General features: G+C 32.1%; 12 protein-coding genes across 13 annotated transcripts in view; 2 read left to right on the forward strand and 10 right to left on the reverse strand.

Moving 5' to 3' along the window:
- Positions 1-1,891: 1,891 nt before the first annotated feature.
- Positions 1,892-3,001, reverse strand: LOC125600778 (MADS-box transcription factor PHERES 1-like). The gene has a single exon (XM_048773356.1). The coding sequence runs from the start codon at positions 2,999-3,001 to the stop codon at positions 1,892-1,894; it is 1,110 nt and encodes a 369-aa protein (XP_048629313.1).
- A 13,149-nt stretch (positions 3,002-16,150) lies between these two features.
- LOC106382659 (myrosinase-like) lies at positions 16,151-19,471 on the reverse strand. The gene is given in 12 exon segments (NM_001315839.1): positions 16,151-16,403; positions 16,494-16,596; positions 16,709-16,823; positions 16,945-16,979; positions 17,102-17,322; positions 17,405-17,520; positions 17,608-17,869; positions 17,976-18,141; positions 18,235-18,310; positions 19,003-19,064; positions 19,146-19,206; positions 19,295-19,471. Coding segments are annotated over 12 exon segments (1,647 nt in total).
- A 4,478-nt stretch (positions 19,472-23,949) lies between these two features.
- LOC125600814 (MADS-box transcription factor PHERES 1-like) lies at positions 23,950-27,811 on the reverse strand. Its single transcript, XM_048773407.1, has one exon. It carries the CDS (start codon positions 27,018-27,020, stop codon positions 25,764-25,766), a length of 1,257 nt encoding a protein of 418 aa, XP_048629364.1. The 5' UTR covers positions 27,021-27,811; the 3' UTR covers positions 23,950-25,763.
- A 1,291-nt stretch (positions 27,812-29,102) lies between these two features.
- LOC106382674 (myrosinase) lies at positions 29,103-31,978 on the reverse strand. The gene is made up of 12 exons (NM_001315867.1): positions 31,795-31,978; positions 31,644-31,704; positions 31,483-31,544; positions 31,309-31,384; positions 31,051-31,216; positions 30,684-30,945; positions 30,482-30,597; positions 30,178-30,398; positions 30,042-30,076; positions 29,805-29,919; positions 29,579-29,681; positions 29,103-29,492 (listed from the first exon to the last, which is right to left on the reverse strand). Exons 1-12 carry the CDS (start codon positions 31,969-31,971, stop codon positions 29,240-29,242), a joined length of 1,647 nt encoding a protein of 548 aa, NP_001302796.1. The 5' UTR covers positions 31,972-31,978; the 3' UTR covers positions 29,103-29,239.
- Positions 31,979-34,176: 2,198 nt separating this feature from the next.
- On the reverse strand, positions 34,177-34,855 carry LOC125600817 (S-protein homolog 13-like). Its single transcript, XM_048773410.1, has one exon. It carries the CDS (start codon positions 34,710-34,712, stop codon positions 34,239-34,241), a length of 474 nt encoding a protein of 157 aa, XP_048629367.1. The 5' UTR covers positions 34,713-34,855; the 3' UTR covers positions 34,177-34,238.
- Positions 34,856-37,425: 2,570 nt separating this feature from the next.
- On the reverse strand, positions 37,426-38,405 carry LOC125600815. Its single transcript, XM_048773408.1, has one exon. It carries the CDS (start codon positions 37,997-37,999, stop codon positions 37,454-37,456), a length of 546 nt encoding a protein of 181 aa, XP_048629365.1. The 5' UTR covers positions 38,000-38,405; the 3' UTR covers positions 37,426-37,453.
- An 805-nt stretch (positions 38,406-39,210) lies between these two features.
- On the reverse strand, positions 39,211-42,855 carry LOC125600816. Its single transcript, XM_048773409.1, has one exon. It carries the CDS (start codon positions 40,304-40,306, stop codon positions 39,776-39,778), a length of 531 nt encoding a protein of 176 aa, XP_048629366.1. The 5' UTR covers positions 40,307-42,855; the 3' UTR covers positions 39,211-39,775.
- Positions 42,856-43,249: 394 nt separating this feature from the next.
- On the reverse strand, positions 43,250-47,855 carry LOC106378973 (U-box domain-containing protein 51-like). 2 transcript variants are annotated; one of them, XM_048773391.1, is made up of 8 exons: positions 47,494-47,796; positions 46,326-47,399; positions 46,064-46,137; positions 45,651-45,991; positions 45,234-45,510; positions 45,047-45,148; positions 44,257-44,685; positions 43,250-44,051 (listed from the first exon to the last, which is right to left on the reverse strand). In XM_048773391.1, exons 2-8 carry the CDS (start codon positions 46,498-46,500, stop codon positions 43,335-43,337), a joined length of 2,115 nt encoding a protein of 704 aa, XP_048629348.1. In that variant the 5' UTR covers positions 46,501-47,399; positions 47,494-47,796; the 3' UTR covers positions 43,250-43,334. The 2 variants fall into 2 exon arrangements, with proteins under 2 accessions (XP_048629348.1, XP_013674468.1); XM_013819014.3 differs by having other exon boundaries at positions 46,326-47,855.
- A 1,223-nt stretch (positions 47,856-49,078) lies between these two features.
- LOC125600780 (probable WRKY transcription factor 50) lies at positions 49,079-50,459 on the reverse strand. The gene is made up of 3 exons (XM_048773359.1): positions 50,048-50,459; positions 49,639-49,777; positions 49,079-49,404 (listed from the first exon to the last, which is right to left on the reverse strand). Exons 1-3 carry the CDS (start codon positions 50,292-50,294, stop codon positions 49,284-49,286), a joined length of 507 nt encoding a protein of 168 aa, XP_048629316.1. The 5' UTR covers positions 50,295-50,459; the 3' UTR covers positions 49,079-49,283.
- Positions 50,460-56,835: 6,376 nt separating this feature from the next.
- LOC106382671 (25S rRNA (cytosine-C(5))-methyltransferase NSUN5-like) lies at positions 56,836-60,371 on the forward strand. Its single transcript, XM_013822710.3, has 13 exons — positions 56,836-57,109; positions 57,205-57,263; positions 57,578-57,628; positions 57,706-57,841; positions 57,929-58,014; positions 58,174-58,272; positions 58,494-58,547; positions 58,641-58,785; positions 58,966-59,027; positions 59,418-59,505; positions 59,587-59,664; positions 59,732-59,893; positions 59,974-60,371. The coding sequence occupies exons 1-13, from the start codon at positions 56,869-56,871 to the stop codon at positions 60,180-60,182; spliced, it is 1,470 nt and encodes a 489-aa protein (XP_013678164.2). The 5' UTR covers positions 56,836-56,868; the 3' UTR covers positions 60,183-60,371.
- Positions 60,372-61,410: 1,039 nt separating this feature from the next.
- On the reverse strand, positions 61,411-63,330 carry LOC106382669 (PHD finger protein ALFIN-LIKE 4). Its single transcript, XM_013822709.3, has 5 exons — positions 63,103-63,330; positions 62,970-63,002; positions 62,223-62,451; positions 62,008-62,143; positions 61,411-61,935 (listed from the first exon to the last, which is right to left on the reverse strand). Exons 1-5 carry the CDS (start codon positions 63,197-63,199, stop codon positions 61,666-61,668), a joined length of 765 nt encoding a protein of 254 aa, XP_013678163.1. The 5' UTR covers positions 63,200-63,330; the 3' UTR covers positions 61,411-61,665.
- Positions 63,331-68,354: 5,024 nt separating this feature from the next.
- LOC106382668 (elongation factor 2-like) overlaps positions 68,355-70,447 on the forward strand; it is a 3,536-nt gene continuing 1,443 nt past the window's right edge. Inside the window, exons 1-4 of the mRNA XM_048773394.1 lie at positions 68,355-68,527; positions 68,881-68,921; positions 69,005-69,092; positions 69,204-70,447. The exon at positions 69,204-70,447 is cut by the window's right edge and continues 1,443 nt beyond it. Coding sequence (XP_048629351.1) covers positions 68,919-68,921; positions 69,005-69,092; positions 69,204-70,447 — 1,335 coding nt within the window. The 5' untranslated portion in view covers positions 68,355-68,527; positions 68,881-68,918. The remainder of the gene's footprint in view (positions 68,528-68,880; positions 68,922-69,004; positions 69,093-69,203) is intronic.

Raw genomic sequence — 70,447 nt, forward strand, 5'->3', positions numbered from 1 at the left:
CCACCTGAGATAGTTACTTGTATATTAATCTATAGTTTAAATCTATACTTTAAATAAAAATAAATACATTTTAATTATATTTTTCATAATTAGATATTCTTTTCGACAAAGGTTCTATTGAAGTGCGTGAAACAGACAAAGCTATGAATTCAAACATGAGGTAAAATAATCTGTTCATATTTTTGTAAGAACAAAATATTTAAATGTATGCTCTTTAGGCTTTCGATATATTAGGATGGGCCATAAATAATAGTTTCAGTTTAAGTAACATTCACGTTACCAATTTGTACTGGGGTTTTCTTAGGTTAGTATGCTCTTTCTGCAAACTGCCATGAAAAGATTGCACTGTGAATGTTAAGCTACGAGTTACGGACAAAAATCAACTTGACCGAACAACAAGGAGTCGTCATCTTTAAAGCATGCGCAAACTTCTATGGATAATCCCAATAGACAAATACATACTTATCAAAAAAAAAAAATCTACATATTGCAATAGCAATGATACACTTTTATACTTGTAGTGCGTATGGTGAGTTTAAAATGGTCTATTACATTAGATAAGCTTTTCAAAGTTTGTATAAATGCTATAAGGACCATTTCAATAGTTTTTTGGCCCACAGATTCACAGACCTTCCCCACCAACTCAATGAATACGACCATTTCTCACCTAGTCCCACAGATTCATAGAAATGGTCTATCGATTCTATCTTTGATAAGGTTTTGGTTCAGGAACAGCGGCGAACCTACGCTATACAGAAAGCGGAAAACTGCCACTACTGTAAAGTAAAACAAATTTAATTACACCAAGATTGTTAAGATTCTGCAGTTTGGTTGGTCACTCAGCAAAGGCTCGAATCTCCTCTTGACCCCCTCCCTTCATTTTTTCTTCTCATTTCTTTATTTTACTTTTTTTTTACTTTTTTGTGTACGTGTTATATTCATTACTTTTCTTGTTCTTTTTCTTTGTTGTTTCATTATTTTTCTTGTTAATTTTTTTTGTTCCTCATTCTTTTCATAGTTACTACTATTTTCTAAAACAAATAGTTATAATACTTTTCATTTCACTTGGGTAATGGGTTCATTTTGTTTTCTTCATTTAGTTATAAAAATATTTTTTAGTATATTATCTCTCTATGTTCTCTTCTAAATTTTATCTTTCTTAAAAAATAAAACATAACTATGTAATATTTTCTAGATCCGCCGGAAACATGGTTGTTCATGAGTTCTTTTGTAATGTGAATATATTTCTGCTTAGTGAGACTGTGAGACAAACACTAAGGAATTACTGAAGACTTTTTCAATGGATATGATCATATGCTTTTTTTTTCTTAGTGAGAGAAACATTAACGAATTATTCAAGACATGTATCTTTTTTTTTGTAATATATGCTTCTGCTTAGCGAGAGAAACATTACTTAATTATTGGACAATTGTTTTTTTCAATGGATATCATCAGACATAGTTATCTTGATAATCTGAGTGATTATTTATTGCATGACATGTGGCTTTGGGTAGATAATGGTGTATCTTTAAATAAGAATTCTACATCCATACGCAATTACATGTCACCTAACTCTATATTTCTGTCTTTATTTTTTTCTTTTGAACTTAACTCTATATTTTTGTCTTATGGCCACATTTCTTGATTAATGGTTTGTCTGATAATAATTTTTTTGCGAAATGCTTGTTGCATTCTTCCTCCACGGCCTTAAAGAAAAAAAATACTCTTTATGATTTAATATAAAAAAACAATAGTCTTTATTCGAAACAATAAAATATTCAAGGACAATATGGTACACGACACAACATTGCCTGATAATCATAACTGATTTAAAGGCGAAAACCTTTAATCATTACAATATGAAAATTCAGAATTGCAAACGCAAAAAACTTCAATCCAAACCAAACCTTGTTAGCCAACCATTGTTGATCCTATGACCAGAAAGATCGGCAGCGGCGGCGGTGGTGGTGGTGAGAAGCATCTGACTGGTGATTGGTAGTTGGTAATAGCCATTATTTTTGTCATCCATCGAAGCAACGGTTGCAGGATCTTGACCATCACTCATCTGCTGAGGTTGTCCCATCAAAAGACCCACGAACGATTGGTTTGAATTTGGATACTGATTCGAACTCTGTCCCTGATCATGATTCAAACCTGTATACATATCCTGGTTCGAACCATAGAACATAGGCTGAGTCTGATCATCAAAGTTAGCAGGAGTTTGGTATTGAAATGGTTCTTCACGATTCATATTCATACCCTGGCTCGAACCATAAAACATGGGCTGAGTCTGATCATAAAAGTTAGTAGGAGTTTGGTATTGAAATGGTTCTTGATGATTCATATTCTGATGATGAACATGATCATTAAAACCTCCAGGAGCCTCCTCCTTCACACTCATATCCATACCATCAAATTGACGCATATGATCATAAGCTTCAGTAGGGTTACTTACCAAACCCTCAGTTCCGACAACAAAAGGGTTCGCATCACCAACGACAGGACCAGACGCATCTGTAGCAGCGACATTAGGAGGAACTGGCTCACCATTCGCCTCGAGGAACTCGATCCTGTGACTTAGATTTTTGACATAATCACCAATAAAATGATTTAGTTCTCCAATAAAACATGGATCATCATAGTGATGCGGCTTTAGCGTCTCCCCCTTCAAAAGATCGAACATAACCTCTCTAAGCTCAATCTCTCGATTCTCCGCTTGTAGCCTCATCGCTTTCGCTTGTCCCTTCTGGATCCTCTCCTCCAGATGCCTCTCTTGGTCGTACATCTTCTTGCACCGTTCCTCCGGCAGAACACCCATAAACGCCGAGTGCACTGCTTCAGCGCCTTCCCTTGACGGCCAAAACTCCGTCTCCGTGTTGTCGCAGCTGTTGATAACCACACAAACTTTGACACCGCAGAGAGTTGACAGCTCGTTGGCTTTTTTAAGTAAACCTGTCTTCCTCTTCCTGAAAGTTTGGTTCCTTGCAGTGCTATTAGTCATAGGCTCTATTTTTATCCTTCCCTTTGGCATTGTTTTGTGTTGGTGAATGATAGAGATATGTTGGCACTTGATAATGCTCTTGTTTATATAGTGTAATGAGGCTGGTATTACGTATGCAGGTCTTATCACTTTCTTTGGGATCATTAATGCTAAATTGCAGTAATGTATAATTATAATAGTTACAAAAAGAATATATATATACTCATTAACAGTTGTCAGGAAATCATTGGATAGAGCAGATAATAATCATGTAACTTTAGATATTATTTGTATAACTCAAGATATGTTTCCCTTAGTTGAAGCAATTAAACCAACCAATAAGGAAACAGTAAATTTCAATGCAAATTTAGATGAAAATGTTGCCAGCTAATGCTGCGTAGGTAGTAAGACTAAAATTACACAGATATATCTAAAGGAAAATTTATACAATTCTAATCTATACTAATAAAAATGATCTTTTGAGGCTCCATAGAGCGTCCACATCAGCAAAAATAACTTATCCCGAAAGATGACACGTGACATAAAATATAGTTTTTACATTTTAATATTACTAATTTTTAAAAATTATAAATAATATGTAAACATACAGCATAAAAATAGAAAACTACATTAAACATATGTAAGATTACCATTTTTCACTTAAAAAAAAAGATGGTTTATCTCCATAATGTAACATTACCGTTTTATAAAAAAAAACAAAAAACATTGTATATAATTTCGAAAATAATAAATATATGTAAACATACAACATAAAAAATGAAAATACTACATTAAACATATGTAAGATTAACATTTTACATTTTTATTTTTTAAAAAATGATATGTAAACATACAACATAAAAAATAAAAATAAACTACATTAAACATATGTAAGATTACTATTTAATTTTCACTAAAAAAAAGACGGCTTATCTCCATAATGTAACATTACTATTTTGTAAAAAAAAACATTATATATAATTTCTAAAATAATAAATAATATGTAAACATACAACATAAAAAATGAAAATACTACATTAAACATATGTAAGATTACCATTTTACATTTAAAATAACAATAATATGTAAACATACAACATAAGAAAAAATAGAAAAACTACATTAAACATATGTAAGATTATCATTTTCACTAAAAAAACGGCTTATCTCCATAATGTAACATTACCATTTTATAAAATAAGAAAAAAAACATAAATATAACTATTTGACTATTTGTCCAAGTTCTTCTATTAAACATTGCCGTTTTACATTAAAAATAGAAAAATACATTAAGATTTAAACATCTTTCTTAAAATATAAAATATAGATATTAACTAAATATAAAGTATAAGAAAGAGATATACTCAATATATAGAAAAATAAATAATAAGTAAATATTATAAATATATAAATATATGAATTATATATACAATAATAAGTAAATGCACAATTTTTAAAAAATGGAAAGAGTACATTAAATATTAAACATCTATCTTAAAATGTAAAATATAGATATTAAGTAAATAAAAAGTATAAGAAAAAGAAATACACAACTTAAAAACAATGGAAAAAGTATATTAAAATTTAAACATCTATCTTAAAATGTAAAATATAGATACTACGCAAATAGAAAGTATAGGAAAAGGAAATACACAATTTAAAAAATGGAAAAAGTACATTAGTATTTAAACATCTATCTTAAATTGTAAATCTATCTTAAAATATAAAATTATTAGTAAATATAAAGTATAAGAAATAGAAATACACAATATAAATAAAAATAAGCAATAAGTAAATATATAATATAAGTAAATACCCAGTTTAAAAAATGAAAAATTACATTAAGATTTAAAAATATATCTTAAAATTTAAAATATAGATATTACGTAAATAGAAAGTATAGCAAATGGAAATATACAATTTAAAAATATGGAAAACGTACATTAAGATTTAAACATTTATCTTAAAATGTAAAATAGAGATATTAATTAAATAAAAAGTACAAGAAATGAAAATACATATACAGGAAAATAAACAATAAGTAAATAATGTAAATATATAATATATTAATTATATATATAATAATAAGTAAATACACAATTTTTTTTAAAAAATGAAAAAAGTTCATTAAGCATTAAACATCTATCTTAAAATGTAAAATATATAATATAAGTAAATACACAATTTAAAAAAATGGAAAAAGTACATTAAGATTTAAATATCTATTTTAAAATATAAAATATAGATATTACGTAAATAAAAAATATAAGAAATGGAAATAAACATTTTAAAAAATGGAAAAAGTACATTAAGATTTAAACATCTATCTTAAAATGTACATCTATCTTAAAATGGTAGTAAATTATATAAAAATGGAAATACCACATCAAACAAAAAAAATAAAAATGTATAGTTTTACATCAAGAAAGTCCCTATAAAACTCATTATTCCATCAACATCAACCTCACACTATCAATGAAAACTTCAAAGCATTCGAGCAAAAAAAATGGTTCCGCCATCGACTCTTGCCGTCCCAAAAACCTTTAATGACCTTGAAAGAGATTTTATATAACAACGAACTTTTTGTTAGGTGGATTCATTGTTGGAAAACCCGCAACTTCTAAAAACCAAACTTATTCATGGGAATTGAATTGCTTTTCATAGACTCAAAGGTATTCTTACAAATTTAAATTAATCTAATCTATAATTTTATTGTTAATATTCATACTAACTCTTTCATGATCAAACCATTACAGTTAATAACCATTCAAGCGTTTATCCCGAAACACTTCCTTCCTCGCCGAATCATGTATTGGTTCATGTTGGTTTAGTATTGTTTTTGGTTTATTAACCGGTTTAGGATGGTCCTATTGTAAATATAATTTAAGTTGGCTTAGCATATATTATGCTTTAAATAACTTAAATTAAATAATAGTAATATTAGGCTTAAAATATAATTTTAGAGAGTTTTCAAATATATTTTACAGAACATTATAGGTGATGAATTTAATTTATTAAATTCGTTTATTACTTAAAACTAAGTTTTTTTTTAAAAAACATACTGAGTTATAAATATCAATGATGGATTGGTGAGTATAACATGAAGACAAAAATGTAAATATTTGATTTTCAAGATAAGAAATTCAGCTTTTATTCAGTTACTCAATATATAATATCTTAAATTTTTTTTTTTAATATACATAATTTATATATATAGATTAATCTTCCAAACTTAAACTATTATATTATATATGAATAATTTTTTTAAATAAAAATAATTTCTGATTTAAAAAATAAAAATAAAAACAACAAATGGTTATTTTCAAACAATTGATGTAATTTACATTATACTATCATTTAACAGGTATTAGATACATTTTGATATATCATTATTTTCGAGAAAACAATAAATTGTTAAACATCAATATCATCTAGGTTAAGTATACGAACAACACAAATTCAAACATCACAAAAAATATTTACATAAACATTATAATACAATAATTTAATCAAAAAATACAATTCAAAAAAATATTATTCAAAATAATAGTTATATACTTAATATTTGAAAATCAAGATATTTTTGCTAAAATTGTACTTACCTGGCCAAGGAAATCGACCATCTTTTTACGGATCGATCGATTGTTGAGCATGTGGTCGATCCGAAAATACTCTGCAGTTTAATTAAATATCTAAAACTTTTATTCTAATACTCAACAGATAGTTTTACTAAATATGATAACTAGATAGCCAACAAAATTACAAAAAAATATTTAAATAGTAAAAAAATATGTTAATTTAACGTGTTAAAATTTAAAAATAAATTTTAATTATGACATGCATCTTAATATTTATATAAATATATATCATAACCTAAATATAAATAATTTAACAACTTAAATTAGAAAAAAATAAAAATCCCGGGCGTAGCCCGGCTTAATCCCTAGTAATACTACTAAACATGCTTATTTTCTGAATTAAAGAAAAAAACTTATTATATTAGTTAAACCAAAATTATAAATTTGAGACTCATTAAATTACTATAGCTTGTGTAACACAAGATAAATCGAATCTTTATAAGAAACCGGAAATGGCTAATCACGTCTTTATTTTAGGTTTGGGAAATCCGCAAAAAATCTTACAGAATATAGGAAACCGGAAATGATATGTTCTTTCAGAAACTTCTGATACTTCAATTCTTGATATTATTTTTCCATCATTAAAGAGTAGAATACAATGTTGAAATACAAACAAATAAAAACAAAGGATTGCGGTTTAGCTTCTTTTGGGTTTATTGATTATATAAGTAACAATATTCCTTCGCTACTCTAACCTCTCCTCCCAGGATGGAGTGTATTTCCCTTTTATTGGATTATAGAACTTTGGTTAGAAACTTTTGAGTTTGTATTAGGTTTGGTTGTTATTTATTATGTTGAAGATACCTTTTATTATATAAGTTGCACTCATTAAACTAATTAGTGAATTTAGGCTAATCCGTCCCGTCAATATATATTTTTTTACACTAGAGTAGTTTGAGATTTCTGAGTGTTTTCTGTTTTAAATTGTGTTATTTTCCCTCTTTCCTCGTCCTCTTGACTTGTCATAATGTAGCTGTAGATAAATTATTTTTATTTATTAATAATTGATCATCTTTTTATTGAAATTGTTTACTTAGTACATTATAGATGGAAAAAGCTCCTTATCTATGGAGCAAGTAGAAAGAGTGAGAGACATGCATAGAGATGATCTTGAGGGGAAAAAGTGTTTCATGCATCAGAAAGCCTCTTCTTCTGACTCTGGGAAGATAGGCTTGAGCGGAGGAAATCTTGTTTCGCAGAATTCTTGACAGTCCCGTTAATGAATCTCTGGTACCATTTGCCAGATTCTTTGAGGTTTCTGTCGTCGAGATCTTAATATGAGAATGGGGAAGCATTCATAAAACATAAAGTACTGAGGTTTACCTTCTTTTGGTTTTCTTGATTATATAAGAACCAAAATAAAATAAAATCATTTGAATGATAGGAAAATCATATGTAAAATACTATTAAGTTTCAGTTGAGGATGATAGAACTTTGGTGCAGCTAGATTTGAGTTTGTATAAGGTTTGGTCATTGTTTATTATGTTGAAAGTCTATTCTAGTATATAAAGTTGAACTTATTAAGTTAACTAGGCAAAGAGCCCGTGCGATATCGCACGGGAACTCATTTTATAAAGAATATATTATAATCTATAATTTATAATTTTATATGCCTGATAAAAAAATTAAATCATATAAATAATTAACTTTAATTTTGATGATTAAAATATGATTTACAAAGTATTCAAATATATATATATATATATATATATTTTTTATAAACCTTAATGTTCCCTTTAATTTTTTATCAAAACACATATTGTAACAATTGTGTCTTCATCCTTTTTAAGTTTTTTCATACATTTTTCACATGATAGTTATCTTCAACCACTTTTTGAACAAAATGCAATTTTTTTTTGCATGATATATAATTTTTTTTCCTATTTAAGACATAATATTAAAATTATTAGTTTATAATTTTAAACAATTATAATTTATATGTTGGTAATTGTTATTTTGTATATTTATCTACCTGCTTTATTTATTGAAAATGAATATTCAGAAAATTGAATATTGTAATAAATATATGTTGATTTACGTTAATATGACCCGTCTCATTTATAATATTTTTTTTTTAATTTTTGGGAGAGTTCTTATAAAATACCAACACTTATTATATAAACTAACACATTACTTAAATAAAACCAATATTTTTTAAAGCAATCCCACTTTGAGATGAAAAGACACCTTGTTTAGATGAAAAGTTGCAACTTTGACATTATTTTTTTCACCATTTTATTATTAGTAGATTAGTGAAAACTTGATTTGAAAAATGCATGGGAGATACGATTTATAGATTTTTTAAAGCCTATTTGAATAGTCACAACCTTTCAATATGAATAGTCGTATTCTTCTAATACTCACAACTTCTTACTTTTTAAAAGATACTAGTGAATAGTCACAACTTTTAGACTATTTTTAGAAGGACACAACCTTACAACATATAACTTTTAGAAAAGACACAACCCTCTACACATATTTTTCAAAAGACACAACCTTTCAACATAATTGAAGTTCACAACCTTAGGAATTAATTGGAAAAGACACAACCTTACAACATAGAACTTTTAGAAAAGACACAACCATTTACACTACTTTTTCAAAAGACACAACCTTTCAACATAAGTGGATTTACAACCTTAAAAATTAATTGGAAAAGACACAACCTTCCGACATAGAACTTTTAGAAAAGACACAACCCTTTACACTTCTTTTTCAAAAGATACAACCTTTCAACATAAGTGGACTCATAACCTTTGGAATTAATTAGGATTGCTATTATTAGTACTAGGATTCGGACCCCCGCGAAATCGCGGGGGAGGATGTCTTAATTTCGACACTGCTTAAGTAAACTGCCGCAATGTCTCTATGACACCTCCTCGTCTCATCGTCAGATCTACTGTGCAAGAGTGTGGACTCGCCAGATTTACTCGGTACTACATCACTGATGTGTTTCTATCATACTAAACCGTCTCAAGCATTGATGGTTCTTCACAAAATCGGCTCTACGGCTCTCCTTCTCCTTTCCTCGTGGCCGTTACTTTTCTGCAGAGTCGAGAATTTTAAAATCCATAAATTCCCAGAAAACGTTGATCGAAACGGGCTGATATCGAGATAACTCTATGTTAACACTATTATATGCTATTGAAATTAAGTTTTAACGCAATTAGGGTACATAATTGTAATAATTATACAAATGGCTTTACTTCAATTTCAACACTACTTTAATCAACTACCGCAACATCTCTATGACACCTCCTCTTCTCATTGCCAGATCTACTATACAAGAGTGTGGACTCGCCAGATTTACTCGGTACTACATCACCACTGTGTTTTTATCACACTAAACTGTCTCAAGCATCAACGGTTCTTCACAGAGTCGGCTCTACGGTCCTCCTACCCCATTCCTCGTTGCCGTTACTATTGTACAAGAGTGTGGATACACTTGATTTTTTGCTACTACATCACCATTGCATCTCCATCACGCTATAGCGTCTCAAGCATTGACGATTCTTCACAAAGTCGGTTTTACAATCGTCTCATCCTTTTCCTCATCGCATGAACTATTGTGCAAGAGTGTGGATTCCCCAAATTTGTTTGATACTACGTCCTCGTTGCGGTTCCATCAGATTACACCGTCTCAAGCATTGACAGTTCTTGACATAGTTAGCTATGTGACCCGTTCACGGGAACTGCTATCTTCTACAAAGATTCATAGACTTTTCACCTTCAAAACCCATTTGTTTGGTTTTTCAACGTCGCTTTCGACTTCTTTGTGTTCCTTCGAATACATGCTTTAGGACTACAAATGAAAATTCTCTTTAAATCTTTTCTCTCTTTAGTCACATCTATCTTTCGTTATGTTTCAGCTATTTTAGTTTATCAGTTTACTGTCGAGAATCTCTTCTCCGATGTTAACCAACTTAGCCCATATAAGTATTTGGTGTTAAAAAAAGTTGTATATTTGATTTCAAAAAGAAAATTTAAATTAATATATAAAACGGTAAGTCAAATTATAATATATAAAATTAATATTGAAAAGAACGTATAAATGATATATTTAAAATGAAAAGAAAAACATATTTCAAAATATTTTAAACTATTGCATATTCATCACAAATAAAATGTACTATGCAAATTTTATGCTCAATATTGTTAAATATAAATCAAATGTACATATTAATTATGAATACGAGAGTTCAAATAATTTACAGTGTCAAAAATGGTATAATATATCTTTGGTGGAAAATGAAATTAGGTTGTAGGTCAAACTATGCGATCATTACGAGAATACAAATGAAAGAAGATAATTATTTTATACTATATTTGGATACTTTTTTAGAAATTAAAACAAAAGAAAGGTTTAAAATGAATGTTTGGCTGTATAGAAGAACATAAAACACCATAATCTTTGAAACTAAAAAATAAAGTATATCTTGAACTACTAAACAAAGAAACCACAAAATGTTTAAATATCTTTTAGAAAAGGAAAATTTTAAAATTGAACATATACGAATTGCGATGTCGAACTTTAGTGTTCAAATGTATACACTGAGAAATAACCATTCAAATGTGAAACAAGAAAATAGTGGAACAAATAAATGTGCATACTGTCATGCAACAAAATTTTAATATTGGAATATAATATAGGAAATGAAAAAATAAGTGTTAAAGGTATTAATTATTTGATTAAATAAGTGGTTACTAAATAAATTAAATATATATTTAAATTTATAATTGGAATATAACCTTATCATGAGTTTTTACTTTTTAAAATGTAGAGCTCTTCCGAAAATTGAACATACTCAAAATTTGGGTCTTTTGGATCATTTTATACATTTCTAGTTATAGAATTTGAAATATTTTAATATTCTCTCAGTGAATTGGAATTCAGTTCTACTATAATTTAGATAATTATAATTAACATAAACATGTTTAAAAAATCCTAAACTGGAAGCATTGTCAAACTTAAACCTACAATTGAGTTGTTGTGATATGAAATGAAATAAACAAATTTTAAAGACAGCTGTTAATATTTTTTTACTATAACAAGCAGTTATAGCCAGAAAGAATTCGGAAGAAAATAAGGTTTAACAATCGTTGTCAATTTTTCTTTTATTTTTTGTTTCATTTCAAATGTCTACAGTAGTTGCCATCCTTCTTAAGAAACAGTAAAAACTTTATAAATTAATATTTGAAAAATTTATAAGTTAACGCAATCTTTACAAATGGGTCGTATCATACCAATGATATAATTTTATATATGTTTTTTTTTTTGAAAAAGGGTTTTCAAATAATTTTTTTTTTATATATGTAGAAAAATAGAAATTAAAATTAACAGAGATTGAGTTTCCTTCATAATAATGTGACTGATATTATAATCAAGGTTTTTTGTTTGAATTATCTTCATCATAATGTGACTGATATTAAGATTAAGGTTTATGGTTTGAATTACCTTCATCATAATGTGACTGATATTTAAATTCACTGAATAGTGCACACATATTTCGGGCCTTTCGAGTCAGGATCCATTCACACCCATTCGATTAGACCTGTTTGCATCTGTTCATAACTCGTTTGCACTCACGACCAGTTAAAACGATTTTGACTGTTTGGAAAATTGGTGGCACATGTTTTGTTACTTTTTGTTTGCACATTCTTCTATTTCTTAATAATCTCATATGCTCATAACAATAGTATTAAGATAATAAGAGTAATGGACAAAAAAATTTCAAGGTGGTTGCTATCTTGTCTTTAGTAAGATTCTTGTCTTTAGTAAGATTATTCCAGCATGAACACCATTTAGTGGATTTTATAACTTTGTAATAAATGAATATCACTGAGAGAAAAAGTTTACATATCACCATGTGCATAAAGGAATGTGTTGTTTAAATAAATAATTGTTCAAGGAAGAGTTGCCAAGTATAAATTTATTGATGACACCAACAAAAGTATTTTATGTTCTTTAGTTCATAAAAAAAAAAATTATTCCCATTAGATTGAAATTTTATTTTTCTGTAAAAAAAGATGCATGTGAAAAAGGTGTGTGTTTTTAGAAATTAAAAATCATTTTGAAGAGTGTATCTTTCATAAATTAATTGAGACGTGTAAACGGTGCGTCGGAAGGACATGATTAAACAGTTTTTTCTCTTTCAACCTATGAACCAATCTAAGCATAGACCTGGTCCATCCAACATCACGTCCATTCCTTTAATAGAGTTTTATGGTTGGAAAGAAAGAAAACTCGATCTCTAAAAAAATAGTTTAATTAGTCTTTTATATCCCACATGCAAACGAAGATGTTCCCTTTTGCGGCTAAGAGCATCTCCAAAAGAAACTCTATAACTCCAAATATAGAGTTTTTTGCTCTCCAAAAAGGAAATTCAAAACTTCAAATTTGAAGTTTTGAAGAGTGAAACTCCAAATATAGAGTTTCACTTTTCAAAACTTCAAATTTGAAGTTTCATCTTTTTATTTGCATTTTGGTCCTTACAATTATACATCATATTTATAATTCTTAAATATTTTTTTTGTTTATTGTTTTAATCCTTAAAACTTTTATATCTCATAAATATTTCAAATTTGTTATATAAACTTAAGTTTTACACATGAAATTAAATAAAAAAAATTAAAACAAGATTTATAATATTTTAAAACTAGAATTAAACAACAAGAATATTACAAAAAACCATAATAAAAACTTATTAAAAAGACACATGAAGACATAATTATTACTCAAATTTAAATATTATAACAACACTAATAGTCTGGTAAATTTGCTCCGGAAACTCCAAAATCTCCAAAATATTGTTCAACAAATTTTGTGTAACCGAAGATGATTGTTGTTGTTGCTCTTGACGCATTTTTCGTATGATTCTTTCTTGTTCAGATCGAATGTATTCACGAATATTAACGTCATCGATAGAAGCTAAGTTTTTTAGCAATATTTTATTTTCCTCTTTTATTTCTTTAAAAGCTAACTTTTTTGCTTCATTTTGCAGTCGTAATTCAATCATCTCATGACCTTTTTCCCTGCTTGTTGTACTTTCGTTTAAAAGATCAAGGATTTTTTTCGTTTGATGATATCAAACTATCAGCAGACATATTATGAGGATATCCGGTTTCAACAATTTTTGGCTCGTAATCTACAAATAAAAAATAAAGAGAATCATTTCTTACTTCGAAATAGTTGATCATATATGGGAGCATTATGGAAATAATTTTATGCAATAATGTAATATTTGCTTGCAGTTTAATATTTAATTATGTACTTTTATTTATAATTTTATATTTTAGTGTAAGATTTTTTTTTAATTAATATTTCTGTAATATTTATATATATGTATTAATTATTTATAGAAGTTTTATGAATTTACATCAACTATGACAAACATAAGGATCATAGTGTAAAATATAAATAATTTTGAAGTTAGGTTTGAAGTTTTATTTTTGGAAAAGAACACATTGAAACTTCAAATATAAAGTTTTGGAAACTTCAAAATAGAGTTCCTTTTTGGAGATGCTCTAATAAACACTCAAATCATCCAGTCATTCCCATCTAATTATTCAGTCGACTGATTAAAATAACGATGGAAAAACGTAACTCCAGCCTTCCGTACTTTTTCTTTATAACATAATACTACTTGCCGTTGAATTTTTTTTAAATTTGCTTATCATGTATCTACAAAGTAATAGCCAAAAGAAAATGTTTTGAAAATCAATTTCTTCCTTACTTTTTTTTGAAGAGGCAAAGCGTTTAATTTGCCGCAACCAAACCGGTCAGAATCCAAAGCAAACAGCGTTTGAAGAAGATTGTACGGAGACCAAAGCGCGTCTAACTGACAAGGCCGACTAGTGTTGAGTCTAGCCCATGGTTTGCCTTCCCCACTCCAGTCCACGAAAATTTTCTCCTCCCAAACCGTTTGTAAAACCAAAAGAAGTGTTTCAAAATTCATAATGAAACGGACACAAACATACACGATGAAAACAACATCAACACTAAAGTATAACCAAACAAATAAAATTTTCAACATAAATTAAGAACATGTATGAAATAAAAGACGATAAGTTAAATCAAAGAGTGAATAATTAATTTGAACCAGTTAATCGGCTTCTTCTCTGCATACTTCTACAATCTATTCACTGCATTTGAAACAATGCATCTCTATGTTTGGAAATTTGTTAAATACAAAATATCATTACTTCTATTCAGTGTCGTACCTCTCTGAGATGAACTGAATCGTGAGTCTAACAGAGAGTAATCAAATAATGATGGGAAGTGTTAGGAGAAATGTCTTCTCCTAACACTTTTTTTTTTTTTTTTTGCAAAAAAAAAGTGTTAGGAGAAGAAATCTAAGCCAAAAATTGTACTTACTATAATTGCAGAAACTCCTAGGAGACATTAAATTTGATAATTAGTGAATTGAAGAGAAAGAGCAACACCATCAGGTTTGAAATTATAAGAAAAGAAGAAAGGGCGAAAGGAACAATGATCTGCAACAGAAAAAACAAACTACAGATTTCGATGTCGAGGAAATGGTGGGAGGTTAAAAGCAGAAGGGAGAAGTTAAGAAAACGTGAAACATATCTGAAAACCGATACAGTCTCTCTTCAATATATAATTTTTGAAAAGTTGCAATTCTTAAACGAAGTTGATGACGGTTCCACTGAAACACTAAGTGTGAAAAGATATACAAAAGTAAAGATAATTTCTACAATTTGTCATAAACTCTGGAAGGGATTTCCCTCTGCAACATCATGTGCGAAAAGAATTGTAGGTAACAGTTGTAAGCTTTGGTGGTTTTTACAACTTTCTATTATCAAATACATACAACTTACTCTATTTTATGAAAAGGTTCAATCAAAGGGTCGTTAAATGGTAAAATCTCTGAAAAGATACAACTTTTCACTGAATGAACATGTTTTTTGCTTAAGTGAACGGTTTTATCACAGGTTTCTACTATGAAAGAGTTCAAGTACGGGTTTGATGGTTAAAAAATCTGAAAAAATACAACTTTTCATTGAATAAACATGTTTGTTGTTCAAGTGAAACTATGACATCATACTCAGGATCCTAAATAAAATCATAGCCGTTAGATTAGAAGTTAGAAACAAACTTCACCGTTGGATGTTAACTTTTTTTTCCTATAAAAAGTTGATGACATCATCAGGTAAAAAAACAGGTTTGCTATTATATATAGATTAGTAGATTAGTGAATTTAAGCTGATCGGTTTGATGTTTATATATTTATTACACAAAACTAGTTTGCGGTTTGGAGTAATTATTTATTTATTTTCTCTGTGTGTCTGAGTGATGTGTTTTGGTTTAAATTGTGTTATTTCACTCTCTCTCTCTCGATCATCTTGACAAAATGTAGTTGTAGACAAATTTTTTATTCATTAGTAACTGATCATCTTTTTATTGAGAATATTTATTTAGTACATTATTATAGGTAGAAGAAGCTCCTTATCTTTGGAGCAACTAGAAAGAGTGAGAGACATGGAGATGATCTTGACCGGGGGGAAAAGTGTTTCATGCATCAGCGAACCTCTTCTTCTGACTCTGGGAAGAGAGGCTTGAGCGGAGGAAATCTTGTTTCACAGCGTTCTTGACGGTCCCGTTGATGAATCTCTGGTACCATTTGCCAGATTCTTTGAGGTTTCTATCGTCAAGATCTTCCCAATTAACGTAACTGAGTCCAAATCTGACGGTAAAGCCTTTACAGAATTCATAATTGTCTCCAAGAGCCCATGCGAAGTATCCTCTCACGTTGACACCCTTCTCCCTGAAAACAAGAACAATCATATATAAATGTTAGCAAAAAAGAAGAAGAAATAACATATGAAGAAAATCATTTATAGTAGTATCCACTCACTTGATGACCTTGCGGAGAAAACATAAATGACTGCAGAGATAATCAATTCGCTTGTAATCGGCAATAGCCTGCTCACGGTTTTCTTCACTGGGGGTACTAAATCCTAAATAAACCGCCACATTAGAAATATTCCACAATAAAGTCAGTTTCTTCGACTAATATCAAAATACAATAATTATTATGTGGTATAAATAAAAAGAGTTCGTAAAACTCACCGTTCTCGGTGACATAGATTAAAGGGTCTCCGTATTTGGTTTTGAAGTAGTCCATTACGTAGTAAATGCCTTTTGGGTAGTAATAGCTGTTGCCGTTTACCTTGTCTTCAACGAACTGTGAAAATGGAAGTAAATAAATATACACATCAATTAAAAAACATAATTAGGGTTGTTATACTGAAAACTGAAAAAATGAAAGAAAAACAAATCTTAGGGGGTGGATCATTGATATATACCAGTGGACCAAGAAATTCACCACGTGAGTTATCATCTGTAAACACAAGGATGAAATAACAGATGGTCACTCATAAAGTATGTTGCAACAAAAAGGAGATAAAAGAATATTTATATGTATAGAAAGGCTGTATCTAATTAGTGGTAATAGACTAGTACATGTGAGCTTTACGCCAGCGTCCATCATGGCAGTGTGTGTCTCTGAAGGATATGGGTTAGGTTTTGGCTGGGCGTACTGAGTGACGTAATAGTTGAGACCAAGAAAATCATATGAACCGGCAACGAGTGCGGCTTCTTCCTCGGTAAAGTTGGGAAGCCTACTACCCACAATCTGCCTCATGATGTCTGGGTATCTACCCTTTGTTAGCGGCTCCATGTACCTGATCCATGTATATCTTTTAATTATACATACATACACTATATACTGTTACATTGTTCTGTAATATATATATATATATATACCATCCATGGAAGAATTGGTTCATCCTCTCAGCTGCTTCTATGGAGGCAGGATCAGACTCATCAAATGGAAGAAACCATCTTGTAATCATTACAGGTCCAATCTTCCCTTTTTGGAACTGTTGGTTACGTGATATATGACTAAGTTAGAATCAGATATCTTAGATTACACTACACCATCTTTATCACGTATTGAGACAACTCACCTTGTATTTGGTCCTGTAAAGATCGACGACCGTGGCATGAGCAAGAAGCTGGTTATGTGCAACGATGTAGGGTTCTGTTGAAGAATTTCCACCGTAACACCTGTGCTTGGTATCAACCATAGGAGAACATCGACCGGGTGCATCTGTTCCAACTGCATAGCCTCTAGTAGGGACTGTGTATAGCTGGTTGATCGTGATCCAGTGCTTTACCTTTCCACCAAATTCTTTGAAACATAGATCCGCGTAGTCTTTGAAATCTTGTCTGTGCATATTAATATAGAATCATTTCAGTAATGCATGTAACTAAAACCAAGTCTTTTTCTTCTTTTATTAATAATATAAGAAGCATGGCACAAATATAAACATACATGATCTGGCGGTCTAAGAAACCTTCATACTCATCTTGGAGTGTTTGAGGAAGGTCCCAGTGAAAGAGGGTAACGAAAGGCGTTATATTCTTTTCGAGTAGTGCATCTATGAGTTTGTGGTAGTAATCAAGACCTCCTTGGTTCACTCCCCTACTCACCTTTCCTTCTGCTCATGTATATATATGTCGTACATTAATTAGTACTTTTTCAACTAAATGATCCCAATTAAAATACAAACGAATCGATAACATGTACATACTTGGAATGATTCTTGACCACGCAAAGGAGAACCTGTAGCCAGTAGCATTGAGTTCGCCCATCACGTCTACATCTTTCTGCAGTTTACATATTTTAATCACATGTCAATCCACACGTATAGTTTTATAGTTTTTATAGGGTGAACGATCTATTTCCCCACGAGAACTATCGTATAGCATCAGATCTCCATCAAACTATGACCTCGTGTTAAAACTCCATGAATTTAAAGTTGTCAACTTATTTCTCTCCAAATTATAAGTTGTAAATTGATTTCTCCCCAAATCTATAGTTCAAAACTTAATTGTCCATAGACCATGGTTTTAATCGGTTTACTATTAACCTACCAATTTTAAACTAATTAAAACCTTTTTTAAAAAAAACTGATTCATTAAAAAATTGAATTAAAATTGCCAAAAAAATTTGTTTGTCTAATAAAAAATTCTGGGAATCACTTTTTTTTTTGTGAATCGCTTTTTTTTTAATAAAAAATTAGTTTGAGATTTGTATTGGTTTAATTGGTCGGTTAACCGATTAAAACCATGGTCTATGGACAATTACGTTTTGAAATATCAGTTTGGGGAGAAATCAATTTACAACTTATAATTTGGAGAGAAATAAGTTTACAACTTTAAATTCATGGAGTTTTAGCACGAGGTCATAGTTTGGTGGGGATCTGATGCTATACGATAGTTCTCGTGGGGAAATAGATCGTTCACCCGTTTTTATACATATATAGTTCAGTCGTATATATGAGTATCATTGTATTAACCTGCCATCTCGTGTATGACTCACAAGTAGTGTCTCCATTCTTCAAATCTGACCCTGATTTCTCTGATAGTAGTTACAAATACATTAATACATGTACATATAAACCGACGTTCATCTCATGTGTATATATACACTGTGACGTACCTGGATATCGGTGACTGAAGCCATCCCAAATGTTAACACCACGACCTCTTCCTCCTTCGATCTGAAATGAAAAGAAACAACCATGCGAAGTTGCATTTTAGTATTTTTGAATTGTATTTATTTATACGTCAAAAACATTTGTTACATGCCTGGTAAGCAGAAGATGCAACACCGAAGATGAAGTCTTTTCCGAAGTTTTTACTGCTTAAAATATCAGTGTTACTACATGTGAATGGATTGTTCTCTTCGCAAGTAATTTCTTCATCAGCTTTGCAACTCGCAGCAGCTAATAGAAAAACTAAAGCGAGTCCATGAAGAAGCTTCATGGTTAATATGTTGATGTTTGTGTTGTGTTGTGTGGAACCTTGTGCCCATCTAGGGTTTATATAGCCCTTCCAAAAGAAGAGTGTCGTATGTATTTTTCGTCTTAGTATCTTGATATTTTGGGAGAGGTTTAGATGAGATGAATCCCGTGGATTCACTTACTTTAGCTCAGTGCTCACCGATTTTGCTTATATTTCTTGTTTGTTTCCACTTTTTAGTCTTCCATTATCTATTGCAGATAATTCTTTTAGTTACATAGCACATATTTTATGTAATTTTTTTATTTACATAGCACATATTTGTGTTCCTTTACCTGAACACGTACTACTTGGAACACGAATTGTGTCACATCTTCAAATTGATCCGTCGATCGACAGTGGTGCAATGCAGCATGTGTATATCGAAGGTTTGCGCGAAACTTGAACGACAAGAATTATATATCAAGATTGGTTGTAGTAAATAATGTTCAAAGCTTCGTCATAACGCCATAAAGTTATTGAAGATTTTTATCGTAACATTATCAAGTGTTGAATTAATCTAGAGTAACACTGATTCAAGGCCACCCTTTCACGAGCTTCACCGCTATCACAATATATCAAAAAAGGAAAAGAAAAAAACAATCACAACATATCTTATTGGTTTTGATTCTTTTGACCTCTCTATGTATGCCTTTAACACATGAGACCGGAGTCTCCGAAAGAACATTTTTTGCTTTTTTTCTGTATCGTTTATAGATGATTGGAAGGGTTGCAATGCAAGAACCTTGTGTTAACCTACAAGTTTATTCAATAGTTTAGCTCTATACTTATTTTTTTATGTTTTTCAAAATTGGATATTCTTTTTGACAAAAGATTCTTCTATTGAAATACCTGAAACAGTACTAGCTATGACTTCAACCATGAAGATGACTTCAACCATGAAGTAAAATAAACTGTTCATATTATTTCAAGAATAAAACATTTAATTAAATTTATGTGCTTTAGGCCTGCCTTCTATAATAGTTTCAGTTTAAATAACATTTTTTTAGAACTACTAGATTTAAATAACATTTACGTTACGAGTTTACACTGGATTTTTCTTAGGTTACACGCTCTTTCTGCAAACTGCCATGTAAAAAACTGCACTACATTTAAGCAAAAAAAAAATGCACTACATTAAGCTACGAGTTACGGACAGTGGCGAAGGCAGGTTATAGGGTGTAGGGGCATGTGCACCCTCAATTATATTAAAAAAATACATACCCCAACTCTTATTGCATGCCAAAACATACCTTAACTAATCAAAAATTTGAAATTTATGCCTAGTCTTTAGAAGTCAACGCCAATTTCAATATATACTATTATTTGCGAAGTAAATTTTCGCAACGGAGCTCTCCCGTTAAAAATTAGAGTAGCTAAAATCTATGTTACCCCTAATAAATTTTTATATATATTCTATTATATAATAAAATGAATTTTATTTGCGAAGTAATTTTTCGCAACAGAGCTCTCACGTTAAAAATTAGATTGGCTAAATTCTATGTTACCCTTAATGAATTTTTAAATAAAATGAATTTTATTTTAAAAATCTTATATATTTTTTAAAAATAATTATGATGATTCTTATATATTATGTTGTTATCTTAAAATAATATTTTACTATTATAAAAGTAAAAAAATTAAAAGAAGTTATTTTTTTACAATATTATATTTAAAAAAAAGATAATTCTTATATATACAAATATATCTTAAAATCACTTCTTAGAAAATATCCTTATACAAATATATTGCTCCATTAATATTTACTTAGATATTATTTTTATCTTAAATTTTAACTTTCAAAATAGTAAAATATTATTTCAAGATAACAACACAATATATAAGAATTATCATATATTTTTAAGAAAATATAATATTGCAAAAATCATGTCTCTTAATTTTTTTTACTTTTACAATAGTAAACTATTATTTTAAGATAACAACACAATATATAAGAATCATCATAATTTTTTAAAAATATATAAGATTTTTAATATAATTTTTTTATTATTATATAATAGAATATATATAAAAATTCATTAAGGATAACATAAACTTTAGCCACTCTGTTTTTTAACGTGAGAGCTCCGTTGCTATAAAATTATTTCAAAATAATAGTATAGATTGAAATTAGCGTTGACTTCTAAAGACTAGGCATAAATTTCAAATTTTTGATTAGTTAAGGTATGTTTTGGCATGCAATAAGAGTTGGGGTATGTATTTTTTTATCAACTCATAGTTCAGGCATGAATTTTAAATTTTTGATTAGTGTAGGTATGTTTCGACTTGCAGTAAAAGTTGAGGTATGTATTCTCTCAGCAACCCCTAGTTCGGGCATGAATAGGCCGTTTTCCCCTACATTAAGCTACGAGTTACGGACAGTGGCGAAGGCAGGTTATAGGGTGTAGGGGCATGTGCACCCTCAATTATATTAAAATTTAAAATTTTGTATGTAAAGCATAAGAAACAGTCGTCATATTTAAAACGTGAGCAGCCTTCTAGGTATAATCCAAATAGACAAACACTGTAAAAAACTTTTTTACCACAGTGTTATTTGTTTCTCGCTTGTTAGAAAAAAAACTGTCTCCAGATATCCCCTCAGTCGGTTGCTCTCCTAGATTTCTCCTTCAAGATTCGCGGATCTATGGAGAAAAGATGATTTGAGGCTCTCGTTCGGGTCTTCTCCTCGGTATGATTCTCTCAACACCAAAGCATGGCTGCTCTTCTAGTCATCTGATTTCAGAGCTTTCGGCTCTCTTGTTCTTCAACGGTCCAAAAGAGGTCGAATGATGCTGCGCCCTGCCTTTTCCTTGCTTTGAAGCCGAATTTGTTTGAGTGGTCGGCTTGTGTTAAGGAACCAAAGTTGAGTGCCATAAACCTCTGGCTTGCTTCTGCCACCGTCACTCCACGCTTTAACTGTTGGTTTCTTTTCATCTGATAGGGTTTTGAGGGAACCGTCACGTTACTTTTGGAGTTGTTCCGCGTCTGGAGTAGACCTCACCTTATGTTATCCGGACCAGGACTTAGTCAAACCTGCTTTGCCTTGATTCCTTTCGAAGTCGCCTTCTGGATAAGCTTTGGTTCCTATCCGGCTGATTTACTCTAATGTGTGATGATCTTGCTGCAGATACCCGCAAGAAACCATTTTGTGGAAACCATTTTTCATCCAATCAAAATTTTGGTTTTTGATTTTGTTTTTGTAAAAACTATTTGAGTTGCCAATCAAGATTTTCAATACATAGATTCCCTAAAATTTAGGGAAACTAGTTTTTGAAAAGTTTAACCAATTTATGAAGAAAAACCAAAAACCAACTTTTGGGAGCTTTTATGAAGAAAAACGAATTTTGATTTTATTTTGTAGAAACTACTATATTTTAATTAATAAATAATATTTTCATAAAAATAAAATTATCATAAAATATTTTATATATTAGATATTATTTAAACAATAATGTGAAATATTTTAATTTGTGTTTCATATCTGTAAATCAATTTATATATTTTATAAATAATATTATTTAATTTTAAAACTTAGCTATTAGTTTCTATAAACAAACAATTGAATTATTTTAATAATTATTAGTCACATTAAAAATAACAAATATTATAAAAACATAATATGTTTTATTAATACAATATATTGTATAATCCTGAAATATAAAAATTGCCATTCAACTTTAAGAAAATATAAATAATTTATATAAGAAAATTTATTTTTGTATAATTTATAATATTTATATAAGAGAAACTATTTATTCAAGTTTTTAAAATTAAAATATTTTATATAAGAAAATTTTCTAAGTAGTTTCAAAATTTAATTTTTTTAATTTTGTGTAATTTATATATATTTTATGATTTATATTTTATATAATATATAATATATTTTCATAAAAATATAATAATTAAAATATCTTATTGTATTTTATTTTAAAATAATAATCACAATATTTTGATAAGTTTTAATTGTAAAATCTAAATACTTATGGCTATTTTGTTGTATTATTTTAAAGTAATCTATTAACTAATTTTTGAAAATAAAAAAAATACTGCAAAACCAAGAACCAAAATCAAAATCTAAAAACCAAAAACTAAAAACCAAAAGCTGAAAACCAAAAACCAAAATCTAAAAACCAAAAACTAAAATCTAAAAACCAAAAACTAAAACTAAAAACTACTGAAACAATCATCACCTAAGTTTCAAAATCCTGGATGGTTTTTAGATTTTAGATTTTAGTTTTTGGTTTTTGGCTTTTGGTTCTTAGTTTTTTGGATTTTGATTTTTTTAGTTTTTGGATTTTGGTTTTTTGAAGAAACACGAATGGCAGATTTTAGTTTTTGATTATTTTTTAATTTAAGAAAATATTTTATTTTAATTTTGATTTTACTGTTGTTTTAGTTTTCACATTAGTTTGGATGATGATTTTCAGTTTTAATTTTAATATATTTTATTTATTACTTTTTTGAAGTTGAAATAAAAAATAATAACAAAAATCAAAATTTAATTAAAACAAAAAGTAGCTTCTGAATTTTATTTTTTTCTTTAGAGTTTTTGTTTTCCTAAAATTTGATTACTGATTTATTTTTGTTTTCTATTATTTTTAAATTTTTTAACTTATAACTAAAATATTTTCCCTTACGAAACATACAATTACTAAGAGAATATATCACATCTTTAAACAAAATAATACTAATAGATTATTAACAAAACATGCAAATTTTACATAAAGTAAACTTAAATAATTAATTTAGTTTTCATGACAAATTTAAAATATTTTTCTGAATATAAATTATTTTTTATTATATATGTTAAAAATATTATGTTTACTAAAAATTATTTGCTTATAGTAGTTTCCATTTTTTTTTATGAAACAAATATTTTTTGAACTTCTTTTAGTTACATGTACGAGAACTTTGTTCTTGTATATAAATTTCATTTTTTTAAATGCTGATTAAGAAAATGAAATTATTTTATAAAAAAGTTAAAAGATGAAAATCTAACGTGATGTTTGTTGTAGAAACTTGGAAAAGGTGGTTTTAGCTTTTCTTAAGAAAATAACAATTTGTTTCAAAAACCAGTTTCCCTAAATTATAGGGAATCCATTTCTCCAAAAATTTGATTGGCTAAAAAGTGGTTTTTTTTAAAACAAAAACTAAAAACTACCGCAGAATCTGCAAACAATCATTGGTTTTCTGAAATCATGTTCTAGCTAAAGGCTTCAACAGTTCTTTAGGTGATGATTAAACATTCTTAGTCTTTGAAAGTCTTTTTAATTTCTTTGGGTGGGGGGGCTTTCTAAGACCTTTGCTTTGATTACCTATCCTAGATGCATTAGAATTTGATCTCTCAAACTATATTTATATTTCATTGTATCATTATCTTGAGAACTACTTATTGCAATAGAAATGATAGGTTTTATTACTTGTAGTGCGTATGGTGAGTTTAAAATGGTCTATTACGTTAGAGAAGCTTTTCAAAATTTGTATAAATGCTATACAGACCATTTCAATAGTGTTTTGACCCACAGATTCACAGACCCTCCCCACCAACTCAATGATACGACCACTTTTCACCTAGTCCCACGATTCATAAAAATGTTTCTATCGATTCTATCCTTGATAAGGCTTTGGTTAGGAACAGTGAAGACATGGTTGTTCATGAGTTGTCTTGTAATGTGAATATCTTTCTGCTCAGTGAGAGAAATACTAAGGAATCACTGAAGACTTTTTTTCAATTGATATGAGCATGCATCTTTTTTTTCTTAGTGAGAGAAAATTAACAAATTATTGAAGACTTGTATATTTTTCTGTAATATATATCTGCTTCTGCTTAGCGAGAAAAACATTAAATAATTATTGGAGATTTTTTTTTCAATGGATATCATCAGTTATCTTGATAATCTGAGTGATTATTTATTGCATGACATGTGGCTTTGGGAAGATAATGGTGTATCTTAAATAAGCATTCTACATCGACATGCAATTACATGTCACCTAACTCTATATTTATGGTTTATGGCCACATTTCTTGATTACTGGTTTGTCTGATAATATTTTTTTGCGAAATGCTCGTTGCATTCTTCCTCTATGGCCTTAAGGAAAAAATACTCTTTATGATTTGATATAAAAAACAAAAATTTTTATTCAAAACGATAAAATATTCAAGGACAATATGGTACAAATACAATATTGCCTGATAATAATAATAGCATAACTGATTTAAAGGCGAAAACCTTTAATCATTACAATATAAAAATTCAGAAATGCAAACGCAAAAACTTCAGTCCAAACCAAACCTCGTTGGCCAACCATTGTTGATTCTATGACCAGAAAGATCGGTGGCGGCGGCGGTGGTGGTGGTGGTGGTGGTGGTGGTGGAAGGCATCTGACTGGTGACTAGTAGTTGGTGATAGCCATTATTGTTGTCACCCATGGAAGCAACTCTTGCAGGCTCTTCAACATCACTCATCTGCTGAGGTTGTCCCATCAAAAGACTCATGAACGATTGGTTTGAATTTGGATACTGATTCGAACTCTGTCCCTGATCATGATTCAAACCTGTGTACTTATCCTGGCTCGAACCATAGAACATAGGCTGAGTCTGGTCATCAAAGTTAGCAGGACCTTGGTATTGAAACGGTTCTTGATGATTCATATCCATACCCTGACTCGAACCATAAAACATAGGCTGAGTCTGATCATAAAAGTTAGTAGGAGTTTGATATTGAAATGGTTCTTGATGATGAACATGATCATTAAAACCTCCAAGAGCCTGCTCATTCACACTCATATCCATACCATCATATTGACGCATATGATCATAAGCTTCAGTAGGGTTACTTACCAAACCCTCAGTTTCGACAACAAAAGGGTTCGCATCACCAACAACAGGACCAGATGCATCTGTAGCAGCGACATTAGGAGGAACTGGCTCACCATTCGCCTCGAGGAACTCAATCCTGTGACTGATATTTTTGACATAATCACCAATGAAAAGATTCAGGTCTCTCATAAAACTTGGATCACCATACTGATCCGGCATCAGCGTCTTCCCCTTGAGAAGATCGAACATAACCTCTGTAAGCTCAATCTCCCTATTCTCTGTGTGTAGCCTCATCACCCTATCTTGTCCTTTCTGGATCCTCTCCTCCAGATGCCTCTCCTGGTCGTACATCCTCTTGCACCGTTCCTCCGGCAGAACACCCATAAACGCTGAGTGCACTGCTTCAGCGCCTTCCTTTGACGGCCAAAACTCCGGCGGCTCCGTACTGTCGCAGCTGTTGATAACCGCACAAACTTTGACACCGTAGAGAGTCGACAGCTCGTTGGCTTTTTTGAGTAAACCTTTCTTCCTCTTCCTGAAAGTTTGGTTCATTGCAGCGCTATTAGTCATGGGCTCTATTTTTATCCTTCCCTTTGGCATTATTTTGTGTTGGTGAATGATAGAGATATGTTGGCACTTGATAATGCTCTTGTTTATATAGTGTAATGAGGCTGGTATTACGTATGCAGATCTTATCACTTTCTTTTGGATCATTAATGCTAAATTGCAGTAAATATAATTATAATAGTTACACAAAGAATATATATACTCATTAACAGTTGTCGGGAAATCATTGGATGAGGCAGATAATAATCATGTAATTTTAGATATTATTTGTATAACTCAAGATATGTTTCCCAAGTTGAAGCAATTAAACCAACCAATAAAAAACAGTAAACTTCAATGCAAATTTAGAAGAAAATGTTGCCAGCTAATGCTGCGTAGATAGTAGGACTAAAATTACAGAGATATATCCAAAGGAAAATTCATACAATTCTAATAATACTACTAAACATGCTTATTTTCTGAATTAAAGAAAAAAAACTTATTATATTATTTAAACCAAAATTATAAATTTGAGACTCACTAAATTATTATAGCTTGTGTAATCCTCCCTCTATTTTTTTTTAAAAGTCGTTTTAGAGAAAAAATTTATGTTCCAAATTAAATGACGTTTTCGGTTTTCTATGTAAAATTTATTAACACTTAATGTTATATGACCAGTGATAATATACCTTCTATTTTTTTATTGGTTGATTTGTGGTTATGTAAATAATTAATGATGTTTTTGTTTAGAAAATATAAAAAATTAATGATTTTTTAATCTATGTGGACAATTCAAAAACGACTTATATTAAAAAACGGAAGGAGTACAAGATAAATCGAATCTTTATAAGAAACCAGAAATGGCTAACCACGTCTTTAATTTTGGTTTGGAAAATCCGCAAAAAGTCTTAAAGAATATAGGAAACCGGAAATGACATGTTCTTTCAGAAACTTCTGATACTTCAATTCTTGATATTATTTTTCCATCATTCAAGAGCAGAATATGTTGGGACGGATGGCGGCTTCATGCGTGCATTCTGTTGTGATGGGAGCTCTGTTCTCCAATGTTGAAATACAAAGAAATAAAAACAAAGGATTGGGGTTTAGCTTCTTCTGGGTTTATTAATTATATAAGTAACAAAATTCCTTCGCTACTCACGATGGAGTGTATTTTGATTTTATTGGATGAAAGGTAGTTTGTTCAAAAAAAAAAGTAACAAAATCAAATAAAATTATATGAATGATAAAAGATCATATGTAAGATCTCATAAAGTTTTAGTTGAGGATTATAGAACTTTGGTTTAGAAACTTTGAGTTTGTATTAGGTTTGGTTGTTATTTATTATGTTGAAGATACCTTTTATTATATAAGTTGCACTTATTAAACTAATTAGTGAATTTAGGCTAATCCGTCCGTTAATATTTTTTAACACTAGACTAGTTTGAGATTTCTGAGTGTTTTATGTTTTAAATTTTGTTATTTTCCCTCTTTCCTCGTCATCTTCACTTGTCATAATGTAGCTGTAGACAAATAATATTTTTATTCATTTAATAACTGATCATCTTTTTATTGAGATTGTTTATTTAGTACATTGTAGATAGAAGAACCTCCTTATCTATGGGGTAAGTAGGAAGAGTGAGAGATATAGAGATGATCTTGATGGTGGAAAGTGTTTCATGCATCAGCGAGCCTCTTCTTCTGACTCTGGGAAGAGAGGCTTGAGCGGAGGAAATCTTGTTTCGCAGAATTCTTGACAGTCCCGTTAATGAATCTCTGGTACCATTTGCCAGATTCTTTGAGGTTTCAGTCGTCGAGATCTTAATATGAGAATGGGGAAGCATTCATAAAACATAAAGTACTGAGGTTTACCTTCTTTTGGTTTTCTTGATTATATAAGAACCAAAATAAAATAAAATCATTTGAATGATAGGAAAATCATATGTAAAATACTATTAAGTTTCAGTTGAGGATGATAGAACTTTGGTGTAGCTAGATTTGAGTTTGTATAAGGTTTGGTCATTGTTTATTATGTTGAAAATCTATTCTAGTATATAAAGTTGAACTTATTAAGTTAATTTAAGCTGATCGGTTTGATGTTTATATATTTATTACACAAAACTAGTTTGCGGTTTGGGGTAATTATTTATTTATTTTCTATGTGTGTCTAAGTGACGTTTTTGGTTTAAATTGTGTTATTTCACTCTCTCTCTCGATCATCTTGACAAAATGTTGTTGTAGACAATTTTTTTATTCATTAGTAACTGATCATCTTTTTATTGAGAATATTTATTTAGTACATTATTGTAGGTAGAAGAAGCTCCTTATCTTTGGAGCAACTAGAAAGAGTGAGAGACATGGAGATGATCTTGACCGGGGGGAAAAGTGTTTCATGCATCAGCGAACCTCTTCTTCTGACTCTGGGAAGAGAGGCTTGAGCGGAGGAAATCTTGTTTCACAGCGTTCTTGACGGTCCCGTTGATGAATCTCTGGTACCATTTGCCAGATTCTTTGAGGTTTCTATCGTCAAGATCTTCCCAATTAACGTAACTGAGTCCAAATCTGACGGTGAAACCTTTACAGAATTCATAATTATCTCCAAGAGCCCATGCAAAGTATCCTCTCACGTTGACACCCTTCTCCCTGAAAACAAGAAGAATCATATATATAAATGTTACCAAGAAAGAAGTAACATCTGTAGAAAATCATTTATAGTAGCATCCACTCACTTGATCACCTTGCGGAGAAAACATAGATGGCTGCATAGATAATCGATTCGCTTGTAGTCGGCAATAGCTTGCTCACGGTTTTCTGAACTGGGGGTACTAAATCCTAATTAAACCGACATAACATGAAAAAGTACACAATATTTGAAAGTCAGTTTCTTGGATTTATTTCGAAATACACAAATTATAGTAGATGTTATAGATGAAAATATATGCATGTAGAACTCACCATTTTCGGTGACATAGATTAAAGGGTCGCCGTATTTGGTTTTGAAGTAGTCCATAACGTAATAAATGCCTTTTGGGTAGTAATAGCTGTTGCCGTTTACTTTGTCTTCAACAAACTGAGAAACGGGAGTTAAGCGTATACATATCAATCAAGAAAACCTAATTAGTGGTGCTTATATTGAAAATTGAAAAAATAAAATGAATTAGAAATCATAGGGGTGGATCATTCATATTATACCAGTGGACCAAGAAATTCACCACGTGAATTATCATCTGTAACCACAAGAATGAAATAACTGATGGTCACTCACAAAAAGGAGATAAAACATTTATATATATCAAAAGGTTGTAACTAAGTGGTAATAGAAAAGTACATGTGAGCTTTACGCCAGCGTCCATCATGGCAGTGTGTGTCTCTGAAGGATATGGGTTAGGTTTTGGCTGGGCGTATTGGGTGACGTAATAGTTTAGACCAAGAAAATCATATGAACCAGCAACGAGTTCTGCTTCTTCCTCGGTGAAGTTGGGAAGCCTACTACCCACAATCTGCCTCATGATGTCTGGGTATCTACCCTTTGTTAGCGGCTCCATGTACCTGATCCATGTATATCTTTTCATTATACATATATACAATTTATACTGATACATTTTTGGTAATATAAATATATATATATATACCATCCATGGAAGAATTGGTTCATCCTCTCAGCTGCTTCTATGGAGGCAGGATCAGACTCATCAAATGGAAGAAACCATCTTGTAATCATTACAGGTCCAATCTTCCCTTTTTGGAACTGTTGGTCACGTGATATTTGACTAAGTTAGAATCAGATATCTTAGATTACATTACACCATCTTTACACATATTGAGACAACTCACCTTGTATTTGGTCCTGTAAAGATCGACGACCGTGGCATGAGCAAGAAGCTGGTTATGTGCAACGATGTAGGGTTCTGTTGAAGAATTTCCACCGTAACACCTGTGCTTGGTATCAACCATAGGAGAACATCGACCTGGTGCATCTGTTCCGATAGCATAGCCTCTTGTAGGCACTGTGTATAGCTGGTTGATCGTGATCCAGTGCTTTACCTTTCCACCAAATTCTTTGAAACATAGATCCGCGTAGTCTTTGAAATCTTGTCTGTGCATATTAATATAGAATCATTTCATTAATGCATGTAACTAAACCAAATCTTTTTCTTCTTTTATTAATAATATAAGAAGCATGGCACAAATATAAACATACATGATCTGGCGGTCTAAGAAACCTTCATACTCATCTTGGAGTGTTTGAGGAAGGTCCCAGTGAAAGAGGGTAACGAAAGGCGTTATATTCTTTTCGAGGAGTGCATCTATGAGTTTGTGGTAGTAATCAAGACCTCCTTGGTTCACTCCCCTACTCACCTTTCCTTCTGCTCATGTATATATATGTCGTACATTAATTAGTACTTTTTCAAATAAATGATCCCATTAAAATTCAAACGAATCGATAACATGCACATACTTGGAATGATTCTTGACCACGCAAAGGAGAACCTGTAGCCAGTAGCATTGAGTTCGCCCATCACGTCTACATCTTTCTGCATTTTACATATTAATTTTAATCTCATGTCAATCCACACTGTAGTTTTATACATATATAGTTCAGTCATGAGTATCAATGTACTGAGAAATTAACCTGCCATCTCGTATATGACTCACAAGTAGTGTCTCCATTCTTCAAGTCTGACCCAGCTTTCTCTGATATTAATTACAAATACATTAATATGACTATATGAGTATATGTAACCAACATTCGTCTCACATATAAATATAGATGTCGCTGTGCAAATGACATACCTGGGTATCGGTGACTGAAGCCATCCCAAACGTTAACACCACGACCTCTCCCTCCTTCAATCTGAAATGAATAGAAACAACCATGCAAAGTTGCATTTTAGTGTTTTAAATTTTATTTCAAAATTATGGTGTGACAACATTTGCTACATGCCTGGTAAGCAGAAGATGCAACACCGAAGATGAAATCTTTTCCGAAGTTCTTACTGCTTAAAATATCAGTGTTACTACATGTGAATGGGTTGTTCTCTTCGCAAGTAATTTCTTCATCAGCTTTGCAACTCGCAGCAGCTAATAGAAAAACTAAAGCGAGTCCATGAAGAAGCTTCATGTTTAATCTGTTGATGTATGTGTTGTGTTGTGTGGAACCTTGTGCCCATTAGGGTTTATATAGCCTTTCCAAAAGAAGAGTGACACCACTATTTTTTTGTCTTAGTATCTTGATATTTTGGGGAGGTGCAGGTGGGATCATGAGTCCCGTGGGTTCACTTAATTACTTTAGCTCAGTGTTCACCGATTTTTGTAATATTTGTGATATGATTGTTATGTTCCCACTTTATAGTCTTTCATTATCTATTGCAAATATTATTCTTTTGTTAGATAGCACATATATATATTTGTGTTCCTTAACCGGAACACGAATTGACACATCTTCAAATTCATCCGTCAACAGTCATGCAATGATGCAATGCAGCATGTAAGATTTGCGCAAAACTAGAACGACACGCAACGTCAAGATTCGTTACTGGAAACGTATATCGAAATATTATCAAGTGTTGAATCTAGATTAACACTGGTGCAAAGCCACACTTATCACGAGCCTTACCGCTCACAAGATCACATCATATCTTATTGGTTTTGATCGGTCTATTTCTGCTTTATCACATGAGACCGGTGCCTCCGAAAGACTAAAGAAAACGAAAACCAACCCATTTTTTTGCCTTTTTTGTATCGTTTTAAATGTTTGGAAGGGTGGAACGGATACGGATCCGACTTCCAGCTGATAGATAAGATTGACCTATAGTTTGTTCCATAGTTTTTTACTCTATAAAGTTAGAATACATACATTTTGTTATAAATACCATATTACATATATTTAGTTTCTATAGATAACATCATTACTGTTTACGTGCCATCAAGTTTTTGAAATAAATTATTTACGTAGCACATATATACATTAACTTGTATTTAATATTGCTTTAGGTAAATTTTACGTGCTCTTGCATGAATATAACTATTTATGAACTAAATATATTATAATAAGTAATTAATATTTTACTTTTAATTTTAAATTTAGGGAGGATTATTAGGAGATGAATTTGTATAGATTTTGTGAATTTTGAGAGTTAATAGATTTTAAAAAGTTAAGTGGATTGTGAAAATTTATATACATTGACTTATGAAATTTGATCATAACTTTTTTACATTGATATAGATTTTCATGAATTTGTATTACCTCTTTTCTATAATTTCTTTTGTAAAATAAATATAATCTATTTATTTTCTAAATCATATAGCATGATTATTTATTTTTTGCTTTCAAATTAAAAAAGAAAATAATACCGATACATACAAAATTGAACAATTTTCTTAAATATCCATTTTAAAAGATTTTGTCACAAAAGAGCATTAAAAAAATGACCAAAAAAAAATTCATTAAAAAGGTAAAAGATTATTTTACCCCTTGTTGTATAGATGTATAAGTAATAAAAAAATAAAAAGTTGTTTTTATATAATTTCGAATTATATGTTTTCAAATTCAAACATTTTTATAATTTTTATATTTTTTCAAATTTTTTTTTGAAATTCGAAAATGTTTTTTGAAACTATTTAAAAAAAATATTTAAAAATTATTAAGATTTGTAAATGTAATGTAAAACTATAATATTTTCAATATATGATATTTTTAAAAATAATTATTCAAAAATGTAAAAGTATATATAAAAATGTAATGAATTATAGTTTTGAACATATAATTTGGATTTAAGGGGCAACATATATTTGGTAAGAATAATTATTTTGTTTTCTAGTTTTTTTATCACAAGAATTTTGAAAATCACATAAATACATATGATATTTTGAAAGTTGTGTCTTATGAGTAAAAATGAATATAATTCATCTCCCAATAACATTAGATTTAGTTAGAATTAGAGAATCAATAATAACTAAACTTTTTGAATAACAAGAGATTTGTAGATTTTGAAAATTCTTAAACCAATAACAATGAATTCTATTAAGATTTTTGAAATCCAAGAACCAATAACAATGGATTCTTAAAAATTTTAAAGTTGATGAGAATTCACTTACCAGTAACCCTTTAGTTATTCCGGTCTGACATTTTATAAGTTTTAAATTATATACCCTATGCTCAAATAAAATTATAAATCCTTGTTTTATATATAGATTTGTATAATGTACTACAACAATTGAAATTGTCGCTTAACCGTCCGAGTCTAACACAAAGGTGTAAGAAAACGAATAAGAAATATTGATTGACTCAATCTAACATGTAGTGTAGTGGTTAATAGTCATGGTTTGGCTACGTTATCACGTAGATTAACCCCTATAATGAATGTTACTGATAAAAAATTGAAGTTATCACCATTTCCAAACCCATTTGCTTTTGAGGACATCTACGAATTCCTTACGGCTACCCTCGTCCCTTACGACCCTTCTTTGATAGAACCCATCTCTCTTCGATACCCAAATGCACTCATCGCGTCCATCTCCACACTCTCTCCGAAACCCGCTCTGGACAGAGAACACTGTCACAACGTCTTGGCTCGTAGTTCCAAACCCGCTACGAAACTGGCACCTGAACTCAGTTTTCTGGAACGGCCACATGTTCATTGTCGTGAACTTCCACACCCGTGACTTCATTGGCTTTATCACGTCCCACCCGAGGTCGTTCTCGTTCGACCAGCACCGCACGGACAGCCTCGATTTCCTGACACCAGACACCCCTGAGATTTCGTTCTTTAGCTCTAGACGACCAGCCTTGGTTGGTGATGGTAACAATGTTGCGACCACAATAGCCGCCATGAAGAACCACCAGGTTTGGTTTCTCCCCATTTGTACTAAACGATCGTTATGTTTTCTTGAATGTGTGTTTCGTTGAGTCTTGGGGCTCACGTAACAAATAGGGTCAGGTGAATGTCCATTATATGGCAACTAGACCGTGTTACTGTTGCCGCTTCCATAGTTAGAAGTACTAGAAGCTATTTTCATCTATCTTTGTAGATAAAAACAGAGAGCAAACCCTAAAGGTTATAAATAAAGTGTGTTGTTTTGAGAAGCTTTGCCCACAGTCATCTTCATTCTCTTTGAGATTTTTATGACCTAGGGTGAAAAGTTTAGAGCGTTATGTTTAAATGAATGATATATCATTACTGCATAGCATAAGTTTGTAAAGTTTCAACTTTGACATTTCAATAAAATTTCACTGCATTAAATTTATTATTATTTGGATATGTTGTTCAATTCCACATCAGACGCGCAATGGCTTGTCTTAAATTCTTTAATGGGCTACTAATTGAGGTTCTTTGATGGTTATCATGCAGAATTAGAGATATCAAACAGGTTTACCCATACCGTTCCGTCCCGTACCGCGGCGGGTTAGTCGTCGAGCGGATCACAGCGGGTTTGTCCCGCGCGGACTGTGGTCTTCAAAATGCCGGCCTGTACCGCAAAATATATAGGTCTTCGCGGGCCATCCCGCGGGACGTCTCCTTATCAAACCACATGCTACAGTTTCTTTCATGAATGTTCATATAGAAGAGTTGTGTAATAGATCTGAAGAGAGATCATTAAGCTTCACTAAAGCCTTATCAAAATCAATGCTACAAAGCTCCGTTTGTGCTTGCGTTTTTGAGTTAAAAGTCTTCTTTTTTGTTATAATCATAAGCTTTTGTTAAGTTTGAATCTGATTGAATTATTGTCTTTGTAATGATTTGACTTACGTGTTATATGTCTTCATCAAACCAACTCTCTTTTTAATTTTTTGGATTGCAAAAAAATTCGTGAATCACTTTGCCAAATTATACAAGTGACGTGATATGCAACTAACTTTTTTCCTAAACAACACCATTGTAACCAAATTTAATTTAAGAAAAACACCACTTTACAGTACTAAAAACAAAACCAATCAATTTAAACAAGGTATATCATATTGTAATAAAGCAATTCATAGTTGTGTGTAATAAAAAGAGAAAACCAAATCAAAACACCACCAGAACTCGCTGGAGCTAGAGTCGTCATAGCCAGAACTCGAATCATCATCACTGGAGCTCGAATCATCATCGCCGGAACTCCTCATGTTTTATGGGGGAAAAGTCACAAGAATCACTTTATTTTCACTATCTTTCTGGTTTTTAGATAAAATAAGACATGAAGAAAAAAATGTGGGTCCATGTAAAAGGCCCAGTCCCGCAAAAAGCCCATCCCGCAAAAGGTCCAGTCCCGCAAAGACCCGTTCCACGAGGCCTGTAAATTTGCGGACCTAGAAAACCTCGTCCCAATACCGTCACGCGACAGTCTTTTACGGGATAGGCCCGCAGTCCAGATCCATAATTGCCATCGTGATGCAGAATCTACATCCATAGAGATTAACGTTCTTTCTCATTTCAAATTTTAAATTACACACTGCTTGGTTTAATTAACACGACTAACAAACATACGGAGACAAAAATCACGACACTGTACAAACTTCATACTGATCAACAACATCAAATTTTTTTTTTTGATAAAAATGTAAAGATATTATTATCAATTTTCAAAATTTTTGACAGAAATACAAGGGTAACAAGAAGCAGAACAAAGAAAATTAAATCTAAACACCAACTCGAACTAGGCTAACACAAGGACACACACAACAGGCAAACCCGCAAGCCGGAAGCCTCAACTAATCCGCACAACCTCTTGCCGCAAAAGAAAGAACCACAGTTATAACGAGAGTCAGAACCCGGTAATTTCGGCCTTCCCGATGATTCACTCTTAAAGATTGGTTCGACCAAGAACAGCTCGAGGAAGACATCTTGAGCATCTGCCTGCACAACCAGACAGGTACGCTAGAGGCCATGTACGCCCGCATCAACAAGATCGAGCATTTATTGGACGCAAAGCTCAGACAGAGCCACGCGACAAAGACCTGCACAAAATAGGGTGAGAAGAAGCTGCACCTCTCTCCTTAGCACTCCAGACCACCACAAACGAGCCGGATGAACACATCCATTAGAAACAACATCAAATTGTTTATTAGCTCCAAACTTTCTGGAGGGTTTTTTAGCAAAAAAAAAAAAAAAAAAAAAAAAAACGTTCTGGAGGGTAATTACAAATGATGGTTCATCTATTGAAGGAATTTATTTTATCCTTCATTTAAGTAAAAAAGGCCTTCGTAAAGTCTAAAAGATAAGCTGGTCTACATAATTTATAAGTAATTTGCGTAATAATTTGTATTTGATAACCCAAAAAAAAAAAGTACCCGCAAGGTAAGTAATAGCAAGCTAACTAATTAGAGGCTGTCAAGTAGATGAAACATTCGCATTGGCTTCCAGATTTTAAAAACTATTATACATATAGGTTACATGGCTTTCAGATTATCTTATTATTTTTATTAAGGTTAATTAAAAGTGTTTATAACTCAATAAATCTTAGAACCGTCCATGATAGAGGGGGCCTCAATAAGCAGAAGAAGAAAGATTTGAAATGCAAACCACATTTAAATAACTCAATCACAGTGTTCATCAAAAGCCTTCTTTTCATTACCAAGCAGTCTAGTACACCTGAAACCCCAATGATACATTTGGCCACCAAAATCATTGTGAACCCCCGCGCCTACGTGGGCTTCCCTGGGCCACACGGTCGCTGCGTCTTGGCCAAGGTTTCCACTTAGCTTCAAGGTATCTCCTCGGTATCAGCCGTGGATACCTCTCCTCAAAATCCCATTCCTTACCATCAAAAATTATCCCTTCAGGTGTAACCTCATGAACTGCACATGCCTTTTTATCATTACACATCTCGGCATCTATCGCGGTCATACGAATATCTACGTCCGCTGTACCGCGCACGGACCTGAAATGGCAGCGGTGAATCTCCTCCTCTAGCTTCTGGCCACCTTCCAAGAGTACATGGAGGGTATGGCCCAATGGTGGCTTCTTGGCTCGTCTCCATCCGTATTCAAGGCCACTGTTTAAAGCTTGACAGAAGTAAACGATCTCTGGACGTTTCAAGCCTTGCATTTCATTACGGATGTTTAGCTCCGTTGTGACGAAATGTGACCTCCCGGCGTAGGAGAATGCGGTGAAGTGCACCACAAGGAACCACGCTAGGGTTTTTATAAACCTATCACTGTTAAACGTCATTTTTTCCCCTTCCTGTGATAATTTGTCTCGTGTTCTTTGCCTTGGGATTTGGTTTGTTCTCGATGCTTAGCTTTTAAAAATGTGTTTCAAAACTGAAATCTGTTGAAAAGACCATATAATTATATTTTGTTAATTGTTATTTCTTATGTGGACAGCTTTGATATGAACAATAAAAACGGCATAAATAATAGTCCATAAGAAAGATGAATAACGGAATCGGTATGTAAAATTTAACCTTTTTAGCTGGAAACTGCGTTCAAGCTGCGAGATTGTTTCATTGGTCATGAAACATCCAAATTACTCTCTACATAATTTTTTGATTAACAGTGTTCTTATATTTGTCTTGATTTTTGGCCATTCAATATTTTTTTAAAAAATACATTTTTCAAACGATTAGTTTGCTTCAATAATTTTAGGCCATTCATTTAAAAGAATTCTTGGCTTTAAGATAGTTAGAACATCATTATTTTGGTTTCATAAGTTGGATAGAGTAAACGTAAATAAAAACTTATATTAAAGTTTAGTTATTGGTTTTAGTATAGCTTTCTAAGTTATTAAGTTACTCTTAAACTAGGTGTTTTGCCCGCACATGCAGGCATAAACTTTTTATGAATACTTATTAGTTTATGTTTTATTAATCTAAAACCAACATAATAAATTATTATTTATGGTTTTAAATAGTTAAATCAAACATCAACATATTTATAAATGTCAAATATTTTTTTATCAAAATATATACTTACTATTGTGTTAATTTTTTTTAAAACACTCATATCTAAGAAATAATTTAGAAAATATCTTTATATAATTTTTTTTGCTTGACTAATATTTAATTATCAATTGTTTTTTATCTTAAATTTTTAACTTTTATAATAAAATATTGTTTTCAGATAGCAACACAATATATATAAGAATAATCTTATTTTTTATAATTCTATTATATTATTTTGTAATCAATTATTTAATGTAACATATAACATATAAACTTTATACTATTAAAATAAAATTCATTTTTAATTATATATAAAATTCAGTAAAGATATTGTTTAAAATTCGTTTTTAATATAACATAGAAATTTAATATTATTAACATTCGTTTTTAATTATATACAAGATTTATTAAATATAATTTTAAATTAATATATTAATGACTCAGCTAATAACAAATAATAAATCAATGATTTAGCTAAAACCTAATAAAAAAATGACAAGTAATCAAAATTACCTAAAATTATGGAGAACATGACAAATAAGCAAAATCACTTCATAAATAATAGTGTAGATTAAATAATATTATTTTTTGTGTATGTATTTTAAGTGATTCAGTTTGACAATACTACTAATTAATAATGATGCTACAAAACCAGCAATAGGATGAAGACTATAGTTTGAGTTCTCTTCTAACGATTTCAATCATCATTAGCCACTATAAAAATATAAAAACTTGTAATAATGAGTTGTTAATGACAATAATATTTGGTGAATCTTAATTCAAGAATTTTTCGAGGACAAGTCTATCCGCAGTGACTTATATTCATCTAAGAAACCATATGCTACATTTCAAAAGTGTTTTTTGTAGATGTTTTGTGCAGTTCGGTATCAAGTACACGATTTTTCAAAACCATATTTGTAGAAATCATACTAAATGCTCTGGATATCGTTTTCAACTTCTGATTTTTTCCTCAAATCTAAATACATTTTTTCATGGGAGAGAACCAAAAAAAAAAGATACATGTATACACACACGTTCCCATAATACATCAAATATCAAACGAATCACTTGTTGATCATCTTGGGCAACTTAGGTTGAGTGTGGCGATGAGGCCAAGGAGTCCAAGGAAAAAGCTCATTAGTATCTTTCATTAAAAGACCTTCACGCCTTATCGCTAGAACACATCTATAACCAGGACATCGACTTCCAAGCGCAGGAGTTATCTCAATATCAAGATTAACATAACCCAAACTAGACCGGAAATGGCACCGGTTAACAACCTTTGCGTTCGGGTTAACACAGTAAAAGAAGAACTTGGCGAAAAACACGTCTCCAGGAAGAGACCTAGTCCAGTGTTTCCGACCAATGCTGCACTGGAACCCTGCTTTTGGTTTCTTGATCCCTTTCAGCTCGTTGATAGCTTCGAAGATCACGTTGGTTCCGTCTTTGAGTTCGAAGTCGGAGCTGTAGTATTCGCTGGGATGAACCGCTTCGTAATCAGCGTAATGGTTTATCAGAGGATTCTCAACGTGGCTGGTGGCTTGTATCACAAGGCACAGACATAATAGGGCTCCAAAAATCAGTTTGTTTCCCATTTCTTCTTTGCTTTTAGGTTTTTTTTTTGTAAACTGTCTTTGTTTTTTGAGGGTTCATCTCATTTTTTCCTTATATACAAAAAGTGATTATTTAGAGACCGTTATATGCTCAGAATAGAAGGATGTTGTTGTAACTTTCTTTATTTATCAATATGTTTGTTGAGTTGGTTGATAATCTACTAATAATAGCAATCCCAATTAATTCCAAAGGTTGTGAGTCCACTTATGTTGAAAGGTTGTGTCTTTTGAAAAAGAAGTGTAAAGGGTTGTGTCTTTTCTAAAAGTTCTATGTTGAAGGTTGTGTCTTTTCCAATTAATTTCTAAGGTTGTGAATCCACTTATGTTGAAAGGTTGTGTCTTTTGAAAAAGTAGTGTAAAGGGTTGTGTCTTTTCTAAAAGTTCTATATTGTAAGGTTGTGTCTTTTCCAATTAATTCCTAAGGTTGTGAACTTCAATTATGTTGAAAGGTTATGTCTTTTGAAAAATATGTGTAGAGAGTTGTGTCTTTTCTAAAAGTTATATGTTGTAAGGTTGTGTCCTTCTAAAAATAGTCTAAAAGTTGTGACTATTCACTAGTATCTTTTAAAAAGTGAGAAGTTGTGAGTATTAGAAGAACGCGACTATTCATATTGAAAGGTTGTGACTATTCAAATAGGCTTTAAAAAAATCTATAAATAGTCTCTCTCATGCATTTTTCAAATCAAATTTTCACTAATCTACTAATAATAAAATGATGAAAAAAATAATGTCAAAGTTGCAACTTTTCATCTAAACAAGGTGTCTTTTAATCTCAAAGTGGGATTGCTTTAAAAAATATTGGTTTTATTTAAGTAATGTGTTAGTTTATATAATAAGTGTTGGTATTTTATAAGAACTCTCCCAAAAATTAAAAAAAATATTATAAATGAGACGGGTTATATTAACGTAAATCAACATATATTTATTACAATATTCAATTTTCTGGATATTCATTTTCAATAAATAAAGCAGGTAGATAAATATACAAAATAACAATTACCAACATATAAATTATAATTGTTTAAAATTATAAACTAATAATTTTAATATTATGTCTTAAATAGGAAAAAAAATTATATATCATGCAAAAAAAATTGCATTTTGTTCAAAAAGTGGTTGAAGATAACTATCATGTGAAAAATGTATGAAAAAACTTAAAAATGATGAAGACATAATTGTATGCAATATGTGTTTTGATAAAAAATTAAAGGAAACATTAAGGTTTATAAAATATATATATATATATATATATATATATATATATTTGAATACTTTGTAAATCATATTTTAATCATCAAAATTAAATTTAATTATTTATATGATTTAATTTTTTTATCAGGCATATAAAATTATAAATTATAGATTATAATATATTCTTTATAAAAATGAGTTCCCATGCGATATCGCACGGGCTCTTTGCCTAGTTAAATATAGTAAATTTCTTAACCATAACTGTTGCTAATCTGGAGTCTTATGTTATGTACATTTCATCAAGTCTCATCCCACAAACTTACAAGCCAACACACATTGTATACGTGACCATTGCTTTGAGGACTTCCTATACGTTGTCAGTATACAACCCATCTACATTTGAAAAAAAAAACTCCATTTAAGACAACAACATAGCAAAGTAGTGAAAAAAAACTAATAAAGACTTAAACTTTGTCCAAAACAGAGCACATATACAATGATTCATACAGAGAAAGCTTACAGCTTCAGCTCCTTGTTTCATCAGAATGAGAGATTCGCTCCCAAGTTTTGACTCACAATGCATTCTAAATCTCTACACAAACACCAAATCCAATGCAAAGGAAGCTGCTTTCGCAATAAATCACATTACATAGCAACTCAAGGGAAAAGCAGAGAGAGAGTGAGAGTGATAGAGCAAGGTGAAGAGAGAGGACTTACCAACGAAGACTGTGAATCGAACAAGAGATATCTCAAGCAGTAGTCAATCGCCGCAAAGAAGAATGAGAAGATCTCCAAAGGAGTAAAACCCTTTGCTGCTCACACTCTCCCTCTAAGGCTTTAGATATTCTTATATTTACCTCCATATTATTAAGATAACATAGAGACCCACATTTAAGGACATTTGGGAAGAAACTTTTTCTGTTACAGTCATTTAGGAATTATAGTCTTTCAAATGAAGTTTGATGAATGATGATGACCACCTCAACAATGGGTATATAGAGAAGTTTCCTAATTAAATTAGGAAAATAAATAGAATTTTTTTGAAAAATAGAAAAGTTAAGGAAAGAAGAGAGATAAGTCTTTCATTTGAAAACTCAAAACAAAGTGAGAGACTCCAAAGAAAATTTCACTTTATCAATTTGCTAAATTTCATTTTGTTTAAAATGTAATTACAAAATTAACTTATACTAATAGTATATTTTTGAGATATCATTGGTAAGAATTGATAACAGTTACTCTCTATCGACTTCTTCATAATGTTGTCAATGTGTTTCATGAGATCTAACCATTTACTTTTAGGATATATTTGATGTTCGTTCTAGATATCATAATCTCAGCAGATCCTTTTAAAATCATATAATGCTAGTGGTATCTCACTAATAACAAACTCATATTGTTTAAATTATACCCTTAAGAACATCCATAGTCTCAACTTTTATTAGTGTAAGATTAAACACACATAGCTGTAATCATATAACAGAACTGGCCTTGTAACGGTACGCCTGTACCATTTAGTAAGAGAAGAGTGTTGTATCGGTTAAAACTATAGTATGTGTGCGGTCTCTTGTTTCTTCCATTATGGATGTTTTATGGGTTCATAACTTCACACTATTACATGTCTCCACTTAAAATCAACCTGAACGTCAACATGATATTGGTATGTTGTGAAAACATAAAGATAAACTAACGAGGAATATGAGAGACACTTGGTTCGAATTCTAACACAAGCCATTATATTTAATTTAACATTAAATTTATAAATAAAAAACATCTCAAATCATATGTTTGAATGTACAAAGTTCTTTGTCATATCCATACGTTAGCTTTCATCAGCACGAGTTAAACCAGCATCATTACCTAAGTTCTTTAATCGAATAAGTAGTGGGACAACATCCTTCCCAAGATCCGGTCTATCTCTTTTTCTAAGCTCAGCGCATCTCAACGACATAGCTGCAAAAGCTTGAGCCTCTTGTAGAGGCCAATCGGGCACGGTCGGGTCAAGCATGTCCTTTAAAGTTCCTCTACTGATCGCCCTCGAGACATGGTGGGCCAGCCCCATGGGAGGCCTTGCGGTAATGATCTGAAGCAGCATTATCCCCAACGAGTATATGTCTGATTTTGTGGTTAACATTCCTGTCTGTTGATACTCAGGGTCTATGTAACAGAATGTTCCTGCCGCAGATGTCATGTGGTATTGCGTGACGTTATTAGCTACTGACGCAGGGACTAATCGTGCTAAACCAACGTCACTGATCTTGCTCACGTAGTTTTTGTCTAGGAGTATGTTGGCCGGTTTGAGGTCGCGGTGAACTAGAGGTTCTGGTTTAGCTTGATGGAGGAATGAGAGGGCGGTAGCAATCTCTGCCGCTATTTCGAAACGTTTCCTCCAAGAAAGCGGTTTAGAGTTTCCTCTCCGGATGAGTATGTCCTCTAAGCTCCCATTTTCCATTAACTCGTAAACCAAGCATCCATATTCTGGACATGCACCAAGGAGAAGGACCATGTGAGGATGCCTTATGCTACTTAGAACTTCAACCTGTAACATGAGAGTATACAAAATCATGAGACTAAAATGATAATATTTTAATAAGATAATTTTTAAAGTTTTTAGAAAATATTTCCACTAAAAAATTACGGTATTATTTATAGCAAGAGACTTTTGTTGAAAGATAATCAATGCGGATGCCCTAAACTAAGCAAATAATATTGGATAACAAGAAATATAAAAGTAGAAACCCTACCTCTTGTTGAAATTGTTTTTTTCCTTGAGCAGCATCTGGTCTCAAGACTTTAATGGCAACAGGAGTGTGGTCAAGTTCGCCTTTGTACACAGGTCCATAACCTCCTTCTCCAATTTTTCTGTGATTTGCAAAGTTCTCTGTGGCTTCTTCGATCTCTTCTATGGAGTATCTTCTGTAACGAACATCGTTGTGTGCTAAAGCATTCATTGCACGGTCTTTATCCTCTGATTCATTTCTTGCTTTTATCTCTGCTTGCTTTCTTCTTTGTCCTTCTAGCTCCGCCATTCTCTGAGCTTTCTCAGCTGCCTCTAAGGCCGTTCTGCACTTTGCCTTCTCCATTTCTGCCACTGCCAATGCTGCTTCTTCAGATAGCTTGGCTTTCTCGAACTTAAGAGCTTCTTCTATTTTCCACTGGTTTAGCTCGTTTGCCTAGGAAAAAACCCATAAATATCATATGCAACAAGACACTTTTTCTGTTCTTTTTAATAGATAAGTTTCAGGAAAATTTTTTGTTTCAATTAGATGACGTTTTTAGTTTCTAATATTAAAATAGTAACATATTGTATTATATCTCTTTATATTTAGTAGTTTATTTTTTTTTACTTGGTTCAAATGTGATTAAGTGGATAGTTAATTATGTTTTTGGTTAGAAAATAGAGAATCTAAAAAATTAATTTTAAAAAAAAAATTATGTGCATAAACCAAAACTTCAAGTAATAAAAACAGAGGAAAGTGTGATGTTTTGATTTTCATAATCGTAGTCATAACAACTTAAAAACTGATGGAGTACCTTTCTTTTTGCTGTAAGTGCTTCTTTACAAGCTGAGCTATACATATCCATAGTTTGCTTTAGTTCAAGCTTCAGCCTTCTCATTTCAGCTTCAATATCTTTCTGTGAATAGAGTAAGAACCAAGGACTTAAGAGACTTATAGTTTTATTTCTTAAAAATTAGAAAGAAGATCATTACAGAACGTACGGTTGTTTGAGCATTTGACTCGTCTGAAGAACATGATGCGCCATATACATCTGAATTATGAGAAGATACATCAATAGAGCCCCTCATACCACCTTCAGATTCGTCAGAAAAGGAACTTTGTATCGTGGGATTCCTTTGGAACGCAACTTGGGTAAAGGCATTGTTAAAATCCATCGACCCATTTATAGGGGCTTTGTGCCTTTCTTGCGTGGGGTTGGTGGGGGTACGATTGTGTGGGTATATCTCTGTAGGTTTTCTCCTTGCACTACGTTGGCCGCTAAAAAATTATAGAAATCTTACGTGTTAGATGATATATGGGTTCATAAGGTCTCACACTCAAGGCCGTATGTTTTAGCATGAGCAAGTGATTGGAATAAAATGCAAATGATAGAAGAAACGAAAGATTAGTTTACTTACGTAGGCACAGGATCTTGCTCGCTATCCGATAACGACTGGATTAGAAAGCCAGAGGAGGGTACACGAGGAGGTGCAAGTGTGTTGGTGATAGGTCTTTGAGCTGGTCGAGAAGACTGAACTTTTCCTTTGGATATTACGTAGACTGAACAAAAATCAGGTATCGATTTCATTATGGCACCTTGCACGTCGTGGTGTTTACTAAACATAAGAGACCTAGCAAATGTGTATGTGTTCTTGGCGGATGCTCCCAACACAAGATTGTTAACCAGGTTGCTATTAACATACTCCAATATTGCTTTCGCCACGTCCGAATCGTCTATAACAGCCTCCGACATGGAAATCTACTAAGAGTAACGTTAAAAACATATTCGTTTCATGCATGAGATAACGACATGAAAGAAAGATTATATTACCCCTTTGCGTGCACAATATCCTCGATATGGAATGAAAAGCTGGTTCAGGTCATCACTGGCTCCATTCCCTCCATCTACAGTTTCCAAAAAAAAAATCTTTGATATATACATGATGAGAATGCAGGACTAGTTCTGGCTAAAGTCGGATAAAACATTCGGCTTAACCCATATTTATAAAGATTTATTATTTATAAGTTGCATGCCTCCCAATGTCCTCTAATTCTCAGACCAGGCCCTGTAAAAATAAAGGTAAGATACTTACAATTTGAACTTTTGAGACGAACATGAAGAAGAATGATGAGTGGGTTGTGAATGGTATTGGCTAGATGGTCGACGGCCCAACGAACCGCGTAATGGCTATGCTTCTCTTTGTCAATGGCAATCACTGTTGAGTTTACCGGAGAATGGCTATCGTCTGACGAGTACGGTGGAGCCATCGTCGGCAGAGTGCAACTCAAGGCAGAGGAATTATTCTCAAGGTCAAGAGAAGAGAAAGGCTTCTTGCTTGCGGTCTAAGTTTCTCCTCTCAAATTCAACGATTGGTGTTATACGAATAAACGATTATCCTAAAACTTAGCTGATCAAAGGATCAAGTTTCTATCGACCACTGATTTGTAACACCTTTTCTTTCGGTAAAAACGAAAAAAGGTATTTTTAGATACGTATTGTTAATATATTCTCGAAACTACTTTACATTATAAAGAGTTCTTTCTATTTTCAACAAATAGTATGAATTCTCCTAAAATATATTTGTAACAACATCATAGGCTCATAGCACTAGTTTCCAGCAGTCAACGTTTCAACGTAAATAAAAATGCATGTTAATGAATACAATAATGCTTATTTTTATAATATAACCGATTACACAATTATCATTTGTTTATTTTAATTTATATCTCTTGTAATTATTGTAATTTTGTTATTAATGATTTCAACATGATTGGTTCTTAGTTAAATTTAAAAACATGCATTATATTGAAAAAGTAAGAAAAAATTACTCTCATAGACACTTTATGAGTTTGTATTAACACAATTAGACACTTTATGCTTGACAGACACTTTCTTGTTGTCTAAAGACAAAAATACCCTAGTGACAACTCATTATCTTACACTCTCTCCATCTCTCTCACGTGCACCCTCTCTCCATCTCACTCACGATACTCTCTCTCCAACTCACTCTCATTCAAAAGCAAGAAAAAAAAACCCCGAAAAATTAATTTTCTCAGATGTCATCTCAATTCACAAACCATAACCTTCCATTACATCCTTAAATTCTCAAATATAGACCTTTAGCGAATTGGAGCTGGATTTCACTGACATAACCTTCTTTCTTGGCCTTAACAAGCTTGGCCGGCGGTGACGAGTTGAACGCGACTTCAGATTTGGAGAGTTCGGTGAGAGCGACGAGCTTTCTGGGCTTGTGGTAGAACCTTAACAAGCTTGGCCGGCGGTGACGAGTTGAACGCGACTTCAGATCTGGGATTGTGGTAGAGTCGCTTAGGAGATGTGAGTTCCTACGAGACTAGTTCCGATAACAATGGTGGTGGATACTGTAAAGATGGGAGACGTGAGGGTGAGGGATACAAAAGTGGAGGCCATGGTAGAGGTGGCGGTGGATAAAACAAACATGTTCAAGGTGTATTTTTAGGATTGAATATCCATGTCCACACATATTTGTTCACCAAAGTGGCTTACACAAAATACATGTACATAAAAACTACACGGTATGCATAAAGTACTTGTCCACAGATACTAAGAAATTATGTAAGATGATTAGGAATATAAGAACTTGTCCAAGAAAACACATCCATGAAACTTAGTTCATGAAACCTCATCCACGAAAATTTTAAAGAAATTTCTATATTTTTTATCAATCCATGTCCACATCTTTTTATGTTCACGTATTTTTCTTACATGTTCACAATTTTGCATCCACACTTTTTATGTCATACATTTTTTTTATATAATTGTTGAAATATATAAACTATATATATGAAAATGGATGTTAAAATATAGAGAAAAACAAATTATAATTTATTGTAATAATTATAATTTCTTCAAATGTCTTAAACTCTGAGAAAAAACAAATAAAAACACAAGAACTTTGCAAAAAGAACAAAGAAAAAGTTGAGAAAAAATAAATAAAATAAAAAAATGCAACTATCCTCTAGTTTCTCTTAACCAAGCGTGAGGGGTACTGCTGTAAAACCACAAGGGGTGGAAGAGGATAATGTGTCCCTCAAGTGGGAAGTACCTTATCTTGTCAAAAAAGAGAACAATGTGTCTGATGATGTAACGCACTCAAAAAGTAAAGGTTTCCTTATAAAACTGTAACCAACTTCGTGCTGTCCCTGAACTTCAAAACATAAAATGCATGACGTTTTACACAAACGCAGAAGACAAAAACAACACACAGTTTCCTAGCTTAGCTTTCATGCCTTCATTTTCTATCTTCCTCCATGGTCACTGTCCTGCATCACCATTCACCAACAAAAGATGATGATTCTCTACAGGCAAAACCAAGCATTTACTCTAGCTCTTTTTTTTAAAGAATGTTAAATTTATTCAAATACAAAAACTTTTTTACAACATGTGTATCTCTGTTTTTTTAGTTTTGTTTAAGTATAAAGTGAAAACAAACAAACTTTAACCCATCACTACTCCCTGGTAGCAAACCAGGTCGTTAGTTCTGTTGTAAACCGTAGACTCCTTCTGTTTTACTAGCTTTAATGTCTAAATTTCAGTTTATTGACGTTTTACAGCATTACTCGGGTTGAGATGTTATGACTTGAACCAAAGAGTGTCCTCTAATGATAGAGATGGTTTATCGGCAGATTCAGAGGGAGAGCCGTAAGTAGAGCTCTCTACTTGACAAGTAACCATTGTGTTCATAAGGAGTTGGTATAGTAATTTTGGTTTATATTTGCATTGATATTTCAAGATTGCTAACTTATAAAATGGTATGAGGGTCTCTGGATTATATTACCACTGATTCTCACTTGTAACAACATAAGATGCTGTAGAAGTACTACTGATTCATAATAAATCTCTCAAAATTTGTGAATCTGTCAACCAGTTTACATTAAATACAAAGAACTTAGAAGCAGTATAAATATAATAAACATTGTTAAGTCTCAAGAACAGATTCATAAGAGCACATACCATGAATAGCATTGGTTATAGTAAAACCAAAAAATTTATAAAATCATTAGGAGCATTATTACATGCTTGAGTGATTGTGGGAGCCCTCATAAGTTGTTATAACAAAGCTTGGATCATCTTTATCTCTTTCAACCCTTTTCTTGACTGGACAGGCATCAGCTGCACATTTGTAGTAGTTTCTGCAAATATAATTACAATTAGTCTCAAGAACATATTTTATTTTCCGGCCACAAGGGCGGATGCCAATGTCTGAAACAGCTCAACTCTAACAGGCATGTCATGTTTTTTTTCTTTTGGTTTCTCAAATTTGGTATGCTTCTTTAGAACTAACAGATATTTCTGTGTGTTTTTCTTGGTCACAAGAGTATGAAAAGATGTAATTATGTTAAGAAAATGTTGTTCTTGTTCCCTACCTGGGATGTGGGCTGTTCTTCACCATCTTCTTCCCATACTTTCTCCACTTGAACCCATCGTCAAGCACTTCAACGTCAGACCTTGTCTTGAATGCAACTCTCTCTTTAACTTTCTTCTTTTCTTTCTTTACTTGAGTTTCTTGAAGAAGGAAAAAAAAAACAGATTCAGCTTAGAATGACTTGTAATCTCCATTTTGATTCACCTAAAGAGTCTTAGGTTCAAGTCCTAGTGTCTAAGATCAGCATAGACTACAATCAAAGACATGTTTTAAGGGAGTGTGTTGTATATGTACTGTGTAGACAGATCTTTAGATCACAACCAAAGATTCATATGAATCATGATTCCATTTTCATTCAAGATGAACCTTTCTTTCTTATATGGTTTCCACAGAACGAAAGAGAAACTTACCGGCAGAAGCAGGGGCAACAGAAGCTTTAGTACTTGGAGATGTGGGCTGAATGAAACTGCTAGAGGAACCGGAGAAGAAAACAGCATCAACATTGGTCTGATAACCATAAGAATGATTCATCCCGGAAACAGCAGAGACAAGATCATCGTCCATCCATTCATCTGACAAGTATAGATCCGGAAGTCCGAACCCTGAGTGAGTATCATCGCTGAAACTCCTCGCCAAGTTTGTCTCTTCATCATTCATAACTCAAACACTACTATCTATTCATAAAAAGAATAATGTTTCAAGAAATCTTTTTTATTTTTGGAATATGAAGACTTAACTATAGAAAGGAAGCTTCAAGGTAAGCGTTAATAAAATATATAATCTGTAGAAACGTGTACTTTGTGGGTACAAATTTCATAAGGAAGCTTACATAAGAAAGATGATGCTGCCTCAAAACATGTTTGGTCTTACAAAGACTTGTGGTTGACTTGTGTCTTGGTCCACAACTACTTTTTTTTTTTTTGCAAGTCTTTTCATTAAGTCTCTTGGTGCAAGGAACTTAAGGCTTAAGTTACGTTCCCACAAAGTAACATCATCATCACTGAGAATAATACCAATGCATTCTACGGATTCGAGACTGTTGAATTTTCTAGTCGAGAGGACTTTGTTATTCTTCCTACTTCATAGACCCTAGTAAGTAGTATAACTTTTGCAGTAGTCACAGGATCATAATTTTTTCTGAGTTTAGTAAAAAGAAAATGTTATGAGAGGTGAAAAGGCTTAACTATACATATCAAGTATCTTGTAAATTGTAAGTTTGTAACCATTCAGATTGCACTATTATACTATTTTGGATAAAGACTTAAAGAGTTATACATACGAGATATCTATCTCTAGATTGTTAGACCTAAAAAAACGGTTGTGATTATAAAATATCTGAATCAGATGAATAGTGAAAATTACAAAAAGAAATGATTAATTATTTTTTTCACTCTATTTTCCCCTATTTAAAAAGAACAACATGACTTGATCTTATTTCCATTTATTTACTAGAGCCTAACATAAATTAGATACATCTAACACTACTAAAAGCAGAATACGAAGAGCATACAGGCTATCCACGTCGGCCATTTAATCAACCAATGGAGTGCCTTTTTTTTATCCACGTCAGCCAAGTTTGGGTTGATCTTGGGTCTTCTAATTTAAAATCCGTAAGCCCATCATCATTTGTAACCAAGCCCACACGATGTGTACCCCTAGGCCCTAGCTCTATCTCATCTCATCTCATCTCTTCCCTTAGCATCCTAAAACAGTTAGGCGATCGATCTATTCCACGACTCATTTCTTTGCCTTTTCCCCTTCTCAAACGGATCGATCAATCGACACCATATTCATGAGTGTGCAATGAATCCGCTGGACAACTCGCCCACTATTGTGACTCACTGAGTCATTCAGCTGGATTGAAACCGAAGATCCGCCGTCGAGGAGCTTTGCTTCGCCGAATGTCGTCGGAGTCAAAGGTCGAGTTTTTACGGAAGCTGGTGAAGGTGAAGGATGGTTTAGCTTCAGATGTTGTGGAGAAGAGTGAGAGTAAAGGCAGGAGTAGAAGGAGTGAGAGTTAAGGTCGCCATTAATGGAGCAAGGTTTACAGATTCGATTGAGTTTGATTTGATTTTTTTCTAGGGCTTGAAATGGGAGATGAGATCTACTGTTGGAGGGAGAGAAAAGTGTGTGGTGCGGGCAGAGAGATAGAGAGAGAGAACAGAGAAGCAAGCACTTGGACAAAGTGAAAGCGTTAAAGGTAGCGACTTTTGTCTCCTTCACTATGGTAAACCCCAAAAATGCTTCATCTTTCTTCTTTATTTTATGCTTTCCTCTTTCTCATTAAACATCAATTACTCTGAAAATGCATTATCATCGTTTTGGTTCATCATCATTTGTAAATATTAATCAAAGTTGTAAATGATGGCAGGATGGAGCTTTGATCATCGTCATTTGTATCACCCGTAGTGGGTTTTCAACTAATGAAACATGAGCCGATAAAAAGTTAACTCTGAAATGCATTTATAAATAAAGTTTAGCTATGTGTTTGGCAAATTTATTTTTGTTTCTTATACAGTATTTTAAATATTTTAATATAAATAACACTTTGCAATATATTAAAGTAGAAATCTTTTTTGATGTCAAAATAAAATCTATACTATATAAAAGTTGATGCTATAAGCCATTGAGAGCATCCACGTAAAATGTTAAACGACCAATCATAGTATGACAAATCATTATTTTGGTTTACTATTTTGAAAAATGTTAATATTACAAAAAAACAATCATTTATTTCAAACTATAATATAAATCTATATCAAATAAGGTAAATTTACAAAATTATAAATACTATATTAATTTAACATAATGTTTAACATTTTTCAAAAATTAAAAAGAAATAACCAAAATAATATTTAATTTAAAATATATACTCATGATTTAAATTTAAATAACTATATAAATCTAAATTTAAACTCATGATTTTCAAAATTTAGGTTATATACTATTGAAAATATTCAAAATAACATATACTATGTATAATTTGATATTATTAATAATTCAGAATGTTCATATATTATTTTAAAGCACCAAAACATATACCAAGTGTCTTTTTTTGGTATTTCTAAAAGTGTTAATATTACAAAAAAATTTATTTCAAAATAAAATATAAATAAGTACTCAAATAAATTAAACTTACAAAATTAAAAAAACCATGTACTATATAAAAGTTGAGGCTATAAACCATTGAAAGTGTCCATTAGAATGTTAAACGACCAATCGTAATATGACAAATCATTATTTTAGTTTACTATTTTGAAAAATGTTAATATTACAAAAAAAACAATCATTTATTTCAAACTAAAATATAAATTGATATCAAATAAGGTAAATTTACAAAATTATAAATACTATATTAATTTAACATAATGTTTAACATTTTTAAAAAATTAAAAAGAAATAACCAAAATAATATTTAATTTAAAATACATACTCATTATTTAGATTTAAATAACTATATAAATCTAAATTTAAACTCATGATTTTCAAAATTTAGGTGATATACTATTGAAAATATTCAAAAATAAAATATACTATATATAATTTGATATTATTAATCATTCAGAATGTTCATATATTATTTTAAAGCACCAAAACATATACCAATTGTCTTTTTTTGGTATTTCTAAAAGTGTTAATATTACAAAACATTTTATTTCAAAATAAAATATAAATAAGTACTCAAATAAATTAAACTTACAAAATTAAAAAAACCATGTACAAATCTATACTATATAAAATAAATTTTCGAAAACTAACATAAAAATAACAAACAAATATAATAGTTAATTTTAAAATGTAATATTTTCAAACAATTATATCTATATAAATCTAAAACACACTATTTACAAATTTAGGTTATATAACATTCAACAAAAATATGTACTATATTTAATTTGATGCATTAAATCATTGAAAATATCCACATATTATTTTAAAGCACCAAAATATGTCAAATTACCATTTTAATTATTATTTTAAAAATTTCAAGATTTTCAGAAAAAATGTTTATTTCAAAATAAAAAGAAAACTACTATTCAATTTCGTGAAAAAGGCAAAATTATTAAAGGAATCAATTTGGTATATAAACTAAATCTTTGAAAGACCAACATAAAATTAACTAACAAAAAAATAACTAAAAGAATTAGTTTATTATAAAAATTAAATCTTTAGAAGATCAACATAAAATTAAGTAACTAAAATAATCTTAAAAATATAAGGATTTCAAATAATAAAGACAATATAAATCTAAAGCACTATTTCATTACATATGAATCTATAACATATGATTTCAAAATTTAGGATATATATAGTGTTCACATAGAATTTAAAAATATCATTATAATAATATAAAACAATCAGCATTTTAATTTGATAAATTAAATAAAAATATTATTTTATTAAAAATAATTAACTTGATATATAAAATAAATATATATTTGACATTAAACAGAAAATAACAAAAATAAAAATATTTCAAAAAGAAATAAAGTTAAAAAACAAATTATTTATTAATAATCACATATGTAAAAATAAATAAAAATCAACAAATACTATAAAAAGATAAATTAAAATTTGTAAAAAAATATCTTTAAAGTTAGACTGATATTTATAGCTAATTATTTAAAACTAACATAATAAGAGATTGACACGAAAAAATCTAATTATGTCTGTAACCTTTAATACGATATGGACTATATCTTTTAAAAATCAGAAATAACTTAAAATATCAATAATAATATTTAATGTCAGCATCATAAGTTAATATTTTTATAAACCTTAAATTTTCTTAAAAAAATAAAAAAATTAAAAAAATACTTACTTGATATATATGCTAACTCTTCATTAATTAACGTCAGAATTATAAAATTATGTCTTAAAGTATGTCAAAACATACATATAGCTTATAAATCAAAATAAAATAAATAATTAATATCATAGTACTTAATATGAGCCAATAAATATAAATGTAAACTGAAATTTAGTATTTGTTTTTTATTTATATCGGTCTCAGCTATAAAATATTGTAAATTTATAATATGTTATATGAGTTTCTTAGAAAAATAATGGTTGATTGTGATTCTTTTTTTTTACCGAGCCAATTTATTATTTAGTTTACAATAAGTTACAAAGCTCTGTAAGAAATAAGTGATTGTAACAATAGTTTACATATGTAAGAAATATATTGTTAAACAAGTTGTTTATTTCTGTTTTTTTAAATCTTTTACCTATGTGTTCTCAAGCTGTTTTTATCAATAAATGAATAAACATAGTTATATAGTAATCAAAAATTTAAATTTAATAAATTTTGACATATATGTTTATAAGAAAATCATTATCAAAATATTCATTAAACTAATCAAATATGTTTTTAAGAAAAACTCTAAATATTTTATAATCAATAAGCTTTTTTGAATATGGTCATTAAAATTATGCAAACTATATGGTGACTTTTCATAAGTCTTTAGTGTAATTCACCGATAGAATTTGTAGGACATATGCTTATGAAAATTTATTAAAGCAATTAACATAACATATAAAATTAAAAATGATCTCACCAAGTTCTATCAATGAAAGATACTTGAAACAAAATGTTATTAAAACATACGACAACATAAAATAATCAAAGAGGCTAATAATTAAAGTATATTAGTTTAAAATTCTAATAACATTTACAAATAATATTGACATTAGAGTATAGTCTCACGCTCTCAGTGACAACAGAAAATAAAGATATGAAAAATATTCATTATATATTCGTCAGTTGGAAAATATAATATCTAAGTTTATGAAATATGATGTGAACTAATAAAACATCATAATCACGCCATTAATTAATATTGTAACTAGATCAAGTAGAAGATGTATATAATATATTATAGTTATATATGTTTATTTTAATAAATAAAATATTATTTAACATTAGTTTAAAGTTGTATATATTTATTTTTCTTTTTGTTATATCTAAAATAATATTACTATTTAAATTTCATAAAAATATTTATTATGATTTAACTCTAAATATAATACAAACAAATATGCATTTAAGCGACTTCAGGATGATTATTTCAAATAGAGATATTCACAAAAATATATAATAAGTTTTCTTTCATTGTAAAAATTTGGTTAATACAAAGTAAAGCTAGATATTGTGCATATACATTAAGTTCTTATGTTTTTCAAATAGATAGATAGATAAAACAATTATAATAAAAATTATTATAACAGTGTATTATTTTTTAATATGAATAAAATGATCAATATATATTTTTAAAATAAGATTAATAAAAAATATATAAAAAGATTAATAAACAATATAAACATGTTTATAAATACACTTACGCAGTTACATATACAAAAAAAGATATCTAAATATTAGTTTTTTAAAGACTATAATTGTATAAAAAAAATCTAAATAAAAAAATAATAAAGCATACTTCGAATAAAACTTCATATAAAAATGCATATAAACCAATTGTACTTCATTATCTTAAAATTAGTATAAAATGATACAAATTATTAAAATAAACTCGTGCGTAGCGCGAATCAAAAATCTAGTATATACAATTTTTGATCAGAGAAAAAGATACATATATAAATTCCAATGGTCCAAAAATTGGTTTAGGTAAAGCTTAAATTAGTTAGCATGCTAATCTAATCATAACCGAAACGATTTTCTTAAAATCTGATATAAGTTGATTAAGTTGGTCTAAACTTTAGACTGGTTTGAATAGATATAAAATATTTTAAATCAGTTAATTCAATTAACATCAAAGAAAATTATGACTAATATAATTATATCATCTTCAATATCAATTTTTTTATTATAAATAAGTGATCTTTTCCTTTTCTAATTTTTAATTATTTTTAAATTTTAATATATCTAATTTTAATTTTTTTTATTATTAAACGCAAAATTTTAAATATGTAATATAAATATAAAAATAAAGAAAAAATTATTAACATATAAGCCTCACCTATATTCCGAATAATTCACCTAGGCACTAGTCCTATTTAAATCTCTGACTACTGTCTACGGACTTTTTAAACACTGAATAATAAGTTCATTTCAAACTGATTAAAAAAAAAAAGAGTAGGAATAATTAGTTCTACACAATTCTCATGTAAACCACTGCGGTATAATTTTGGTCCGGTTTACTTAAACCGTTGCATTTAAAGAGCTAACCTGAAGCAGAGGTTTTAGAGAACTTCAAACCTGAGGGTTAATAACATGGCGCGTCACAAATCAAACGCGCCGCCGAAACTCACACAACAGCCGCGGAAGCCACAACAATCCTCCGGCGCCGAGAGATCAGCTTTATACGCCAGAAGAGAAGCGGCCAAAGTCCTCCACACCGTTCTCCGAGGCGACGCGGAGCGCCGAGCCGTCGCGTCGATAAAGTCACTCGTCTTCAGCCCTTCCGTACGCAACAAACGCGGCACCTTCGCTCTCGTCTGCGAGACGCTAAAGTGTAAGTCTCAGAGAAGCTCATAGCTCAATGCCCAAACAGTCAAAATCGAATTTTGAAGCTTCGTGTATGTTGAACTAGCTTTGTCTTGTATGCAGATCTTGATGTGATAAAGGATGTTCTTGAAATCGCTAACGTGTTGAATAGCAAATGGAAGGTAATGTGTAGGTTAATAAAACCAATTTATGCTATTCAAATCGGTTTAAATCGTTTAAATTCGGTTTAAATTAGTTTAAATTGGTCTAAATTTGTTTAACGAAATCCATAAATTTGTCCATTTTTTTTGTATATCTAATTATTTTTCAAAAATATTTAATATAATCGTGAAATATATATAAATTATATCAATATTAATTGACGATATGCTTAGCTAAAGCTTCTAAAAATCCGCCTAGTAGCTAATCCTCTGTAAAGCTAACGGTTTTTTGAACATTGTGTAAATGCTTAGTTTTGTTTTTTTTTTGTTTGTAGAGGCAAGAGCCATTGGTCTACATCATTTGCTATGATATCCTTTTCGGCAAGGTAATACCTTTTTGAGAGCTTCTATACAGTCTAGTTCTATGTTTTGGTTTTCTCAGTGGAGCTTCTTTTGATTGCAGGAGACTCCATCGATTGGTGATGCTGAGAAGTTTCTCATGCGGCGTAAAGATGCTCTGTTGTCAGGTTTAGCCACGCTTTTAGTGAGGAAGAAAGTTAAAAGCGTTGAAGAGTTGCTGGATCTTTCTCAGCTTAATGGTATATGATACACTAGCATCAACGTGTTACCTGTTTTTGTCTTTTGCGTGTTTTATTCTGTTTATTGATTTGGATAATTGGATGCAGGTCATATAAAGCAACGTTATGTTCGTGTAAATACACTTAAGATGGATGTAGATTCAGCAGTGAAGGAGCTGGAGAAACTGTATAAGGTACGTACCAGGTTATTAATTAACCTTGCAGAGTGTTAGTGTGCTAGAGGTCTGTTTGTTTAGGCCGTACAGGATGAGTTAAAGCATAAGAAGGAAGGTGTTAGATTCAGTGATTGTGAGAAGGAGCTCACATTTTTTTTCTTTTCAATGTGAAAATAGGTGCAGAAGGATGAGACAGTTCCTGACTTGTTGGTGATGCCACCTGGCAGCGATTTGCATGCTCATCCTTTGGTTACGAACGGGCGTATATTTTTGCAGGTAAACAGTGAAAGATCGTTGTAAATCTCTGTTTAATATATAGCAGTGTCCTAAGCGAAACGATTTATCTACACCGACTTTTGAAGAAATCGGTATTGGCATTTGAAAAAACTGGTCTAGGCACCTGCCTAATCAATAATTTCATATAAAACGATTAACGGCCACCTAGAACATTGATATATAGTTTAAGTTGCTGATTTATTTATTTCTTTGAATGATAGGGAAAGGGAAGTTCAATGGTAGCAGCAGCACTGCAGCCAGAAGCAGGATGGGAGGTAGACCAAAGTTCTTACCCACATTTTCCATTTGGTGATTGTCAATACACTTGTTGTATCTTACCATGCTAAAATTTTACCTTGTTTGTGAAGGTTATTGATGCCTGTTCAGCTCCAGGTAACAAAACTGTTCATCTTGCTTCTCTTATGAAAGGACAAGGAAAAATCATAGCATGCGAGCTAAATGAAGAACGAGTAAAGCGTTTAGAACAGACTGTAAAGCTGTCTGGTGCTACCAGTATCCTTCTCTTGCCTTCTTTTAGCGTATACAATACTACCCTTTTCGCTTCTGTTGGATAGTTTTGTTCCTAGTGAGTTAAATAACATGGAATTAAAAAAACAGATCTGATTAGCTAAACGCCTCTCAAATCTCAAGGCATGTCTGTCCATGAATGCTTTGCTTAACCACAAGTTGTAGATATTGAAGTCTTTCATGGTGATTTTCTGAGTCTAAATCCGGCAGATCCTTCTTTTGCAAAGGTAAAGCATTACTTACTTGCAGTATTCTAGAAACCGGTCTAGGAGGCCCTTAAACATTCACCTAGTCGGCAAATCGGATATAGAGATTTTTAGACCGATTTTTTTAATTGTCCGCCTGATCAATAATCTCATATAAAACATCTAACTACCGGTTAACGATTTCTTGAACATTGCTTAATTATGTGGCATGGTTATCTATTTTAAAATCATTTCTTGATCTTAGATCTTGCAATTAGGAAAAATGTTGTCTGCGTTCAGTTTCTTCATTTTCTTCTGTTTTGATAGTGTAACGTGTAGAAAGTCACTCTCTGAAATGAACAATAGTAACCATTTAAACTTATTGTCTAGAGTCCAGTTACTCCTGTAATAACGTGTGGCTGATTATCGCAGGTTCGAGCTATATTGTTGGATCCTTCTTGCTCTGGCTCTGGAACCGTTACAGATCGTCTGGACCATCTCCTTCCTTCTCATTCAGCAGGTTTCAACTGATTCTTCTGTGTGTGTATGTGTGGTGTTATGTTACATGATGACTGAACCTTTAAGACACTTCTCCATGTAGATAACACGAACTATGACTCCATAAGACTCCACAAACTCGCTGTTTTCCAGAAGAAGACTCTTGCTCATGCACTCTCCTGTGAGTTTACATACTTCTCTCATGTATGTTGAATTAGTACTCATCTCATGCCTATATGCACTTGTAGTTCCACAGGTTGAGAGAGTAGTATACAGCACATGCTCCATCCACCAGATAGAAAACGAAGATGTGGTCTCATCTGTATTACCTCTGGCTTCATCCTTAGGCTTCAAACTCGCTACCCCTTTTCCTCAGTGGCAGCGTCGCGGTCTCCCTGTATTTGCAGGATGTAAGTATCATCTCCCTTTCAACTCACCTGATTGGCTCTGGTTTCTCTAACAAGTTGATCATGTTGGCTTTGGCTTGCAGCTGAGCATTTACTCAGGATGGATCCGGTGGAGGATAAAGAAGGGTTCTTCATCGCTTTGTTCACCAAGACAAACAACCTTGATAAACCAAAAGCGTCTGAGCTTCCAGAAGGAGAATGTAGAGGAAGACGCAAAAGGTTTTATCCATTTCTTTGGCCCAAAGTGTTCTTCAGAGCTTGGAATGGGAGGTTGCACGGGTCCAGGAGGTGAAACTCCATATTAAGTACCAACTCAGAAGACCAAGTCCCTTTTTTCAAAGAATGAAGAAACTTTTTTTTTGTAAACGGAACATCATTTTATACACTAGTCGTCAATCAAACACTCCATTCACCTCTTTCTTAGCTCACTGTGATCTTCATTGAATATTGAGTATTGAGGTCAACCTCTTTAGGTCGCTTATGAGCATTTTGTCTACATAAAAGTTCATGTTGGAATCTAGATTGGTTAAGTAAAAAGTTATGAGTTTAGGTGCTTTGATGAGAGAGGGGGGAAGAGTAACATCATCTTCTCAGGTACATATAGGCATGGGCGTCCGGGTTTGGGGTACTTTGGGTATTTTAGTATTGGGATTTAGAATCCGTTTGAATTGTTTTACATATTGGATTGGGTTTAGATATTTTTAATCCGAGTTCGGTTATTTCGGGTCAGGTTTGGATATTTAGGTTTTGAAAAAAGTTCAAATTCTTCATTGCTCAATGTTGAATTTACCGTTAACTTAACTAATTTTCTATTATTTAATAAATTTGACGATTAACAGATTTAGAGATAAAATTTCAAAAATAGAAAGACGCTAATTTGATTATGTTTTGAGATTTTAGATCATCTTTGTTATGCATGAAAAAAGAAGTTTGACATGTATTTTAAATGAATAGCAAATCACTTTGTCCGCAATTATATGTATGTTATTTGATCTTGAACCATACGCAACATCAATATAAATAGTTTAAATAATACGAGAGAATTAAACTAGGAGTATAGTATTAAGTATACATATGTTTGTTATCTTCGGATACTTCTAATTCGGATTTAGATTCGGATATACAATTTCTACTAACCCAATATTCGTTTAGCTATTTTGCTACTTCATTTCGAATAGAGTTTTTAGCTTCGGGTTCAGGTAGAGTATCATCAGGTAAAATACCCATGCCTAGGTACATATATGCCTAAGGAAGTAGCTTAGCAAATGCTTTGATAAATCAAGGTTTTTCTTCCTCGGCGCTGCTCTCTTCTCCGATGTATCCACCTCTCTTTACCCTATCATAGTCCTCAAAACAAGGAAACAAGTGTCTACGAAGACCTTTGGGACATCTTTGCTTGGAAGTTGGAAGCATCCTGGCTCGCAACAACAGTGATCACAACCTAAGAATCCTTGAAGCGCCTAGCCACAATTCCTAGTCTTGAGTTTTTATGTTTCCTTTGTTAAAATGAAGAAACGTAATGGATAACATGACATTTTGATTGAGTTTAAAAATGTTTTCCTCTCTAAAAGACAACACATAAACAGAGAGTAAGGATGAAACCCCACTTGTATAAATGATAAATAAATGTCTTCCTAAGAAGGCAGAAAAGAAGAGGCTAACTTACGCCTAAGATAACCAAATGAGATGAGGTCTTTTACCAACAAATAAAAATCTAACCAAAACAGTTAGAAGGCTGTTCATCAAATACACAGAGGCGGCAGTTAAAAATCAATTTAGGACCGACCCCTCTTGTTGTTGCTGCAAGATGGGCACTTATACTGCTTGATGTGCTCAGCCCTGGCCGGCGTTATCTTCACGCACTTCCCATGGAACCAATTCTCACACATGTCACAGCAGATCCAGAACTCATCACGTGCATAGGTCTCACCACATGCCCCACACGCTGTATCACCTTCCTCATCATCATCATCATTCTCCTCTTCCTCCTCCTCTTCCTCTTTGGGCGCTGGCTTTGCGATGGGCCGAGCCTCTGATCCTCCTCGCTGTAAAGGGACAAAGGTTTTAGTTAGATGGACAATACAAGTGTTCATGCCATTAAAAAAAAAACACTTTACCTTGGAGTTTGATTTGGATCTGTTGCTGCTGTTGTTGGAAACAGAGTATTTCTCCTTTGACAGTTTCCTAGCAAGAAAGTCAGTCACAACCTCGAAAACCGTTGGCAGGTCGTTCACCATATTGAAGAGGCGTTTCCTGCAACAAAAAGGTTGGAAAAAAACATCAATCACACTACAAGAACATAGAGAGACGAAGATAAGAAGAGAGACATTACCTATCAGCTTTGTCAAAGCCAAACCTGGCTCCGAAAAAGAAAGCAACTGCCATAAGCCATGCGTCACTGTGGACAGCGACGAGGGACAGCCAGTCCTTCTCCAGCATCCCGTTTCGGGCGAAGTTGATACCCAAAACAGGCTCTGGGAGCTCAGGGGGAACCTCTTCAGCTGGTAGATTCACTTCCCAGTCCTCACTAGGGAGCCCATAAAGGCACAAGTTCTCCTTCTCTATAATCCCACAAAGCAAAAAATTAAGGACAAGCCATTACATCTCTAAACATGAAAGATCTATAAAATTAAGGACAAGCCATTATCATTTTTTAAAACATTTATGATGTCACAAATTAAAAATCTCATACAAGAGCATCAAAAACACCAAATCTAAAGCACAATCAAAAATCATTGATCAAAATCAAAAGCAATGATCAAACACTAAGAACAACAAACAGAATCAAAGAGCAGTCTCTGTTCTCTCTCCCCTGTTTCTATACAACTCAAAAACATCTCTATTACAACCACAATGGTGAACCCACAAGACAAACTATAAGGTAACCCAAATCATGAAATCACAGAAAGGAACAAACTTTTTCTTGTTTCAATTGAGTCAAGTCAAATAAAAATCAACACTTTACTAAAAAACAGAGAAGAGAAACCATCAAAACAAACCACAACAAAGACAATTCAATACTTTGAAAAAACAGAGACTTTCCATCGTCGGAGATCAAATCTATGAAGGGAACACTCACCGGGATCACAAAGGCGGTGGAACTCATGAACATCTGCGAGAAAACCAAATAAATATTTTTTTGAGAAAACAGAGGAGAAAAAAAAAAGACAAAACAAAGGGAAAGTAAAGTGTTGATGAAACCAATGTTTTACCGGTGGTTAAAGCCTTAATCATGCCATTCCTACGCCCATTATAATCTCTGAAAACCTCCTCCACAGTGCGTGGGTTGTACGCGCCATCTCTGTTCATAATTCTTACAGAACAGCTTGTGCTCTTCACCGAGAGAAGAAGAAGACAGAAGACAGAAGCCTTTGACTTGGCTCTGAAAATTGTGTTGCGAGAATGAGGGGACCCAGAGGACGATGAAGCGGATTAAATAAGATGAGGAGTCCGCAGATGAGAGGACGAATCTGATGTGGGAGCAAGCACGATAGGCGTTACACTACAAACCTGTAAAGTCTTGACGCGTGGCTTTGCTGATTTGTTTTAAGGCATTGACTGACAGCCGGCGGTGTCTCCGGCGCCTCACGGTTGTGTTTTAAGCGCTTTTCGGGTCCGAACGGTAACACACGAAACAACTGCCGTACAGTTTTAATAGTAACAAAACGTATATAGAAGTTTTTATTACTGTTAGCTACAATGCAATGCGGTTTTAGTCGTTACCGTTTTGAAATCGATTACTTCACTATATATCGCTATCTAGTTAAAACAAAATTTGATCGTAGTCGAGTAGAAAACATTCCTAATGGTAGTGTGTTTTCTGTGTTTTATCTTTTGTGTTTGGAGATGTTCTATTAGATTATCGAAATCTTGTGTTCTTTCGCGCCAATTTTTTTATGGTAATGTACAGTTTCATAACGGTTTTTGTTTTGTTTTTAGTAATTTCCTTTTTTCTTTTAAAATAGTAGTTAACGAAAAGTTTGAAATTCAAATAGCTTTCGCGCCAAGTTTTATTTGTTGACGAAACAATATTTCCAACTGCCGTTTTTCCAACAAAGTACTATTTAACAAATTGTGTTGGTTAATATGGTATTTGAAAGATATATTCGACCATTAAATAACAGTTTCTTAATTTATTTTATCAAAATCCTATGTTCATTTGCGTTTACAAGATGGAAGAATAACAAGTTTAACTGTTAAATTAGTCTATTTATTAGTTTCAAATTTTGTTCACGAAAATTACTTAAGATTCTTATAATTTTTTCTATTTCAAAAAATAAAATAAAATCTCACTATATTACTAATAAAAATTGTAAGGGATGTCAATTAGTTAAATAAATTTGACATGTATTCAATATTTAAATTGATATATTTATTAATTTTAAACAAAATGTAACTTTTATTTGGTAGATCTTGATTTTTTTCTTTAATAGTTTTTTCTCAAAATGCTTATTTTTCTTTATTATTATTATCCAGTTTTAAATATATATATACATATATAAATATAAATGTTTATCTTCACACATATAAATGTTTCTTTTCACATTGAAAACAAATCTCACTTACCAATTCATTTTTGACATATGCTTATTGTTTAGTATGTTACTTTAAAAATAAATATAAATTTCCTTTGGGAAAATTATTTCTTTTTAATTATAAATTTTGTTAAAAGAAAAATATACTTCTTTTTATTTGTTCTTTTCCTAAAAATGCATAAGCTTTACATATTATTGAAAGCAAATCTCAATTACCATACTTACATCTAAGTATCTAACTAAGAAGTAAAACAAAAATAGCAAAAAGAAAAAAAAAAGTAATAGTAAACAAATATCTTTTATAAATATGATAAATTTATGATTCAGTCATAAAAAATTTGGGAGTGTTTTATCAGGAAATAAATCAATGTGATACTTACCTTCAATACATGATATTTTTCCTTATAAACAAGATAAAACAGAATAACAGAAAATGGGATAGAATATTCTCAAGATCTATACTATTATTTGCGAAATGATTTTTCGCATCTGATCGCTCAGTTTAAAATTTAGAATAGCTACTATCGTTTATACCCTTTGAATAATTATATAATTAATTTGGTATCTAGGTACCATCCCTGAAAGAAAGCCATAGAAACATGTGTTTTCGATCATGTTTACAGTAAGTAGAATTTTGGGGTTTCATTTACCAAAATCCCTTGTATCTTTGTTGGTAAATGACTCTGAAATATTTAGAGGTGTAGGGCTTGAATTTGTTAGTACTTTTTCAGCCACTCATTTTCCTTTATAGTTTTTGGGTTTCCGACCCAAAATATTTTAGAGATGGGTCTGCTAATGATAATAAAGGAATCACGTCAAAGTCAGAAGCTTGTTATTAGGACTGGATTGCGGGTCAAATCCGCCCCGCTGACCTGCAGGTTTCAAATGTTTTTTTTGTCAAAATATCCGATCTGCACAATCTGCAAACAAATATATTTATACCCGCACCTGCCCCGTTTAATTCTACGGGTAACCCGCGGGACCCACGGGTTATATATATATTTTAAAAATAATTATTTAATTTTGAGAAATTAGGACGTCTACCAACGACTTATACGATATTTAACATTCTACCAAAAGACACCTTTCCGGTCACTGTTTATATTTTTCTTAGACGCTGCTACCCCTATATCGTCTCATTCGGCATGAGAATGCAAAACCTAGATAAAAGATACGAAGTACTTAACTCTGGATTTTGTCAGTCCTTAATGCTAAAGCGATACTAGTAGATTTAGTAAATCTTCCTCTTCTCCAATAGTATCTCCAATTTCCGAAAGATATCTCATTCTCCGACTACTATCTTCTCTCTTCTCAATATCATTGAAATCCAGAACCAAACCCTAGTTTCTGCAAATCCAGTCATCAAATGGAAGGAGACGAACACTCAACTGCACCTCTCCGCATTCCGGACCAGATTTTTGCAGTAGGCCATGAACCAGTCGGAGTTAGGGTAATGTCATACCACAAACCCTATGTCATTAGGCAAATACTCAACGCTCTCGATCCCGAAGAACTAGATACCATCAGAAGCTCGCCATTTGGAAAGCTTGTTGAGATCGGTGAAAATCCCTCTTTCGAGATAAGATGTCTTTCTTGCTACAACGTGTTTACATTTTGTTCTTTTTATCGCTCTTTCTAGCCTTCATGTTTAAAAAAAAAATATTTTTAATTCATTAATTAGCGTAAACCTAATTCGCTTTTTTTCTATTATACTTAGATTAAATTAATGAGCATATAACTTGTATATATACTACTTTTGAGTTCATTTGTATACTTAAAAGTTTTTGTCGTTAAAGTTAAGTAACGTTTCTTACATAACTGTTCGGTGTAGAAAACAAGAATATGCTACGGTTGAATGACATACACTTGGAAGCTTTCAGTCTCCATAATTACTGAAGAAACCACGTAGATTTAAAGAAGAGGCCGTTGGCTAGAATACAATATGTTTTCTCCTTTTACGCTTTAATGTGGTTTCATTTTCGTAATTATATTATGTGGGCAAGGGACCCGATGAATATATGAAAGAAAACAAAAAAGAATTTTGGTGGTTTCTGCAAAATCTGTGCATCGATGTATGCTAAATTTAATGGGAAAAGGCGTTTAAACTGTCTCTCTTTTGCTTGCCGGTGGATTATGCCGTGGCTCTGACGGAAAATGTGAGAATGGCCTGTCTATAACATTGACGGGTTTTGGCTTTCTCGCTTCCTTTATGAGATAAGGCTACACACGTATATAACATACATATGTATATGAAAATTTGAAATCCAAAATAGACCCTCAAGCATATATCTGATAGATATGGCGTGGTCCACACTGACCTTATTATTAACATGCATAAAGTCTAAGACCTAACTTGCTCCCACACAAATTAAAGATCAAAATTAGTACTTCTACGTTAATTAATCAAAGGAATTTAAACTTAATTAGATACCTATCCTCGGACTAATCAGAAAGTCTCTCTCTCTCTCTCTCTCTCTCTCTCTCTCTCTCTCTCTCTCTCTCTCTCTCTCTCTCTCTCTCTCTCTCTCTCTCTCTCTCTCTCTCTCTCCCCACACGAGGATGGCTTCTCGAGCAATGTAAAACTCATCAAGCACCCCAATGTGATCCGTATGCTTGAGGTTCTTAATAGTTTCCCTTCTTCTTTTACTCTTTGCTTCAATGTTTAGAAATCTATTAGCTTTGTTGCACGTTCTAGTAGATTCGTACAAACAATCAAAGATTCTTTGAATTTATGGGAACATAAGTGATCCGCATGTTTGAGGTTTTGATCTGACTTGCTTTCATGCTTAGAATCTATAAGATTTGTTGTCCTAGATTCATACAAATAATCTTGAGGTTCCTTTGAAGTTTATGGGAAGATAAGTGTTCCTTGGCCAATTTACATATATAGTAATAGTATTTTGTGGCCAGCAAAACTAAGATCTACATTTTTTTTTGGAATTCGTTATTGGTAGAGAGCTCTTCGATAAAATTGTAAGCTTTTCTCAGTTTTATCATCGAAGATGGTTTTGAAGAATTATAAGGACTTGATTCTATGTATCTAGGCAAGCAAGGGGAGGTTGAAGGAAGATAGGGAGAGGATCTACTTCCAACAGCTTATTAACGCTGTTGACTATTGCCATAGCAGATGGGTTTATCATAGAGACGTTAAGATTAACCTCAGCCTCTTAACTCGGGTTCTTTGCTTCGGGTAAAAAGTAATTTTTAGGTTACTTTAGATTTTAACTAAGAAAAACCAAGAACTGTCTCTTAAATAAGAGTTATAAGAGCCGTCTCTTACCCAAAAATGTAAAAAAAAATGTCAAATCATGAATTAAGAACCTCAGCTAAGAAACCAGAGTTAATCATGCCTTAAGAACATCCCCATTAGTGAACTTATGGGGGTTATACAGATTCTCAAAAAAAAAATATTAAAATAATATATAGTGATGAACCTGCCTCTCTCCAGTTCTCTCCAGTGAACCTGCTTCCGGCGAGTTCATCACTGTTTCGCGGACCCACGACATGTGGCGGTCCGCGATTAGTTTGATTTTTTTTTTTAATCAAACATAAAAAATTATAATAAAAATTATAAACTTGAACTTCAAGAAGGAGTTCACTAACGGGGATGCTTGTGGCTTTGTATAGGAGTCTTGTGAATGAATCGATTGGCATTGTGATTCAATGTGTTTAATCTACTTCCACCTCATGGTTGCAGCCTGAAAATTAATCCATGTCATCTTCTCATATTAATCAACATAAAATTGTATGAGTTCAACCGTTGAATAAAACTTTTCAACATACCATTATGGAGTGAAATATGGAGTTGAGTTGGAGTATTCCTTACTCCATATTCACTTTTACTCTATTTTAGAGGAAAAAATAGAGTAGGGATGGAGATGTGCTAAGTAATAGTATAAACTTTTAATACTGCAAAGTTCCATACAAAACTAAACAAAAATTCTTCAAAACCAAATTTTAAAACGAACTATTGGGCCAAAACTTTTATTGGGCCACAAAGGGTCGCGAAAAAGCAGGGGAAACCCTAGGCATATATCAATCGCCTCCTCTCCAGCTCCTCTCTCTCACAAGCTCTTCTCTCTCTCTCCCCTTCCCCTCCAAGGTCAGAGTCCGTTTCTTTGTTACGATGATTGTTTTCTCCGATTGTCGTCGATCTTTAATTGTTGTATTGAATCTGCTTAGTTTTTAGCTGTTAGATGTTTATATGATCAGTGTACTGTTTCCCTATGGTCTTTGTTGTTATTTTATTTTTATTTTTTTGGTAATCGATCTGTCTCGTTTCTTTAGATCTGATCATAGAAACGTTTAATGATGATAGGATCCGTATAAATACCATTTGATTATGAGCTGTTACTTGTCTGTTAGCTCAAGATTATTTTGGTCTTAAAATGTTTTTGGAATCGTTTCATAATCAGTTGCCTAATTTATTCTTAATATTGTTTCTGTGATTTGCAGACATATCGTACGGTGTCTACAAATCAGAGTTTGTCAAAATGGTAAGCCTTTACTTGTTCATATCTTTACTTTTTTCTTTTTGTTGTTGATTATAACCCTTTTCTTTTTTTTAATTAACTTGTAGGTGAAGTTTACATCCGATGAGCTTCGTCGGATCATGGATTACAAACACAACATCCGTAACATGTCCGTTATTGCCCATGTCGACCATGGTACTTACTGTCTTTTTTTTTTCATACAATTATTATTATTATTTTTTTTTTTTACTTAAAATTTTTTTTACTAGTACTCGGTTCTCTTATGCTTTTTGTGATTGACGACAGGTAAATCCACCCTCACTGACTCCTTGGTTGCTGCTGCTGGTATCATTGCTCAAGAAGTTGCTGGTGACGTCCGTATGACTGATACTCGTGCTGACGAGGCTGAACGTGGTATCACTATCAAGTCAACGGGTATCTCTCTCTACTACGAGATGACCGATGCTTCCTTGAAGAGCTTCACTGGCGCCAGAGATGGGAACGAGTATCTTATCAACCTCATTGACTCTCCTGGCCACGTTGACTTCTCCTCTGAGGTCACTGCTGCTCTCCGTATCACCGATGGTGCCCTTGTTGTCGTCGACTGTATTGAGGGTGTGTGTGTTCAGACTGAGACTGTGCTTCGTCAGGCTCTTGGTGAGAGGATTAGGCCCGTGCTGACTGTGAACAAGATGGACAGGTGTTTCCTTGAGCTTCAGGTTGACGGTGAGGAGGCTTACCAGACGTTCCAGAGGGTTATTGAGAACGCTAATGTGATCATGGCGACGTATGAGGATCCTCTCCTTGGTGATGTTCAGGTTTACCCTGAGAAGGGAACTGTCGCCTTCTCTGCTGGTCTCCATGGATGGGCCTTCACGCTGACCAACTTTGCGAAGATGTATGCTTCTAAGTTTGGTGTGGACGAGACTAAGATGATGGAGAGGCTGTGGGGTGAGAATTTCTTTGACCCTGCTACAAGGAAGTGGAGCGGCAAGAACACTGGGTCCGCTACTTGCAAGCGTGGGTTTGTGCAGTTCTGTTATGAGCCCATCAAGCAGATCATTGCCACTTGCATGAATGACCAGAAGGATAAGTTGTGGCCTATGTTGCAGAAGCTTGGTGTGCAGATGAAGTCTGATGAGAAGGAGCTCATGGGTAAGCCTTTGATGAAGCGTGTCATGCAGACTTGGCTCCCTGCAAGTACTGCGTTGCTTGAGATGATGATCTTTCACCTTCCGTCGCCCCACACTGCACAGAGGTACCGTGTTGAGAATCTCTATGAAGGTCCTCTCGATGATCAGTACGCCACTGCCATCAGAAACTGTGATCCTAATGGCCCTCTCATGCTCTATGTTTCTAAGATGATTCCTGCCTCAGACAAGGGGAGATTCTTTGCTTTTGGTCGTGTCTTCTCTGGAAAGGTGTCCACCGGTATGAAGGTCAGAATCATGGGTCCCAACTTTGTTCCTGGTGAGAAGAAGGATCTTTACGTCAAGAGTGTTCAGAGGACTGTCATCTGGATGGGTAAGAGGCAAGAGACTGTTGAGGAT

Source organism: Brassica napus, unplaced genomic scaffold (genome assembly GCF_020379485.1).
Source record: "Brassica napus cultivar Da-Ae unplaced genomic scaffold, Da-Ae ScsIHWf_2397;HRSCAF=3098, whole genome shotgun sequence".
Lineage (NCBI taxonomy): Eukaryota > Viridiplantae > Streptophyta > Magnoliopsida > Brassicales > Brassicaceae > Brassica > Brassica napus.

Bases quoted from the DNA above. Each gene is read 5' to 3' on its own strand.
- LOC106378973 (XM_013819014.3), bottom strand. From the start codon at position 46,500: ATGGCTCCACCGTACTCGTCAGACGATAGCCATTCTCCGGTAAACTCA. The intron at 45,511-45,650 runs GTAAGTAAACTA...ATAATTTTTTAG, and splicing joins GAGCAAGATCCTGTGCCTAC to CGGCCAACGTAGTGCAAGGA. The intron at 45,149-45,233 runs GTACGTTCTGTA...CTCTATTCACAG, and splicing joins AGTCAAATGCTCAAACAACC to AAAGATATTGAAGCTGAAAT.
- LOC106382669 (XM_013822709.3), bottom strand. From the start codon at position 63,199: ATGAACAGAGATGGCGCGTACAACCCACGCACTGTGGAGGAGGTTTTC. The intron at 62,452-62,969 runs GTGAGTGTTCCC...GTGGGATTATAG, and splicing joins CCACCGCCTTTGTGATCCCG to AGAAGGAGAACTTGTGCCTT. The intron at 62,144-62,222 runs GTAATGTCTCTC...TTTTTGTTGCAG, and splicing joins GGCTTTGACAAAGCTGATAG to GAAACGCCTCTTCAATATGG.
- LOC125600815 (XM_048773408.1), bottom strand. From the start codon at position 37,999: ATGACGTTTAACAGTGATAGGTTTATAAAAACCCTAGCGTGGTTCCTT.
- LOC106382674 (NM_001315867.1), bottom strand. From the start codon at position 31,971: ATGAAGCTTCTTCATGGACTCGCTTTAGTTTTTCTATTAGCTGCTGCG. The intron at 30,077-30,177 runs GTACTTTTCTAT...TTGTGGTTACAG, and splicing joins CGCTGGCGTAAAGCTCACAT to ATGATAATTCACGTGGTGAA. The intron at 29,920-30,041 runs GTATAATATGAA...CCCGTTTCTCAG, and splicing joins GTGAATTTCTTGGTCCACTG to TTTGTTGAAGACAAAGTAAA.
- LOC106382671 (XM_013822710.3), top strand. From the start codon at position 56,869: ATGGCGCGTCACAAATCAAACGCGCCGCCGAAACTCACACAACAGCCG. The intron at 58,015-58,173 runs GTACGTACCAGG...ATGTGAAAATAG, and splicing joins AGCTGGAGAAACTGTATAAG to GTGCAGAAGGATGAGACAGT. The intron at 59,506-59,586 runs GTTTCAACTGAT...TTCTCCATGTAG, and splicing joins CCTTCCTTCTCATTCAGCAG to ATAACACGAACTATGACTCC.
- LOC125600817 (XM_048773410.1), bottom strand. From the start codon at position 34,712: ATGGGGAGAAACCAAACCTGGTGGTTCTTCATGGCGGCTATTGTGGTC.
- LOC125600778 (XM_048773356.1), bottom strand. From the start codon at position 3,001: ATGACTAATAGCACTGCAAGGAACCAAACTTTCAGGAAGAGGAAGACA.
- LOC125600816 (XM_048773409.1), bottom strand. From the start codon at position 40,306: ATGGGAAACAAACTGATTTTTGGAGCCCTATTATGTCTGTGCCTTGTG.
- LOC125600780 (XM_048773359.1), bottom strand. From the start codon at position 50,294: ATGAATGATGAAGAGACAAACTTGGCGAGGAGTTTCAGCGATGATACT. The intron at 49,778-50,047 runs GTAAGTTTCTCT...TCCTTCTTCAAG, and splicing joins TGTTGCCCCTGCTTCTGCCG to AAACTCAAGTAAAGAAAGAA. The intron at 49,405-49,638 runs GTAGGGAACAAG...TTATATTTGCAG, and splicing joins AAGAACAGCCCACATCCCAG to AAACTACTACAAATGTGCAG.
- LOC125600814 (XM_048773407.1), bottom strand. From the start codon at position 27,020: ATGATCCAAAAGAAAGTGATAAGATCTGCATACGTAATACCAGCCTCA.